Raw genomic sequence first — 72089 nt, 5'->3', positions numbered from 1 at the left:
TCCTAGCACAGCACCAAATAAAAATGAATGTTTAATAAGTGAGTTAATGGGGGCATCTAGGGGCCTCAGTGGTCAGAGAGTCAGGCCTGGATATGGGAGGTCCTGGGTTCAAATGTGACCTCAGACACTTCCTAGCTATATAACCCTATGCAAGCCACCTAACCTTTATCATTCTTCTGCCTTAGAAATATAGATTGGGAAAATAAAGTATCTTTGAATAAAAAATATAGAAATATGTATTACATGATAGTGTATGTATAATCTATATCAAATTGCTTACCATCTCAGGGAGAAGGAGGGGAGGGAGGGAGAGAATTTGGTTTCCAAAATTTTAGAAAATAAATGTTAAAAATTGTTTCTATGGAGAAGCTAGGTGGCTTAGTGAATAGAGGGCCAGGTCTAGAGTTAGGACCTGGATTCAAATCTGACCTAGAATATTTTGTTGTATGACACTAGGCAAGTCACTTAACATCAATTTCCTAGCCCTTATGGCTCTCCTACTTTGGAACTGATATTTGTATCTATTCTAAGAAAGAAGGTAAAGGCTTTTTTTAAATGTTTCTACATGTAATTGGGGAAAAATACAATAAAATATTACTAGAGAAAGAAAAAAAGCTGTTATTCTCAAGGAGCTTATATACTACTTGGGGGAGGTGAATGAGGATGGAGAGGATATAACACACTCATAGATAAGTCAATATGAGCTTAGGAAGATTCTCAGCTTAAGTATCATGAGCATCATTTGATAGCTATAAAGCTATCATTCCATTAACTGCCCATTTGTAGCATTGTTCCTTTAGAAATAACCCAGGCCTAGGCACAGCATATTGCAGTATAGAGAGTGCAAGAAATGAAGTCAGAAAATGGGTACAATCTAGCCATTGTCACTTATTAAGGAATAAAAGAAAGAAAAGAGCATTACTGAATTATCTTAAAAAATAAGGAGAAAAGAGCAGAGAAAAGTTCAACAGGGAGCCAAATAATACTGGAACTACCATGCTGAAATTTATAACAACAGGAACAAGAAGCTTTTTAGTGGGAAAAAAATGTGCATAACTGACTATATGTATATATTATATATACACAAATGCCCACACATGCCAAGTACTACATCATTACACGTGATAACAATTCTGCCTATTGTTCTAGGCTTCCATTTGAAAACAGATGATATTGGTGCAGACATATAAGTAATTACAATAAGACTGTGGCCCTGTGTACAGGGAGAAATAAATCAGAAATTTAGAAGGAATTGTTTTCAAAATACAGAGACTTACTTGTGGTTTTGTCAATTAGCCGGAGCATGTAATATCTATGTATGACTTTTTCTTTGACTAGAGGCTATTGAATATGCTCCTTGTTGGTTCTTTGCCTCTGTTTTCTCACAACTCAGGCCTCTTTTAACATTGCTAGGGAGCCTAAGGGGAATGATTGTGAGGAGTGATAGGAATAAGTTTTAGGGGAGTCAAGATGGCAGCTCAGGAGCAGCAAAAACTAAAACTTCTCTGACTATCCTTCTATACCAATCTTTAAAAAGTGCTTCAAAAAGACAGGACTCCAAACCCAACAACAAGACAGAGTCATGGGGCTCTCCTGCTGAGCACAACTTGAAAGGTAGTCAGAGAGAGTAGATTTCCATGGGATAAGAGGGAGATCAGAAATAAGACTATGCTGGCCAACCCCCCCTCCCCCTCCCACACACACCTACTATGCTGAGATCTGTGATTAGATGTAAAATAACTTTGGGATCCTGGGGCAGGGGCTACAACTGCAAAGGAACACCTCAGATCTACCCCTTGAGGTCCCAGGCTCTGACAACAGCTGGCAGGGACAGCTGGCTATAGTGAAGATTTAGTCCCAGGGCAGATTAGCCTAACTGACCAAATCCAGTATATCATCAGATGGGCTAGTTTATAGTCCACAGGAAAAAAAACACAGAGGAAATGAGTAAACAACAGAAAAAGAAGGTAAGGATTAAAAGCTTCTACAGGGATAAAGAACCAATAGAGGATGGTGGGATCCAAAGAAATTAAAAAAAAAAATAAAAAAAAAAAACAGAATTGGACTCACATTCTGGAAGAGCTCAAAAAGGAATAAAAAAATAAAATAAGAGAGGTTGAAGAAAAATGGGGAAAGAAAAAAACAGCTAAAATAGGTCAATTAGAAAAAGAGGCATATGAATCAAAGAAGAAAAGTGTCTTAAAAGTCAGAATTGACCTACTATAAAAAGAGGCAAAAAGGTCAAATGAAGAAAAGAATGGCTTGAAAAGAAGAATAGACCAAATGGAAAAGGAGGATCAAAAGGTCATGGAAGAAATTTAGTCTTTAAAAATCGGAATTGGGTAAATAGAAGCTAATGACTTCACAAGACATCAAGAAACAATAGAACAAGATCAAAAGAATGAAAAAATAGGAGAAAATATTAAATATCTCATTGAAAAAAATAACTGAACTGGAAAATAGATCCAGGAGAGACAATTTAAGAATTACTGAGCTACCCAAAAGTCACAACCAAAAAAAAAAAGCCTAGACATTATACTACAGGAAATTATCCAAGAAAATTGCCCTGATATTCTTGAACAAGAGGGTAAAATAGAGATTGAAAGAATCCACTGATCATTTCCTGCATTAAATCCCCAAATGACAATTCCCAGGAATGTTATAATCAAGTTCAAGAGCTCCCAGGTCAAGGAGAAAATACTACAAACAGGTGGAAAGAAACAATTCAGATATCATCCCAGTCAGGATTATACAGAATCTGGCAGCTTCTAAAATGAAGGACTGAAAGGTTTAGAATATGATATTCCAGAAAGCAAGGGAACTGGGTTTACAACCAAGAATCACCTACCCAGCAAAACTGACTATATTCTTTCAGGGGAAAGTATGGTCACTTAATAAAATAGAAGATTTCCAAGCATTCCTGAAGAAAAGACCAGACTTAAATAGAAAACTTGTTGCCCAAATACAAAATTTAAGAGATGCATAAAAAGATAAATAAGAGAAAAAAATTAAGGATTTCAATAAGGTTAAATTGTTTATATTCCTATATGGAAAATGATATCTGTAACACTTAAAATTGTTATCATTATCATAGTAGTTAGAAGTATACATAAAAGGTGTGGTAGTAAGCTGTTTAGGATGATATATCAAAAAAATAAAACTGGGGTGAAAAAGAGGATAATACTAAGAGAAATAGGAAAAGAGAAGTAAAATAGGGTAAATTATATAAAGAAGTACAAGTTGAGAGGGCTTGGGGGGGAGACTAATACAATGGAAGGGAGGAAGAGGGCACTGACGGGTAATACTTAAACCTTATTCTCACTGGAATTGGCTCAGATAAGGAAGAATAGCCAGATTCTTTGAGGTATAGAATTGTATCTTACCCTATAAACAAGTAGAAGGAGAATACGAAATGGGGTGGTGGGGAGGGGAGTGATACGAGGAAGGGAGAGGTATGGACGGAGTGATCAAAAGACCCTGTAGTAAGAGGGGAATAAGAAAGGAAGTAATACAAGAAGGGGAAGGGAGGAGACTAAATAAAAGCAAAAAACATTGGATGGGGAGGGGAAAGAGTAAAAGGAGAAAGGTCAGGATTAAAGGAGGAAGTCAAAATGGAGGAGAATACAAAGATGGTAATCATAACTGTGAATATAATTGAATTCCATAAAATGGAAGTGGATAGCAGAAATCCTATCATATGTTGTTTACAAGAAATATATTTGAGGCAAGCAGAAACACACAGGGTAAAGGTAAGAGGCTGGAGCAGAATCTATTGGGTTTCAACTGAGACAAAGAAGGCAGGAGTAGCAATCATGACCTCAGATAAAGCTAAAGTAAAAATAGATTTAATTAAAAGAGATAAGGAAGGTAATTACATCTTGATTAAAGGCAGTATAGTTAATGAAAAAATATTAGTACTCAACATATATGCACCAAATGGTATAACATCCAGACTTTTAAAGGAGAAACTAAAGAAATAATTGTTAGAAAGTCTTTAGAATCTTGATTTTGGAAACAGAGCTGCCTGGCAAAACACAAAGTAGTTTACGCCTCAGGCTCTCTGACTCTGTTAGATGGAGGAATAATAAGAAGAAAGACTGTTTCTATTTCTTAGCATTCCTCACTTCCCCCTCCCCCCCAGTTCCCTATTTTTATCTGCTGCTTCTAGATCAACTGTTGGGGTGGGAGCCAGTGATGTACAGGTAGCTAGAGGAAAGAGATCCTTAAGGCTGTTAATATCTCTCTGAGCGAACATGTAAAATGTCTCACATAGTTTACACCTCTCTTTATACTCTTATAATTTTTGATTTCTTGTACATCTCCACTCAAAAACATTGTTTGGTATTCAAAGCCAAACCCTCTTCTTCTTGCTTTTTGGTTTCCTTGGCTTCCTTTAAGTGCCAGGGAAAATAATCTTCTAAAAGAAGCTTTTTCCAAATTCTCCTTAATTCTAGTTCTTTGCCTCTGTTGAATAATTCCAATTTATTTTGAATATAGCTTGATTGTACATAGTTGTTTGTATGTTGTTTTCTCCATTATACTGTGAGCTTCTTGTAGCAGAGACTGACATTTGTCTTTCTTTGTCTCCCCAGGTCTTAAGCACGGTGCCTGGAACAAGATGCTTAATGTTTATTGACTGACTATCTATGGCCTTGCCTAATTGACTCTTTCACCCCAACTGTTATTAGTAACCCTACCCCCATTATCTATTGTTTATTATGTGGCATCTATATGGTAGGGATGCTTTAAGGCATGTTGGTGTTGTATTAGGATAGAGTTAGGATAGAATTCTTTAGGATAGAGTTTATAGGATGATAGGTTTAGAACTAGAGGCAGCTAGTCCAACTTCCTCAATTTATAGAAAAGAAAACTGAGGCATAGTGTGTCTTAGTAATTTGCACAATATTAGATGGTAAATAAGTGTCTGAGATTGGATTTGAATACTTAATTTCTGAATCTAAGTCCAGTGCCCTACCCACTGCAAGTTGGTGACTTTCAGTTCACTGGATCCAAGCCCTGATCCATGTGGGTGTGTGCCTTCCAGCAATGCAAATTATAATGCATCTATGTCTTCTCATCCAGTAATAGTCTCGGTTTTTTTACCCCCATAGATCTCACTCCAAGGACACTCCACTTAACATGCTGGAGGTCTCTAAGATTTTTCATTGGTGGGTACCAGGGCACCCTCATAACTTATGTTACTTTCTAGTCTGGATCATCCTAACATCATTGAAAATGTGCTGCAGAATTCTCTCTATCTTTATTAATCTTTGGGGCAGCAAAAACTTGGATTTTACCAACCATAAGAAACAACAACAACCAAGGGACACAGAGCCTGTCTGTTGCCATCAAAAACTTCAAGCCCATAGGTGGTACTCAGTGAGATCATATAAGGAAACTTTTAATGAACAGACATTTATTTAGCTTCTACTGGGTACAGGCCATGCCACTGTTCCCTGTGGGGAAATAAAAAGGAAGCATGAGACATTCTTCCCTGGGCAGCTATTCATGGGAATGCTGAAGTTATGTCTTTGGGGATGAAAATTACTCAGACAAAAACTCCCTCTTTTTGGAGTGTCTGTATTCTAACCTGGGAGGTTGGACAAATGGAAAATAATTTAATCAACTTGCAGAAGTGAACAGTGAGATGACTCAGACTGAACCCATCTATGCAGAGAGGATAGCAAAAAATGAATGATCTGTTAGGCAGAATGAATCCAAGAAGATTTAGGCAAAGAAATGAATTCTGAATATTCCAGAGATGAATTGGTGTGGATAGAGTTAAGGGGAAAATTATTGGATGAAAAAATAGTTCTTTGCACACAGTAGACTTTGGGAGACTAAGCAGAAGATAATAGAGGATTGAAAATGGGAAGATCTGTAGAAATCAGACAGTATAACTTTTTATTTTACTGAACTGGAAATTGAGGGTTAGAAGAGGACTAGTGACCTGTCCAAGGTCTCAAAGTAGCAACTGAAATCAGGTTCTCTGTCTTGGACTACAATGCCCTTTCCAGAATACCCCAATTTATAAATGAGGAAACTGAGACATGAGTGTTTAAGTGACTTGCACAGTACCATATAATTAATGTGTCTAAAGCTGAATTTGAACCTATACCTTCCTGAATCTTATCATATAAGACAATCAAAGTAATATAGTAGACTGAAGCCAAGGGAAAAGATTTCCATGAAGGAGGTAGTTGTGTTGCTAGAGGTCTAAGAGAAAATGAAGACTGAGAATAGACCCATTGGGTCTGGAGAGGAAGTTGTTGGTAAGTAAAAAAATTTCAGTAGAAGGATGAGGATACAAACTAGATTGCTGGGGGTTACACAGGAAATGGATAGTGAAGCAATGCTATTAGTGGGTGTCAACCACTTACTTGAAAATTAGTAAATTAATAAACTATAAAATTAGTAGAAAGAGAGCTAGAAATATGACAGAAACTATAGTAATCAAGCAAAATTAGTGTGGATTTTCAATATAGGTAAAAAGGGAATAAATGTTTTCAAGCAGGAGTAGAATCAAAGAGGAAGAAAAGGAAAAAAGAAAATCAAGGCACCTCAAGACCTAGAAAGAGATGAGACTTAAGACATGGGAAAGGAAGATTGCTTTAGAAGAAGGATCTCTTATTTCTCTCAGACTGGAGAGAAGAATTAGAGGAATGGTACAAAGACAGAGATGTATCAAGGATAGAAGAAAGCTCATGACAAGCAACAAGACAAGGGTCAAAACTGGGACTAAAGGAGAGTAATATCCCCTTCTCTCCACTTACACAACTACTACCCTGGTTCAGGTCCTCATCATGACTTTTGCAATTAATCTCATGACTGGCCTCTCTCTCCTCTTCAATCTATCCTCTACATAGTCACAAAGTAATTTTCCTAAAATATGTCTTACTTTATCATGCACACAAACATTCAATGTACTCTAGGGACTCTTATACTTCCTTTGTTTCCAATAAGATCAACAATATCACAGAGTAATGTTGCCTTTCCTGTGAATTGGATTTAAGTGGGAGGCAGAGTTGTACAATGTCATCAGCCTCACTCTCTCTTCAAGAGTCATCAAAGTCTAGCTGCAAGACAAAAGTCAGGACAGCTGGTGCTGTCCTGGGATGCAGTGGATGACCTTGGAATCTTCTTTGTCTGACTGAGCTCTAGGTTTTCCATACTTCCTGCTTCAGCCACCTTCATGGCCATTGGAACAAATTGTTCTCATCTATCCATTCCACCAGAGGAAGTCTTCCATGCTTGGGGTAGTCACCTCCTAACTTGCTGTCAGGCTTGAGGCTTATTCGGTTACCTTCAACCTGGTCTAGCCCATCTGCTGAGAAGATTTTCTGGGGTAAAGATTTACAGAGGAAGTGGTCCTCCCTGAACATCCCATATACCCAGCTCTCTATTCACTCTAGGATTAAATATGAACTCCTCTGCTCTGCTTTTAAGCCCCTTCCTTCCTTTCCTGTTCCCTTATATGGTATTCTTACCCACCCACTACAGATCCAACCATACTCATATACTTTGTATTTCTTATCCCTGACCTTCCATCTAATGTCTTCCATATCTTTTCACTGTCTTCCATATGTCAAATGTTCTCTCTCTTGAGCTTTGCTCTTGGAATCTTGAGTTCCTTTTGAGACTCAGATCATCTGTCAACTACTGTAGGAAACTTTTCTGGATCCTCCTAGCTACTGGTATCTTCTCTTCTGGATTCAACTTAAATCTACTTTATATATCTTTTAATTTATCTATGTATCTGTATGTGATCTCCTCTTCCTTATAATGTAAACTCCCTGAGGTCAAAGGCTGTCTGCTTTTGTGTTCCCACTGTTTAGCCCAGTGCCTGGCATATATTTGGTGCTTAATAAATGCTTATTGTTTGCTTGATTAAAAGTTGGAATTTGTGACTTCATGAAGGGAATGAGGATGTTTATTAGCCTAAAAAGGAAGAAATAGAGGAACAAAATAACTGTCTTCCAGAATCTGAGATGACTATTATAAGGAACATGCCAGGAAATGAACAAAAGAGGAATGAAAAGATTGATGAAATGATGGGGATGGTCAATCTGCCACTAAATGGTATATGAGTTACAAAAGGCTCTATTTCCACCATTCTGCATATTCTTCTGCAATGCTCTCAAATCTATCAACCACTAAGGGGGAAGAGAACCAACCACATTGGTTTTACATAGTCCGGCAGGATATGTGGTGACAGTCATTTACTGAATCTATTTTGACTCATTTGCCTAGCAAGTAACACATAGCTGCTAATTTCTTACTAATGATTCAACTTTTCTTCTTGACTCTATGCCAGAGTGGACAGACTGGGAATTGTTCTAGTGGGCCTTCCTTTCCCAATTAAGCACACTTGTATAGAACATAATTGCCATTTGACTCTTGAAGAATGGGTCTAGAACCTATAGGTATATAGGCAGATCCTCTTGGGGCAATTTCAGATGCTCATGTCTTCATGAATAAAATCAGTTCTTAGAGTCACAAAGTGTCTCAAAAGTTTTAGTGCAATGATATCATGTATATAAGCAGTCAAAAGAGAAAGCCCAAATGTTTACCCTCCATTCTAGGGAGGCTAAATTAACAGGGGAAAGAATGAGTAAGAAGGTGGTTAAAGTTTATTCCTTGCCCACACTTAGAAATGGTGTGCTAATTGGTAAGGAACAAGGGGTGGTTCTGATTAACCAACAACAGTAAGGAAGGGTTGAGGAGAGAAAATAGAAAGGCAATAAGAAATAAATTACCTCACCAATAGGAGGTAGGTGGTATGGTAGAAAGAACCCTGGGCAATTTATGTAAGTTTGGGAGCATCCTTTTTCTGACCCTGGCCTTGGCCTTGATGAGTTGGATTTCTAGAGCTTTGCTAGTACATCTCATAAGGTTTTAGGGTTTTCCCTGAAAGGATGGGAGTCCTTTTTCTAGTGCTATAACTCCTAAGCCCCCATTAGAGGTGCTTTTTCATAATTATGGGTCAATTATCAATTAGTCAACTGGACTCAATTATTGATATAGCAAGAACAATTGGTACAAACATTTCCTCAAAAATCAGACATACTTTCCCACCAATACATATAAAATAGAGCAGAAAATGGGCTCAAACACAGCGGGCCTGTGAGGCAAAAAGGTAACAGAGCTTTTGGAAATCCTTTTGCTAAAATCCTTGAGATATTCTCATGAAGGCAAAATAGGGATGTGCTAGTTTTTAAAAAAATTTTGATCATGGGAGTGACATGGACAGACTAGTTGCTTTAGGAAGATCATTTAGGTAGCTGGGAGATCATAGAGGGATGAGATATAGGCATCACTTCCCTTCATAATCACCCATCAAATCCAAGCCCAAAACATTTATAAAGCACTTGTTATGATTAAGAAAAAATAAAAAATAGTTTTTCCCTAAAAAAATTTACATTGTGCCAGTAACTAAATTGGCTAAATTATATATGTCATATATGTCTAACTCATGACATATGACAATAATCTATTACTGTATACAGACATTTTCACAGAAGTAAGTTAATAAAGGCTTTCTCATTCATTCATTCATTTTAGTATCTGACTATGTTCAGTCCAGCACTTGGCATTATCCTCTCATAATGTTCTTTAATTGTTTCCTCTTTTTAAGTCTCATTTCTCCACCCATAAGCCTCTAAGATCCTTTAGGACATTCACCATGTTCCAGGTTTCTAGAATAACAATACTTGTCCTAGTACAATGCTAAACACACAGAGTAAGTAATTCCTGGGTGCAAGTGGGAAGAACATTACAGAATTGTCCCGAAGAACAAAATGAAATGACCAAGCCTAAAGCTGAGGAAAAGTTTTGAGTTGCTGTTTTTTTTAATCCTTGCCTTCTGTTTGAGATATTTTGATTCCAAGTACCAATTCCAAGACAGCAAGGGCTAGGCAATGGCAATTGAGTGACTTGTCCAGGATCATATAACTAGGAAGTGTCTGAGGTCAGATTTGAACACAGGACAATCCATCTCCAGTCTGGCTCTCTATCCATTGAGCTACTCCCACAGGCCCTGAATTTTGAGTTTTTAGATATTTCTTCTGCCTCTTGGAACTCTTAATTCTCTTCAAGGTTCAGCTCAACTGCTTCTCCCAGTTCTAGACCCACTCTGCACCAGTTTTGTTTCTGTTTGTTTAGTTGTTTTCAGTCATGTCTGACTGTGACCCCATCTGGGTTTTTTTTTTTTTTTTTTTTTTTTTTTTTGGATTTGTTTGCCATCCTTGCCCAGGATTACAGTTAGTAAGTGTTTGAGTCCAGATTTAAACTAATGAAGATGAGTCTTCTTGATTCCAAGTCCAGTACTTTATTTTTACTTATATGCAATATCAACTTCTCTGTGTATATGTTGCATTCCCCAGTAAAATGAAAACTCCCTTTGGGCAGGACTTGTTTCAGTTTGGAGGATTTGTATCTTGAGCACTTAGGCATAGTGTCTGGAAGTTATTAAGGTTAGAGAATAGTTTAATAATAAATAATAAAAGCTTAATAAATGTTTGCCGAATAGAACTGAACTGAGCTGAAATGCAGTGATATAGGTAGATGCTGCCTTCTAGAAATGAAGTTTGCCCATGCCAAGGCAGTCTGTCTTTCTTTTTTAAAAGTTTACATTTTATTTTTAAAATGAATAAGCATTCATTTCCTCTGCTTCCTATCTCTCCTCATAGGTGAGGAAGAATAGAACCCTTGTGACAAAAATGAATAGTAAAACAGATAAAATTCCCCAAGGCATTCTCAATCTATTCAATTGTCATTTCTGCTGGTACCCCATCCCTTTTCCATCCCCCCAGATCTATATAATCTACCCCACTTTTTTGCCTCCACTCTAATCCTTCATCACCTACTGCCTATTGGACATCACAGACATCTCAGACTCAACATGTCTAAAACAGTACCCATCACCTTTTCCCCATAAATCTTCCTCTCTTCTTAGTTTCCCTATTTATGTTGAGGGCCCCATCATAATTTTTCTGAATCACAACCTCTATGTCTCTTTAACATTTACTTCTTTCTCATATTCAATCAATTGCCAAGTCTAGTCAGTTCATCTCCAAAATATCTCTTCCATTTGGCCCCTTCTCTCCACTTACAAGGACAGACTTCTAGGTTGAGTCTATCATCTTTCATTCAGACTATTTCAATAACTTCTAAATTGGTCTCTCTGCCTCATGTCTCTTCTACTCCTACCTTCCTCTGCACGACTATCAAATCAACATTCCTAAAAGCATGAGTCTGATCATGTTACTGTTTGGGTTCAGATGTCTCAAACTCTCTATTTAGGCAGCTAAAAAGAAGCAAAAAACAAAGCAAATGTGTTCACAAGCTCTTTCAGATAATTACTTTGTATTTTCTGTGGATAGATTTCATATCCACTTTTCTCATATATGTTACTTCCTCCACAATAAAGCTTAAGGTCCTTGAGAACAAAGTTTCTCATTTTTGACTTTGTCTAGCACAGTTCTTGGTACATAGTAATTGTTTGTTGAATGAACTAATAGATGAATGAATGAATGTATTCTCTGGGTTTTCCCCTGCCTCTGTGTAAAGAGTTGTATGAGGAAATCCTTCCTTAGGAAGTTATCTGGTGGAAACATTCCATCATTTATCTGAGTCAATTTAAATGCACATACTAAGCATCTTTTTCTCATTCACTCTTCTTGATTTTAACTTCAGGTTCAAACTTTGCTTAGTGTTTTGGCAAAATATCATACCTGAGTTGCCAACCTAGATTGTTATTTCTGCTTCTACTATAGGCCCTGGGTTCACCTTAGGGGTTACAATCTTGAGATTTAATTTTTAATTTTTACTTCCCTTATGCTCCTCCTTGGTATAAAAGCATTTATGAAGAAATGTCCCTGGGAGGATGGAAATAACTTGTGCCAGTGAATGCTTGAAATGCTAATTAATTTATGAAATTGTGCAATGGGTTGGGCACTCCTGATTCTTTGGGTCATAGCCTGGAAAGGTCATGATGGCCCTGGGAAGTGAAGCTGCAATCACACTTTAGTAAGGCAGAGAGAGTGTAGGGGCAAATGGAACAGAAGGCACAGTGAAAAGGGGTATAGAGGCAGGAAGAATGGGGACAGATAGTGTGGGAAGAATATGGAAAGCTGGAGAGGCCCAGAGAATCGCTCCTAGAACTATAAATTAGAATTGGGAGCTCTCAGCAGTGCAGACCCAGATAGAGATGGAAGAGTCCTAGGAGGTACAAGTTTGGACTCTCACTTTTAGAGTTTGTTTGTTTTTTTAGGTGGGGGGCAATAGACTAACTCTTATCTGTGCTATCTTGAAGTTAGTTCATTAATATATTGAAATCATTGCAAAGTTGTCAGTAAACTTTAAAGTTAACTTATCCACATCATTTCAAAATTGTCAGCACCAATTAGTGACCTGCTGCTCATACTGGGGAGATCTGGACCTCATCTGAGATTTACAGATCATAGGTCCAAAAGGCCCTGACAGTAAAGTCTAGCTTGCTTCCCCTGATTCAGCACATATTACCAGGATGTGATTTGGGGTTAATATATGAGTTTGCGAGTCATGCTTCTTTGATCTTTGGGGCTGTCTGTACCTGACTTTTAAGTTCCCCTTAGCAGTCTTACTGCCCTATATTGATACCCCAAAATGGAGGTAATGGTGGTAGTGTTGGTCAGGGGAATCTAGCACGAGAGACAATTTTAATACAATCCCAAAGCTCCTGGTACCTAGAACATTTTTTTCCTCTTACTTGATACTACCACCCTTACCCTCCACCCTGAGGATTGCTTGATTTGTTTCATTGACCTATGGTTTCTTTGGTGTAGGAGCTCCCAGCATGGAAATTCCTTCCACTACTGTAGATCAGCAACTCCTCTGCAAATAAACATCTTAAAAAATCATCTGGGGTAAAGTTATCAAAAGGTTAAATGACTTGCCTTGGTCAGATAGCCAATATGTTACATAGGTAGGATTTTAAGCTGGGTTTTCTGATTCCAAGGATGACTAAACCTCTCATTTAAAAAAGAAAATTACTCATGATTGTATTGAGGAATAGATTTAGTTTAAACACATACACATGAATATATGTACATATATAATATATACATAATAATATACATATGTATGTAGATAGGTAGACATTTCTCCCCTCCCATTCTTTGCTAAGGATTTAAAGCAAAAATGTCAGGAATAGGAAGCAAGAGGAGCTTTCTAGGAGGGATTTTAGTTTACTTTTCCGGGCTGACTTTTTGGTCTAGGAGTCAGTGAGACCTATTTCTAATTAAACCAAAAGTGAGAAGTTGGGAGAAGGTCAGGACTAAATCACTCAGTGGAATAATAGATGGTTTGGCAATGCTTCTTGTCTAGAGAATAAAACAAACATTTAGATTTGTAAAACTGAAAATTGATTTTAATTCCCTTTTTTTAAGACAATCAAGTTAGCATGGATTTAATACTATCTCATATCTTATCCCCAAATCCTTATCATTGTACTTCCATTCTTTATCTACATTTCAGAGGAGCTTGCCTGAAGGTCAAGCTTTTGTCCTATAATTGATATAGGGGATACAGGCTTCCCCTAGATATCCCCAAACCCAAGATTCCATCCCAGTCAGAGAATACATGAAAAACTCATTTTTCTTTGTACTTCTGCAGTGCTAAGGGAAGGTGACTTTGATTAAGAGGAAGATCTCCTCTGTTCTCTCCCCTCATTCTTGATGAACACCTCCCAGCTTACTCCTGATAAACATCTATTTTATATCCCAGATATCTGATTATCCTCTAAACCAGGGGTCGGCAACCTTTTTGGCTGTGAGAGCCATAAACGTCACATTTTTTAAAATGTAATTTCCTGAGAGCCGTACAGTGCTCACAGTGCAGCTCCTGTAACAGCGCCTGAAAAAAAAAAATTTACTTTATGGCTCCTGCAGAAAGAGCCATATCTGGCCCTTGTTTTGTAGGTAATTTGAGGAAAGGTGGGGTATAAGGGAGTTTGAAAGGAGGATGTTTGAGACTTGCTAAGTGGGTAATCTCGGTTACAGATAGGCTGGGATTAAAGGAGATTCAGGGTATAATAGGACTGAAGTCAGGAGCATAACACAGAAGGAAAACAGATCTTCAGGGAGAAGAGAAATTAAACTAAACAGACAGACACAGCAGGCTTACAGACTGGGACTTAGACTCAAACACAAGCTGAGGGAAATAAACTAGACTGAAATTAACAAACAGGCTTTAGTTAATTTCACAGGAAGGGACCTGTTTTGAAGTAACACCTTCCTTCAAGATGGATGCCCCAGCTTCCCTGTAAGCCCAGAGTATGTTGTCTCTTTCCCTCTTCTTCCCTCTTGATAACTAACAGACAAATTACACTAATAGGGCTATTGAAACACAAAAGGGTTTATTTTGTTTGAAGGATGTTTGTTAGGAAGGTGGATCAAAGGAAAGCTCTATCAGTTGTCTCAGGAACCTCAGGTGGGGGAAGGGAAGTAAAGATGGAGTCTGAGTAAGGACCTGCCTTTAAACTCATCTTTACTAAGTGCTATTGCTATCTAAAGGGAATAAATGATGACTGACTAACTATAACTAATGCTGTCAATTAGGTAACTCTTCACAGATTTAACTCCTCTATAATTACTCTCCTTATTAACTCCACAGACATATAAGGTAAGGGAGGGAAGGCAGGGATGGTATTAGGAAAGGAAGATATAAAGGGTTTATCTAAAATAATAATTTCTTAAGTAAATATATCAAAGCTAGGCTAAATTTCAATATTAAAGCTAGGTAATCAAAGCAGCTCGGCTCATTGACAACCTCCCTCCACGGAAGATCCAGCCAACTGTCCTTTTCTCAAGATTCCAAACCCCTAACAACTTTTGGAACTCAGCCAAAGCTAGAAGAAACTATATCACCCCAATTCTGTATACTACAAATGCCCCTTTTCTTTTCAAAATGTGCAACTAGCACCATTTTAATAGTTACTAAAGTCTAAGGGATTACTACTCTTATACTAAGCTAAATTCTTACTAAGCTCTTATCCCTAACTAAGTTTGCCAAATAATAAAAGGTTGCTATCTCCTAAACTATGCTACAACTAAATAAGCTAAAACTAAGACGGGATAAGGTAAAAGTATAGGAGAGGAATGGGGATTTCATTTTTTCAAAAAAAATTTTGAACAGAAAGGAAAACAAATTACATTTGAAACATTCACACATTTTTAAGGCTAATTTTTGCTAACTAGAACAAAGTAATGAATTCTATCTATGCATTACCTAATTTTATGAACTACTCAGATAATATTAACTAAGAAAAGTTTTGCAAGTTTTTTCCAAATATGCTTCTAAATTGTAGTTCTCTTGCTAAAGTTAGTGTATGAATAGGTTAGTACACTTATGCCTATGTTAGAAATGTTAGTAATAATAAGTAAGCCTATATCTTTTGTAAGTCTATTGGTTAAACCATAGACCTTTGTTATGTACAATATTTACGAAGAAAATTTTAGAAAAATCTGTCCCTGTACTAACTTACTAAACTAACTAAACTGTCCCTGTGTGTTAGTAAAACTTATTGCTAATGGTTAGTAATCAAAATTACATATGTACATGACATGTCAGGTGATTTGAGTAGAACGGTGTCTGTACCATAGTAAGAGACTTTCTTTTACTAAGGCAGATATACCCTTCTCTCTTAAGTGAAAGTTTATGTTTCACATGTAAATGTGAAGTCAGGAAAATGTTTTATGTGTTGTCTATTGACTTATCCGTGTAATGACGTGTTATATACTTACTCCACCGGAATTCTTTTGCAATTAGCATGTACTGCTTGGATGGAATCTAGTGTTGTGTGCAGTGAGAATTCTGTTGGGTGTAAGTTATCTTTTTTCCAAATACATGTGTCCCACGCTGATTCGATGTTCCTCTTCACAGTGTGAATGTCCTCTTTACGATAGATGTATTTAGTCACGGATGTCTTTGTAGTTCTCAGGTTTGCTGTCCTTGTGACGATCTGCATAGTCAGCAACAAGTGAGATGTTCGATGTACCCGCACTTGTCAACTTCTGATTTGTGTTGCTTTGATGCACCAGCGCTTGTCACCTTCTGACTTGTGTCAGGAACAAATTTTTAAATGTCTATCATATATGATTATTTTCTCTTCTTCTTTTCTTTTATGATTTTAATAAAGATGATTATTATAGGTAACCAAAAAATAAAAGTTCGTGATTAAGTCTTTGTGCTTTCATTCATTCGTCATCATCAGTTTCTAGATCTGGTATTGATTGCAAATCAAATGTTGTGTCTTCTTCCTTCATTGATTCTCTTCCATTGTCATAATTATCTACAGATGATTCTTCTAAGTGATTGAGATTGGGATAATCATTTGGGTGTAAAATCTGATTGTTTACTGGTTCTTGGTCTACTTCTGCTTCTGATTCATGCTCTGATTGTTGTTCTCTTTGTTGCTCTGTTTCTATGGTCTTATGAATAGATTTTGGATTTACTGAGGACTTGCTTGATTGTTCAGTTGGTGCTAATTGATCTTTGTTTTGCATAGTTTCTGGGTCTTGTGGTCGTTGTTGTAGGGACATGTCTTTAGCTGGCTTGACATGGGTGACATGGAACCACGGATCTTTCCCTTCAATTTTGATTGCACTTGGAGTTGTTAATATTATTTGGAAAGGTCCAAGCCATTTGGGTTCTAACACAGTCTTCCTAGCGAAGTTTCTGGTGTAAATATAATCTCCGGGTTGGAAGTTGTGTAGATCAAAATCAAAAGGTACTCTTTGATGTATCAAGCCTAATTTGTGAAGTTGATTTAATCGTTGCTTGAGCAATTTGATATATTCATATAGCTTGCATTCCATACCTAGGTGTGATAATTTGTGAATGCTTTGAGGTGCTTTGCCATGGAATGGTGGATGTCCATACAGCATTTCAAATGGTGAAATATGTGTGATGCTGTTGGGTTGGCTTCTTAGGTGGAATAGTGCTAATGGCAATGCATCAGGCCATTTCATATGAGATTCTGCACATAATTTTGCTATAAGATTTTTTAGACTTTTATTCACTCGTTCAATCTGCCCACTAGATTGCGGCCTAAATATTGAGTGTCGATGTCTCTTAATTCCTAATGTTTCATAAACTGTAGCTAGAATCTTATTTGTGAAATGGGACCCAGAATCTGATGCAATATGTAATGGTATAGAGAATCTAGGTATTAATTCTCTTATTAAGATTTTCACAACAAAAGCTGAGGTGTTACGCTTTGTTGGAAAAGCTTCTGGCCATTTAGTTAATCTATCCACTATTACTAAAGCATATCTATAACCATTACTCCTTGGCATTGTGATGTAATCAATTTGTAAGCATTCAAATGGTGTGTAAGCTAAAGGTTTTCCTCCCAGACTATGAACTTTTGTGATTGTCTGGTTGTAATGCATACAAATTTTGCACCTTTGTGAAATTCTCAGTCTCATAGCAATTTCATATATGCCCCTTGCATTCCAATACTTATTTATAGAATCTGTCATGCCCAGAGTTCCATAATGCCCTTTCTGGTGTAGTGCATTGCAAAATGTGTAATATAAGGATTTAGGTAACATCGGTTTTCCATTTGCTCCTAACCAAACTCGGTTAACAAGATATGCACCGTGATGTTTCTTCCAATCCTTCACTTCCTTTGGTGAGTATGCATTTTTTAGATCTTCTTCCTCCACCAAAGATAAGTTCAGAATTGTCAGAGGTCCATATCTTGCTGCATATCTGGCAGTCACGTCAGCTCGTTTGTTCCCTAATTCGATTGGTCCTTGGGTTTTTGTATGAGCTTTGCAATGGATTACTGACACTTGGGCTGGTAATTGGATTGCATCCAACAACTGATTAATTAAGTTGCCATATGCTATTTGTTTGCCATTTGATGTAATGAAACCTCGATTTTTCCAAATTATGGCAGAATGATGGACGCTCGAAAAAGCATAACGAGAATCGGTAAAAATGTTAGCTTTTAGATTTTCTGCAATTTTTAGAGCGTAGATTAGGCCCATTAATTCTGCTCCTTGAGCACTCATGGTAGATGGTAATGATGAGTACCAAAGGGTTTCAGAGGCTGTCACTACGGCTGCTCCGGTATATCTCTGATTGCATACTACATATGATGATCCATCTGTGAATAAGGTAATATCAGGGTCTTTCATTGGCTTATCATCTAAATCAGGTCTTGTTTTATGCATGATGTTAAGTGCATCTTCACAGATGTGTAGACTTTCTCCTTCCAGAGGTAAATCTGGAATCAGAGTAGCAGGATTTATGTTTCTGCACCGGTGAAAAGTTATATTTTCACTAGCCAACAGAATCGCTTGGTATCTTGATAATCTCTGAGAAGTGAATGCCTGTAAGTTGGTGTTTCTTAAAGTAGATTCCACTTGGTGTTGGGAAAATACTTTCAGTTCACTCCCTAATACCAAGGTTGAAGATTTTCTAATCATGATGGCTACAGCAGCTATGGCTTTTAAACAACTAGGCATACCACAAATCACTGAATCTAACTTAGAGCTGCAGTAAGCAACTGGTCTAAGTCTATTTCCAAATGTTTGTGTGAGAACACTGGAGGCTATCCCTTTGTCTTCATGCACGTATAGTAGGAATGGTTTGTCATGATCAGGGATACCTAGGGCTGGAGCTGATAGAGTAAGTGATTTCAATTTCTCTAATGCATGGATATGTTCTTTATTCAGCTTTAAGGGTTCTGGAACTTCCTTCTTGGTTAGCTCTATCAGAGGTCTTGCGATGTAAGCATAACCTGGAATCCAGTTTCTACAGAAGCTCGTTATTCCTATGATTGCCCTGAGTTGCTTTTTGGTCTTAGGCAAACTCAAATTTTGTATATCTTGTGCTCTCTTTTTGGAAATTCTTCTGGAACCTTTCTCTAGGATGAATCCTAAATAATTTACTTTTTCCTTCACAAATTGAAGTTTCGATTTGGAAATTTTATGGCCCCTTTTGCCTAGCTCTTTGATCAAGTGTACGCTATCAGTGTAACAGACTTCAGCAGATGGTGACATTAGCAGGATGTCATCAACATAATGTACCATTTTGCTGTCAAGGAATGTTATCGACTCAAGGTCTCTCTGCAGAATTTGGCAAAAGAGTGAAGCTGAATCTGCAAATCCCTGGGGCAAATGCGTCCAGAAGACAGATTTACCCTCCCAGGAGAAAGCGAACAGCTTCTGGCTGTCTCTGTGCAGGGGAACAGAGAAGTACGCAGAGCTCAAGTCCAGAATAGTAAACCAGGCAGCTTCAGGTGGAATTGCTGCAATGATTTGCGATGGACTTGGTACCACGGCATAGGTCTTTTGCACATGGTCATTTATTGCTCTTAGATCTTGAACTAAACGCCATTGAGTCTTTCCATCAGGAGATAATTTTGCTTTCTTTATTGGCATGATTGGTGTATTGTATTGTGAAAATCCATATTTTAATATGCCCTGCTCCAATAAACTCTCTATGATGGTTTTCACTCCTTCTATCGCTTCTTGACTAAGTCTGAACTGAGGAATTCTTGGAGGTATGCCTTCTTTCACCTCTATATTTACTGGTTCCGCTGACAATATCCTGCCCACCTCATTTGAATTTTTAGCCCACACATAATCTGGAATATCATCTGGAACCTCATAGATGTTATCAGTTGATTGGTATGATGGTTCCTCACTACATGTGTCTAAAAATAAAATGGGATGGTGTTTCAGAGATCTCTTAGGTATGTGTAAATAAATTTGTCCATCTGGTTGACATTGGATGGTTGTAGCCAATTTGCATAGAAGATCTCTTCCCACGAGGTTTGAAGGACATGATGGCATCAATAGGAAGTTGTGTTCAAGAGTCAGAGGTCCAAATTTTAACATTTTAACTTTTAGCTTTGGAACTTGTTGTGCTACCCCAGAAGCTCCTCTTACTCTTAAGCTGCCTTGAAATTGACATCCTTCAGGTGGTTCTCGTAGTACGGAACAAGTTGCCCCCGTGTCCAGTAATCCCTCATAGTGTACTCCCCTGATTTCTAAAGTAACTAAGGGTTCTCCACTGTCATTGGACTTCACTGGCACTAAGGGTAATAAAGAATCCTCAGTATTTTGTGTACACTTGTCATTGATTCTTTGTTGTGTATGGTCTTTTGTCTCTAAACCCAAACTTCCTATAGCACCATTAGGCAAGTTCAATTTAGAATCAGGATTACAGAAAGCAGGCTTAAAGAGCATACTCTCATTGAGAGCTTGTAAGTCATTGTCACTATTGCAAATTCCATGTTGGCTTTCATTAAGGGCTTCAGAAATGGAAGTTTGATTTGTTCTATCTTCCCCTCTGCTCTTTAAAGAATTGTCAAGCCTCAAATCAGCAATCTCTCCTTCAGTAGTCTCCGGGATTGTATGATAGTTAGATTGTGTTCCCTTCAACACTTCAGGTTCAATTACTGATTCAAAAGCTGACTGTTGTTCCCTATTTTGCCCTACTGTTTTTGTGACTGACATTAGATGATTTTTATTTTTATCAATCACAGTAACAGTCTCGATGTTATGTTCAGCCACACTGATTGTAGAAGAAGGCAACTGTTTCCTATCTCTTCCCCAAAGTTTAGGATGAAATTCTGTAGCTAAGGGGTTGAGAAAGGTGGATTTTGACTTTCCTACATGGCTGCTATCATCTTTTAAATCAGTGGGTCGTTTCTTTAAAATCAAGTTCTTGCCAACCTCTAGACTTTTTTGCTCTTTAACCTCTAACTGTGACCTTATGTCTAAAGCAATTGCATGGGAAAGAACTGTTGCATCTAATTCTAAACCCGTTTGCAAATTTTCTTGATGTGATTCTTTGCAATGGTTTGATTCATGCTTCCCACCCAATGTGTGTGATATGGAATGAGAAGGCTGATCCCTTATATAATCATCCTCCTTAATGCCAAAGATTTCTTTGCGCATTTGCATTATGTCTTCCCATTGCTCATTATCTACCACAGACCTATGTGTATCCTCTGTGTAGATTACTTTAGACACTTTCTATTTTGCCTCGATTTCTCATTTTGCTTCCCTCAATTCTCTTAGATTCTGCCACACCCAAATTACACTGATTGATAGGTTTTAAATTAGAAATCTTGATTCATAATGATTTTTTCGGTTTCATGCCCATTTGTATATATCTCCCCATATCATCTAACGAAGGTGTTTGACTGTACTTTTTGCATGTGTGATTGCAGCAAGTATCCATATGTTTTTCTTGATTATATGTATTTGATTCATTATTTCTAGCCCATTTTGAATTATAAAATGTTTTTCTATTATCTCTTTGATTATTGGGTTTTGAAAAATCAATTTTTTGCTTATATCTACAAAAACGAATCACGTGCCTGATCTTCCCACACAAGTAGCATCGGGGTGCTGATTTTGATTTTGGGGTGCTGTTGGCAGGTTGTCTAAACTGGTTTCTACTCGTTTGAAGAGCAAAATTCTTCACCTCTTCGATTTCTTTCTCCCGTCTCGACTGTTCCAATTGCCTCTTCAAGTCTGCTATGATCTCATCTTTCTCATTGTCAGATTGCCTAGCCATTCTCACTTCTTTCTGTTTGGAATCATGTATATATGCTGCATGATTCCTAATATCCTCCAGTGGTAATGATTCCCACTGTGGACAACTTTGCCTGAAGTAATTTTGTATCGGGATTGAAGTTCTCTTTACAAATTGTCTCCTTATATGATCAATCGTATCCTGGGAATGAGTATCTCTAAGTCCTAATATCGTTTCAGCAGCTTCAATAACTCTGTCTAGAAAACTGCTCGGGTGCTCTTCTTCCCCTTGCCTCAGTTTCTCAAATTTTTGCCATGCATTTGGCCTTTTTGCAAAATTTCTCATTGCTTTGATAAGATCAGCCCTGCATCTTAACGAGTATCTCATGTTAGCGTGTTGAGTGAAATCTAGATCTTGATGTACTAACGGCCATGATTCTAAATTTGGGTTCATCCTAGTTTCGGTCAGGAATTTTTCCTATTCCGAGGGAGTGTAAAATTCCCCCAAAAGAAATTCGACATCGTCGAAACTAGGGTTAAAAAATGTGAACACCCGCTTTAATTCTTTTAGACTTTTGTAAGGTTTTTCGTAGAATCTGGGAAAATGGTGTTTTAAAACCTCCATATCACTAGGAGTGAATGCCTTGTATGTTTTGACATGCACCACCCCCTCTCCAGGTTGCACAATAGTCCTGTCTACTATTGGTAGGACAGAGACCACTGCATTCTGTATTGGTTGGTCTTTCTCTGTTTCTTTTTTCCCAAAAAATTTTGATTCTGCGATTTCAAGTTGTAAGATGGTATGCTTATCGAGTTCATTCCCTTCACGTAATTGCCTCAACACTTGGAACAGTAGTTTTATGTTCTCAAAAGAGCCAGATATGGCTCGAGAGCCATACGTTGCCGACCCCTGCTCTAAACCGAACAGTTCACTCCCTTTTGACTTTGAGGCATAGACCATAACCACATGACCCAGCTTGGGTTCCAGAGACCCAATAACAATTATCTTTACCCAGGAGGGGCATATGGGATGTGAAGGGAGAACTAGTACCTCTGGTGGGAAGGCTGTCTGTCAAGCTTTTCTCAGGACTTCTCATCCACCTTTGTTGTTCCCCTTTCACCTAATTCTCTGCTGTGGCTTCAAGAAGCTGAATGTAGCCACAGTGCAGTAAAACTGTCTCCCATGGACAAGCTACACCAAGTTGGGGTAATTGTCAGGCCCTGAGTTAGTGAATTAGGAGATGTCTACAATTTGTTCCAATGGCCAAGAAGTCAGTAGAAGTGGGCACTATGGAGTAGTTGGAGCTTGAGCAGACACCCAGAATATCTAAGTCATTCATTGCATCATTGCTAATTTTTTGTCTTTTGTCTGGTCAAAGTTTTGCTGACTTTGATGACTGGAAGAGAAAGTGAGGCTGAGGCTTTGTAAACTTCTGCCTCACTTAAATCCAATTCATGGGCAAGGCAAGACATCACTGTGATGTCACTGGTCCTCTCCATAAAAAAGAATTAACAATAAAAACAATTTCCACCCAGAACTCAATTCTCTACCCTTAATTGTATACCTTTCTAAGCTCATCCACTACCCACTTAACTCAAATTCAAATTGATTTACTCAAAGTCCAAGTCTACAGATCAATCCTATCACCTGAGGATTATCTTCTTCTCCTAAGGAAGAAGTAATGGAAAAGAGCTGAGATGACTTAACTCATCTTCTCATTAAAATATCTGCCAGGGGGCAGCTGGGTAGCTCAGTGGATTGAGAGCCAGGCCTAGAGATAGGAGGTCCTAGGTTCAAATCTGACCTCAGGCACTTCCCAGCTGTGTGACCCTAGGCAAGTCACTTGAGCCCCATTGCCTACCCTTACCACTCTTCTGCCTTGGAGCCAATACACAGTATTGACTCCAAGACTGAAGGTAAGGGTTTAAAAAAAAAATATCTGCCAATCAGGATTATCAGGATGTATTTTCAGGCCAATCACAAAAAGCTACAAGAGCTTGAAATTTTGCCCTATCATCTTACTAATTGTTAGAAAAGACCTTGCCAGCCCTCATTCAAGGTTTTTGGTCATTGAGAGAAGTCATTGAACAAGTGTATTGGTTATTGTTAGCCTAACATCTTGGCAGCACAGTAGACAGTACTGGGACTGATGTCAGGAACAATCATGCTCCAGAGCTCAAACTGGCCTCAGACATTTACTAGCTGTGTGATCCTGGGCAAGCCATTTAACTTGTTTGCCTCAGATCCTCATTTGTAAAATGAGCTAGAGAAGGAAATGGTAAATCATTCTGGGGTCTTTTCTAGGAAACCCCAAAAGGGATCACAAACAGTCAGATACTACTGAACAAGGACAACAACTTGTGTATATATATATATATATATACATATATACATATATATGTATATATATATATATAAAATTTGAAAATCTTTAATTAATTTAGAATACTTTTCTATGGTTACATGATTCATGTTCTTTCCCTCCCCTCCTCCCACCCCCCTCTCACAGCCAATAAGCAATTCCACTGGGTTTTACATGTGTCACTGATCAAGATCTATTTCCGTATTATTGCTATTTGCACTAGGGTGATCATTTAGTCTACATCCCTAATCATATCCCCACTGACCTGTGTGATCAAACAGTTGTTTTTCTTCTGGGTTTCTATTCTCACAGTTCTTTCTCTGGATGTGGATAGCATTCTTTCTCATAGGTCCCTTGGAATTGTCCTGGATTATTGCATTGCTGCTAGTACATAAGTCCATTACATTCGATTGTGCCCAGTGTATCCATCTCTGTGTATAAGGTTCTCCTGGTTCTGCTCCTTTCACTCTGCATCAGTTCCTGGAGATCATTCCAGTTCACACAACTAATATATTGATCATGCTCAGACCTTGTCTCACAATTTACCATAATTTCTACCATAATAGATTTGAAATAAGAGCTGAATCTCATTCACAAAGGCAGTGTCATAGAAAGTCAAGTATCAGCTAGTGATCGATCACTAAACTAAGTTATACCAGTGAGCTGAAGTATGGCTAGGAAAGGGGAATAGTGGGAAAATTTAGATTGTGAGCTCAGAACACTGACCAAGGAATAAACTAGGAAAGTAGATGGTGGCCTATTATCTTTGCAACAAGCTTGAATCTTCAGTCCAACTAATCACTTTTGCCCACCTCTTCCTCTCTCCAGACAGATACATTTTCTCCTGGCCATCACCCCATCTATTTCCAACTTCTTTTTCCTTGTCTTCTTTAGCAGTCTCATGAGATGTAAACAAAGAGTAAGGTGTAGTTTTTGTTTCTCTATTTTATTTTAGTTCCAATATTATCCATATATAGTATCCCACCCACCACCCCCACTTACTATTTTTAGTTCTGGGGATAGTCACAATTCCTATAGCTCATGAACCCCCAGGAATGTCCTTCCCATTAACAATCAACCAGGAGATTCAATTTAGCTCTTAGAAAAGGTCTTTATTATGGTCCAATAATAACAGTAATTAAGGAATGTTTCCTGTCAAAACCTGGAGTGCACAGTCCCACAAATATTCACAGAGTATAGAGAGGGGCATATAATTATCAGGGTTTGGAGTTGCCCTTAGGACTGCCCTTGCTCATGAGCACCTCCTGGTGGTATGATATCTAAGAGCATACTAACAAATGAGACCTTTTAAATACTAATGGTTATTAAAGGTAACTAGGTTTACCTTTGGTGTGAAAATGGAAAGAGAAAAGAATAAAACACCGGGGAGATCACTTTCTCATAAGTACATAAGGCTTCTTGTTGAAGATGGGATTTTATTTATTTATTTTTAGTATTTTATCTTTTTTTGTTAAGAAATTTTTTCCATGGTTCCATGATTCATGTTCTTTTCCTCCCCTCCACCTACCCCCCTCCCATAGCCAATGTGCAATTCCCCTGGGTTTTACATGTGTCACTGATCAAGATCTATTTCCGTATTATTGATATTTGCACTAGGGTGATCATTTAGTCTACATCCCTAATCATATCCCCACTGACCTGTGTGATCAAACAGTTGTTTTTCTTCTATATTTCTGATCCCACAGTTCTTTCTTTGGATGTGGATAGCATTCTTTCTCAGAGGTCCCTCAGAAATGTCTTGGATCATTGCTGCTAGTAGAGAAGTCCATTACATTTGATTGTGCCCCAGTGTATCCATCTCTGTGTATAAGGTTTTCCTGGTTCTGCTTCTTTCTCTCTGCATCAATTCTTGGAGGTCTTTCCAGTTCACATGGAATTCCTCCAGTTCATTATTCCTTTGAGCACAGTAGTATTCCATCACCAGCAGATACCACAATTTGTTTAGCCATTCCCCATTCAAGGGGCATTCTCTCATTTTCCAATTTTTTGTCAACACAAAGAGCATGGCTATAACTATTTTTGTATGTCTTTTTCCTTCTTAACTCTTTGGGTTATAAACCCAGTAGTGGTATGGCTGGATCAAAGGGCATAGTTCCAAATTGCCATCTAGAATGGTTGGATCAATTCACAACTCTACCAGCAATGCATTAATGTCCCTATTTTGCCACATCCCCTCCAAAGTTTATTACTTTGCTGTCATGTTAGCCAATCTGCTAGGTGGGAAGTGTTTTGAGTTTTGGTTTTGAAGGTGGGATTTTAGATGCGACTTGAAGCCAAAGAAGCTCCTTTGATGATGAGGAAGGAGATAATTTCAAACAAAAGCATGAAGAAAAGCCAGTGAAAATTCCCAGAATTGAGAGATGGAGTAGCTTGTGTGACAAACTAGGAAGTCTTTGAATATAAGCTCTTCCTGATCCCCTTTGTTTTGAATGCCTTCACTCTTTTTTTTTTTTACTTTTATTTTTTTTATTGAAAAAGTTTTTAATTTTTAAAATATTTTTCCATGTTTACATGGCATCTTCTCTCCCCTCTTCCCTCCCCATTCCTAGAGCCAACAAGCAATTCCACTGGGTTATACAAATGTTATAACTTGATACCTATTTCCATATTATTCATCTTTGCAATAGAGCAATCTTTTGAAACCAAAACCCCAAATCACGTACCATATAAACACATAAGTCATATGTTTTTCCTCTGTGTTTCTACTCCCACAGACCCCTGTCTCAATGTGGACAGCAGTCTCTCTCAGTCCCTCTGGATTGTCCTGGACCACTGCACTGCTAGTAGTAGCAAAGTCCATTATATTCAATTGTTCCACAATGTTTTACTTTCTGTGTATGATGTTCTTCTGGTTCTGCTCATTTCACTCCGGAATACCTTCACTCTTAATTATCTCTAAGTTATATAGTGTCTAGCTTTGTACACAGTTTTCTGCATGCTGTGTTCCCCACTAAACCATGAGTTTCTTGAAAACAGACTGCTTTGTCCTTCTTTGTTCCTCTAGCTCTTAGCACAGTGACTGACACATGGTAGTAGGTCTTTAATAAATGTTTATTTACTGAGCATAGATTTAGAGAACTCAGCATCAGTTCTAAATCACAATGGTGCCTTAGGGTTGAACTTTTGTGAAGCCACTTTAAATAACAGTGTGAAATGTTTCAGAATGTCAAGATCAAGAAAAAGCCATTAGATTCGACAATTAGGTTATAGATGCGAAGTACTCATTACATTCTTACTATGTGCCAGGCACTATACTAAATGCTAATGGCCTTGGAAAAGGAAGTTTTAGTAAAGTGATGTAGTTAATAGTTATAGCTAACTAGTTAATAGCAGATATAGACTATTCCTTTAGAATTTTAGCAGAGGAGAGGATAGATTTAGGATAATAGCTTTAGGGAACAGCAGAGATGAAGTAAGCTTTAAAAAGAATTTTTTTTTTTAAGATAGGCCAGATATTGTTATTATGGATGGGTTGGATTTTCTTAGCAATTTAGGAGATGAGATCTGGAAGACAAAGAGGAAAGGAACAGAGAAGAGAGGTGTACCTTCTGGCACACAGTAGGAGTTTAATAAATGTTTACTGATGATGACTGCAGATGGGCTCAGTTTTAGAGATGGGGGCAGGGTAAGAAGGTACAAAAGAGATTTCTAATAGTCACGGCGAGGAAGCGTAATCATTAATGATTAAAGGGGTGGGGGCGCTGCTAGGTGGTCTAGTGGTTAGAGAGCCAGGCCTGGAGACGGGAGATCGTTTTAAATCTGGCCTCAGAAGCTTCCTAGTCCTGTGACTCTGGACAAGCCACTCATCCCCCATTGTCCAGCCCTTTTCGCTCTTTTACCTTGGAACCAATACACAGTATTGATTCCAGTACAGAAGGTAAGGCTTTAAAAAGAAAGGGGTGGGGGTGGGGCTGCTGTACAGGATAGTGAGCTAGAAGTACAAAGACCACCCCACCCTTGTACGTGGTAAGCGTTTAATAAATGTTTGTGGACTGACGGGCAATCCACGTGACTGCTCAAACTCACGGAGAGGCGGAGGGAAGAATAGCCGGTTTCTCTACCGTTCCTTTAGTCTCTGAGAGAGCTAGGCGTCCTATAGGGCACTTCCGGGTCGCTGTCTGGCGGCGTCCCGTCGTCATGGAAACAACGTGTTCTCCGGCGGCGCCGGGGACGCGTGCCCCCGGAAGTGCTCTTCCGTTGCCATAGGGAGGGCCGGAGGGCGGGGGGGAGGGAAGATGGCGGCGGTGCAGGTGGCCGGGGCGCCGGTGTGTGGGGCCCGGGACCCGCCGCCGGGCCCCGGGAGCGGATTCCGCCGCCTGTCGGCCCGCCTGGGCTCTCTTCGCCCCGCGGACAGCAGCTCTGCCCGCACCGAGATTCATCTGCTGTTCGACCAGCTCATCTCCGAGAACTACAGCGAGGGCGGCGGGGGTGTCACAGCCGAGGTAGAGGCTGGGCGGCTGGAGATGAGGGGGGCGACCGGGGAAGCGGGGCCCGATCCCCCATTCCACTCCCTCACCTTCTCTGGGGCCCTGGACTCTGCTTCCGTTGCGACGGTTTCCTGCCGTAGCTTACCAGAAACCGCTCCGACGTCGATCCCAACGGTCTTGCTGCTCCTGGGTAGCTAGTGCCCAGCCCACCAAAGCGCCCCCTGACACGTCGACCGAGTCTCCCATCCCTGTGGAATCAGCACAGCCCGGGCCATGACCCATCATTTACAGATGGGGAAACAAAGGACCAGGGACGAGGAGTCATTTTATTTCATTTTGTTCCACGGTCACCGACCTGGTTTAGGATTCGAACCCGCGTCTCAACTGACTTCTAAGCCTCGCACTGAAATTCTCCATTAGTCAGAGATTGCTGACATGCTTATAAAGAGCCTAGCCAGAAAAGACCTCAAGGGCCACCTCTCTCAATTTACAAATGAGTAATCTGATGCTCCGTGGCTTCCTTCAAGTCCCAACTGAAATCCCCAACGCCCTTTCTGTCATCTAGTGCCTTCCCTGCTGTTCATTATTTCCCTTTTATCGCGATTGGAGCTTATGTAGAGTTGTTTTCTTGTCATCTCTCCCACTAGCTGGCAGAGCCTTGGAAAGGGACCAGCTTCTTCCTTTCTTGTCCTTACGCAGAGCCTGGCCCCTACTAGATCCCTAATAGATTTTTATTCACCCCACTGTTGGAGACCCAGGGAGGTGAAGCCCAAGAAGCCACCTTCTAATCCAGAGCCAGTATTCTCTTCTCATTATGAGGCTGTTTCCATTTCAGACCTTCCACTAAATCGGAGTTTTACTTATTTCTTTGGTTATTTTAGTCAAAGGGAAAGCTTTTTTGGTATATCAATTTGCTTTTTCAAAATACTTTGATCACTAGGTCTAGTCAGAGTCTGTACAAAGCACTGGAGTCTGAAATCAGAAATAAAGCTGGAGAATCATAGACTATTAGCTCTGGAATGGTTTTAGTAATCTCCAGACCAGGGTGGTCCATAGATTCTCAAGAGATCTGTGCGCAGATTTCAGGGAGTCTTTGAACTTGAAGGAGGGGGGAAATTATATCCTTATTCGGAAATGATTGATTTCCTTTGCATCCTGTGGATGTTATTTTGTGCACTTAAAAACATTATTCACCAAACTGCCCAAGGGGGCCTATGTCACAAAGAAAGTTAAAGTCTAGGTTGAGATCCAGAGGAACCCATAGTTTGTGTGTGTATGTAGATGTATATGTCACATGTGTATACACACATGTATATGTATAGACATGAGGGAAACCATGTATGTGTGCACCAAATACACATGTATACATCTTGTGCACATGACCATGTGTCCATGTCTATGGTATATAACATACGTGAATACATGTACACAAACATGCATAATAACTAGCAGGAGCTCCAACCTGCCCTGCTTTTCCCCAGCCTTGGCCTCATGTTCATTCTGCCATGTTGTGTTTCATGCTATTAGATTTTCCTTTTCAGTATCAATGTCATTGTTCCTCCACTGCCCTTTCTTCCTCCTAGGTCTCTTTTCACCATTTTAGAATGCTAGTTTTGGCTCTGATTTGCCATATATTCTGAGGGTTTGAATTGGACCAAACATATTGCTTGCTCAGTGATGCATTTCATATGATTTTCATTCTTTTTGTAGGATGTTAGTGCTTTACTGGTCCAGGCCTGTCGACTGGTCCATCTCAATCAGGAACATCTAGTCAGCAAAGTTTCTCAACTTATTCACCATCTCCTTAACAGATTGCAGGTAAGAGTACCTCCTAGGCTTGGCTTTGGGGAAGAAAAAATGCTGACCAAGAAAAGCAAAGGATCTCTCTGAGATTTCATGAGCATGGTGACTCTTCTCATCCCAGCCACGCCTGTAACTTAGTAGGGAGATCTTAGAGAATTGGTGAAGCTCAGAGCTAATAAGTGACTTGTCCATAGACATGTGGCAAGGATGCATCAGAGACAGGATTCAAACCCTAATTCTCTCTCATTGCAACCTTTGCATATGAGCCACTGTGTCTGATTTCTTCTCTACATCTTGTCATTGTTTAGTTTTGTTGAGGTTGGTTTCTGTTGGGTTGTTTCTTTTGGGGGAAGGAGTGTGGCTAATTTTGATCTAGAAGTCAGTGTGGAATAAGAGATAGAGAACCTGGCTCAGAGTCAGGAGATCTGGGTTCAAATCCCATCTCAAACAATAGGTAACTGGGGGAGCTTATTCAAGCTACTTTACCCTCTGTTCCTCAGTTTTATCAACCAGAAAATGAGGTTAGACTTGATTTCTAAGGTCCCTTCTACCTTTAAAATCACGATTTACATAAAATATATGACTACTTTGAAAATTATTTTTTCTACTGGGTCAAAAGTATTTATTTTATACCATCTTATTTTTTCCCAACCCATGTTATATCATGGCTTTCTTTTTTTCTCCAGCATCTTTCACACATTGTTAAATATGTTTAATATATTTTAATGCAGAGTAAAATACCAGTAAGGCTATCATCAAATGAGGTGATTTTGAAAGGTCTTCATAAAATTAATTGTGTTAGACAGATATACAGGATTTATTAATTTTTTCAACCTTTACTTCCTGCCTTAGTAACAACTCTTAAGACAAATGGGCAGGGGCTAGGGCAAATGGAGATAAGTAACTTGCCCATGGTCACATAGCTAGGAAGAAGGTCCTCATGACTCTAGGCCTGGTGCTCTACTGTGCCACCCAGCTGCTCCGGGATTGCTTTTTTTGTGTATGTGAGCCTAGATAGCTGTGAATGTGAAATCTCCTACCCCCCTGAAAGGAATTAGATTGTGATCAAAATTAAGATTTTTACAGGCATGGAGTCTAGATCTGGAATTTGATTGGTAGAAGGAGCTTCTTGGTATGGAAGCTCCCTCTTTTGATGCAGTTGGCACCTTCTTGTCCTGAGGTCTGAGAGTCATCCCTCTCTCTGTGTCAGTTTCCTCATGAGTAAAATGGGGATGAGAAGAGGACCTACCTTACAGGGCAGTTATGATGGTCAAAAGAGTTAACAAGAGGCTTTGCCAAACTTAAATGACATTATAAAAGCCAGCTGCTTATTTTTGTAGAGTTACTTTAGAGCAGTGAAGTTTATGTGAATGTCCAGTGTCATAGAGCCAAGTGTGTGTCAAACCTCCGTTTTGTCCACTCCAAGGTTGGCTCTCTCTCCTCACTATACTCACCTCTGATTTTAATACAGATGGAAAATTGGAAGGGGCAGTGTCTATAGATGTCACAAAAGTCTTATTCTTTGGGGACATCTTGTGTTATTGGTTTGAATATTCACTATTGTCAGGTATATATAATTTCTGTAGCCCTGGTTAATTGAGAAAGATTCCTAATGCACCTCAGCACTTAGCATCTAACCCAAGCATTTGGCACTAGCTTATATTTTTGCTCATTCAGTTAAAATCATTTCAGTGAAATCACAGATTTGGTCCAAAAAGATTTTTGATAAAACACATGTGTATTGAGCAGCTACTGTGTACAAGGCACTATGCCAGCTGCTAGGAATGCAAAGATGAAAAAGTCTTTGCTTTCAAGGAATCCTGTCAGTGCATCACTAACTTATACTATGCAATATTAAATGATTAAATAAATCAGAAAAATCAGAGTGACCCAAGAGATTTAGGGAGCGAGGGAGCATGTCCAGCAGGGGTTAGGGAAGAGAGGCAGCATGACAAAACAAAAGCAGAAATTCTAGGTGTCTAGTTTAGCTGGAGTGCCCACTGGGCCTCCCCCAGGGGAGTACTGTGATACGTATACATATTTACACACTCATGCATACATATAACACAACACACAGACACAAAGATGAAAAGTCAGAACCAGCTGATGGACGCCTCTGAGAGCCAGGCCACAGTGGGAGACACCAGAAGGGAGATGTTCAAACCTGGGCACCATTAGGAAGGATGGATTGGAAAGAGGAGACAGATCAGAAGGCTCTTCGGTATCCAGTGTGGGGTGGTGGCAGTAGAAAGGAGGAGACGGGTACAAGGATACTTTTGGATTTAGTTACTTCAAATGTGTGGAAGCCTTATTTCTGTAGGGACTTCATCTTCTGTTTCTGTGGTGTCCCGTTCCTCCCCTCCCTCAGGCCTGGTAAGATGCTGATCTCACGGCTTGTTTGCCACCGTTTGAGCTTTTGCTATGTACTAGGCGGTTGAACCTGGGATGTGTTTATATGATGTAAAAATTAGGTATGCACATGGATATATGTGGGTGAATGTATTAGCATTATGATAGAATGGATTTTTTTTTCTCTTTTGATAGGTGATCGTTGATGAACAGAATCTGGATTTCCTTTTGGCATACACAATCTCTGCTTTTCAACAATGTAGTTCCTGGACACACATGGAAATTCTTCAGGCCTTGTCTGCTCTGGTTTACTACAATGGTCCCAAATGTCAGAAGGTAGTTTGTATTTCCTTTCTTCTTTACAGTAACAGGCGGGAAGGAGGAAATTCTCCCCTTGGATATTCCTTGCCTCTCTATGGTTCTTGGCCATTCTGTAGAAATCATGGAGAGAAAATGATTCTTAGCTGTTTGTAGCCTTTCTGCCTAAGGTCTATCATTCTTCTCCTAAGCCCCTTGTAGTTTTAATGAGTTAAGAGTTGTGGACATTAGTAAAATATCTTTGAAAATTGAAAATATTTTGAAAATTGTTTCAGAACAAGGTAGCAACAGTTTAGAAACCACATAAGGCCTTTTTGGCCTTGTGAGGTTGCCCAGGATTGTAAGAATCTCAGTCAATCTGTGTGACCCTGGGCAAGTCACTTAGCCTCCACTATCTAGCTCTTACTGCTCTTTTATCTTGGAATCAATACACAATATTGGTTCCGAGATAGAAGATAAAGATTTAAAAAAAAGAAGAATTTTGCTCAGTGAGTAAGCACCTCTCCCTTGCCTGTGCTGGTCCTAGACTGGTCCACAGCCGGGTAGGTAGAACATGGAGCTTCCTGCAGATACAGATGTGGCTGTAGAATTTGTGCTCAAACCTCCATTGGGATCATTTGGGTACTTTGTATCTCCAGGGGGCCTGAATGCTACATTTAGCATTTCTCGGCTTGTTCATCTATAAGTTGCATAGAGCAGGGGCTCTCTGGGGCTTAATTGCCTTTTTATTCATCCCACTCACACTCACCTCTCATCCAAGGGGAAAAAAGAAAGAAGGAGAACTTTTGTCTAAAGCAAAGCAAAGCAAAGCATTCCCTGATATATTCTCTCACATGACCCCTGACTGTTGTATTTGTTCTAGTACCTTCCAGACTTGCTTGGGGAGAATGGAATCTTGATGAAATTGAGTGATTCCAGCCAGTCGGACCCTGACCTCAGAAGAGCTGCAGTCCATTGTATGGCAAACATATGTCTCAGGTACGAGGGCCAAATACAGCCTTGAGGTTGGGGCCATGGGTGGGAGCAGAGCCTGTTGGAAGTTAGGGGTAACTTGGGAAATTCACCTACGCTTAGATTTTGTTGCATAGTTAATGGAATCTGTGAAATGCCCCGATAATGTATCATGTTTGACTACCAGAAAGCTGGTCACAGGAGACTGTGGTTTTTACATTTTTCTTGTAAAACTACCTCATAAGGAAATATTCTTTACAATTACTATACCACAGAAAATTAGTCACCGGTCTACCTTCCCCCTAGGAAGTACCCAGTTATTAAAGAAATAATCAAAAACCACAACTTTTTCCATTTGACTGGGGTAAAACTAAACTATTTTTTAAGTCTGGAAAAAATGTGTTGTGAGGGATTTGGGATTCCTTTGTCGATCTTCAGCATCTATTTTAGCTACTTTTCTCCCTTTTTAAAAATATACTTGGGACATCCCAAGTGCTCAATGACTTGATCCAGTTCATTCTGTGAGCACCCAAACCAAAGGAAATACTAGTCAAATGCAGTGACTTGGGTTGTTTTGTTCATGTAGAGCACAGTGCCATCCACTTGTTTATAGATTATATGTCTGCTATGGGCAGGGTCTTGTGCTTGTGACTGTAGGCTGGTATGGCAGGAGCACTGGACCCCGGAGGCCTGGGTTCTTATCCTGATTAGCCATGAGATCATGACCCCTACTTGGCTTCTCTGCTCTTTGGTTTCTTCATATCCAAATTGAGGGCATTGGATACATCAGAGTTCTTAGCCTTTTGGAGGTCATGGCCTCCTTTGGTAGTCTGGGAGAACTTGTAATCCCATTTGCCCTTTGCTGAAGAATGCTTTTTTTTTTTTTTTTTTTTTTAATGGAAGGAAATGCTAAATTTTAGTGAGTGGTTAGTAAAAATAATGAGGAATTTTTTTTTCCTACCCAGTTCCTAGGCCCCGTAAAAATCTCTTCATGGATCTCTCCATTAAGAATCTCTAGACTACATGATCTTTAGTTTCCTTTAATATAAAAATTCTCTATGCTTCTGTAATACAGATAAGAATACAACATAGGCTTTGCCTTTTCTAGACCATGGAGCTTATGGTCTGGATGAAGACATTGAAGCCTAAACAAGAAAAGTGAAATAAAATGAGAATATTGATTAGTAGTCCAAATCAACAGCCAAATCAGTATCCAGGATAGTCCATCTGATGAATTGCATAGGCGCTTTTCAAGTTCAAGAATTCAGAGCTGCTCTAACTGTAGATTATTCCTTGAAGTTGGGAAGGGAGTACAGGATGTGAAAGGAGATGTCATTCCGAGATCTCTCAACCTTGGCAAGAGAGGCTCCTGAGGAGAACTGAGGTCAGGGTTTGACCCTGGGCTTCCCATAAATGAGGAGTAGGAAAATGATCACCATGAACTATGGCAGTAGCAGTTCACCTATTGAGACATGGACCTTTCCTCTCTCCCTCAGATTCTCTAATCTCTCCCTCTTGAGACCTCGTTGTTTGCCGTACATCCCTCCTGCAGTGGGCATGCTCCCCCTTCCCCAGCTGCCCAGAAGAGGGAGGCATGACTTTAATCAGTGGGCATCTGCCCCTCGTAGATCGGAGATGGGTCATTCATAGCGTTTTCTAAGCTCTCAGCTAAGAGTCTGGACTTTGAATCACCTCTTTTGCTTGTGTTTTAGTGTCCCAGGACAGCCATACTTGGACGAGCCTTACCGAAATGTCTGCTTTCAAACTTTCTTAACTATTTTACAGTCTTCCAAAGTTTCTGGTATGGACGATATCACATTTTGCATGGTAGGTAGGAACCTAGTGTTCTCCAATACCTCACTAATAGACTGTAAGTTACTGCCGTATAGGATGCCCGGAGGGGCCAAATACAAGAAATAGCCAGCTGGCTTCTTTAAAGTGCTGCTCGAAAGGAGCTCAGTTTTTGCCATCAAAAAGTTTAAACGTAGCTTTAAAATGTATGGTAGAACTTGGGCTACTGAGCGTCACCTGGGAGTGTTCTTCTGGCTGAACATTTCCCAAATAATAGAAGTTAATGGTGAAGAATTATGCCATTGTCTACCAAGGTGTTGGGCTTTGCTCTCTCTATGCACACAGATACACACACACACACACACACATTCTCATACACACTCTTAAAAACATATACACACACATAAAAATACACACACACACACTCTTAAGAACATATACATATACATATACACTTATCCATATCCACAATATATACTCATAATACACACATTTACACCATACAGTCACTTAAAAACATACCCACTCATACACATGACACATCCACAGAGTATCTCATGCTGTGCCTTTGAGGGCCCCTGGGATAAGCAGCATTCCAGGCTCTTCCGCTTGGCTCTCTGGGAGAGGATCTGCTGCTTTTCACCTCTGTTACCACCATGTCAGAGCTGCTGCTGCAGCAAACATACCCTCTTTTCCAGTTCACTCAGCAGTCAGCCGTCTGGACTCCCCTTTCTTCTCAACTTTTACAGAGAAGGTTGGCCATTAGTAGCTAGCAGCAGCTAAAATCCAAGGGTTCCTTTCCTTCCAGCTAAAGAATCCAATTCAGCAAGCATTACTAAATGCTTGTCTGCCTGTGATGTGATCAGTCACAATCCATTGCTTCCATTGGAATGATACTTTATATTCATTTGACACTTTCAAGTTCACAAAGTGTTATCATGTACAGAGTCACTTTTGATCTAACCCTTGTAGGTAAGAAGAACAGGTGATATTCCCATTATAGGGAAAAGGAGACTGAGGGTCAGAGGAATTTGGTTGCCTTCCCAAGAACATATAGGTAGTAAGTGGTACATTCAGTACTAGAACCCAGACCTCTGGATTCTTAGTGGAGGGCTCCTTGGACTCTACATATTTCTCATCATTTTTTACCATTTCCAAGTCTGTGGTTGTCCTTGGCTGCTTTGGCATTGCTTGCTGCCCTTGCATTATTGGCAGAGACGTTTTTTTTTAACAAAATCTCTACTTTGGGGTTTGGAGCAGTTGTGAATGCTGGAAGGGTTCTGGAGGCCTGCTGTCTAGATGACTTAAATTGAACCTGAACTTAGTCTCCTTTTCCCCCAGTTGTTACAAAATGCACTGAAAGGTCTCCAGTCACTTCTGAATGGGGGTAAGATGAAGCTTACACAGACTGAGCAGCTTGGATCTCTTCTAGCTGTATTAAAGGTAAGCATGTGTTATTTCCTTTTTCTTATTTCCCCTTTTAAGTTTAAGTGATATTAGGAACCTTTTTTTCCCATTGATGATCAATTCAACCCATTCAGAACAATGAACCATATGTCAAAAGAAATTATAGCTAAAAGGATCTTTTGAAAGCCATTGGAAACATTCAACTGAAGCATTTTAAAATTAAAAAACTAGGAGTGCCAAACTTGATTAGATGTAACATCTTTAAAAGAAAATATCTTTCAGATATGTATTTAGTGAACTTAACATTTTGGGGCTAGGGAGAGGAGAAAGTAGCAATGACTTAATTTTAGAAAATTTGCTGAAGGTTAGATGATGTTAAACTGAAGGCTAGAGCTTTCACAGCCTTAACCTTTTCCATCTTTATTAACAACAATAATAAAAGTTATCTCATTCATATATTTAGATTTGAATTTTGATTTTTTTTCTTTTTATGTTTAGAAATACATGTTTCATGGACTTCCTGGATTGAACATAGAGATGCCTGCAGTTTTATACCCAGCTCCTCTTCCTCAGTATGATGGACGATCACCTATTAGACAGGAGCCAATGGAAATAAACCCCTCTAAACCAATAGCGGTATAATTACAGTTTATTGGATTAGAACTTAACATTTATTTTGTAAAACATATTCTTATGTAAACATCTATTGTTTTATTCATTTTTGCCTGAGAAGATCTATTCTGAATAAGCAGATTTTACTCAGGGTTGATTTTTTAGTACAATCAGTTTAAAAAGAAGAGCTTAAGTGGCTCACTTAGGATGCGCATCTAGCATATACTAAGGCTTTGCAGCATCAACATGCCTTTCTTCCTCAGCTGGGCATTGTGACCCTGAGTATTTCTTTGAGAATGTCATCAAGGTTGCATCTCCCTGGTTGTGGACTTCTTGTCTCTTGTCTCCATAGAACTGTCATACTCCCCCTTGCTTTCTCATCATAGCCCCCTAGAACTTCTCCTTTGCTGCACAACTCTTTCATTGACTTCTGTCAAAACCAGAGCATGAGCAGATGGCCCAGGCTGTGATTATCAACTGTTTAAAAAGCAATCCTTCCAATGGAGCCCTTAAACTTTGTACCTTGTGTAGGGAGTTATTATGCCTCAGTAGGACAGTCAGGAACATGGGGTTCATTTTTGGGGGAGAGGATTGCATAGAAGCTGGTTTTTGAGTCAAAAAAGGAGGTTCTGGAAAAAGGAAACTTAGAATCTAGAAGATAGGTTGGCAGAAGAGTGGGGTGCATAGGAGTGTCAGAATACCGGGAATATTTTGGTCAAGATTAGAAAGGATGCCATCATGCTTGCCAGTCATTCAGTGCAGAGGAAGAGAAGGTGCATTCAGGAAGATGGTATTAATAGATGTTTTTATTTGTTCTTTATCATCAGAGTAAAAGGAAGAAGGCAAAGGCCAAACAAAAGAAGGGCCAACAGGGAGAGGAGCCAAAAGAACCAAATGGAGAGATAGGAGCAGGCACCGCCAACAGCCTAGGCAAGTTGACCCTCCATGAAGGCAGTGCCGTGAGCCCTGGCTACCTGAGTGCCCAGAGTGGGGCCTCTGAGGGAAGTGGCCCTGCAGCCCGAGATCGAGCAGCTTCTTATCTCAGCAATGCCACGTGGAAAAGGATCAGCAGCAGTGAATCGGACTATTCAGATGCTGAAGGGGGCCTGCAGAGCAAGATGAGGTGGGCACCTGGGAATAGGACACTCCCACCTTGGCTTTGAAAGTTTTTTTGGTTGCATCCCCTTCTAAAATGGCTGGTCTCCCATTAGCTATTGATTGGGTTTCTTTGTATAGTGGAGATAAAAATCACTGTGTGATTTTTGGGGTTTATTTAAAAAGTTGAGTTTCTGAGCATATCTCAAAAGAAAGAGTCCAGTTGGGGTTGAGCAAGGGTCGGCAACTTTTTTGGCCGTGAGAGCCATAAATGCCACATTTTTTAAAATGTAATTTCGTGAGAGCCGTGCAGTGCTCACAGTGCACCCTCCTGTAACAGCGCCTGGAAAAAAAATGGACTTTATGGCTCCTGCAGAAAGAGCCATATCTGGCCCTCAAAAGAGCCAGATATGGCTCGAGACCCATATGTTGCCGACCCCTGGGGTTGAGGGATCTTCTTGAGCTATTTCATTAAAGCCTTTCATTTGTTTTTCTTTAAGATCTTACCAGGCCAAGGTCCGCCAGGGAGCTTTAGCTTGCTTCCTTTCCACGATTAAATCAATAGAGAAGAAAGTTCTCTATGGCTACTGGTCTGCTTTTGTTCCTGATACCCCTGGTATAGGAAGCCCACAGTCTGTGTCCTTAATGACAATTTCATTAAAAGATCCCTCTCCAAAGGTAAGAGAATTTCATCAGGAACCTTTTAAAAAGAGACAGTTGTTAATTTAAATACAGAACTCTCATTAATTTTTATGAGAGTGCTGACCTGAGAATCATTCTTCTGGCTTTGCATGGATGGCCAGTAGTGCAAGGACTTGGTTGATGGGAATTCAAAACCTCCCCTTTTCCCCAAAGGAGGGGCATTAATAGACCAAACCTCTAGACTTGGAATCATGTATCTTTTTCAAGTAAGGCTAAATACTAGTTGACATTTAGAGTCCTTTAAGATCTTCAGAGTACTTGGCAAACATAACCTCCTTTGATCTTCATCACAGGCCTGTAAGATTAGTTCTGTTTTTAATCTTTCATTTTAGAGGTGAGAAAAATGGTGGCAGAGAGAGGTTAAGCAACTTGCCCAGGATCCCACAGCTTGGAAGTGTCTAAGGTGGGATCTGAACTGAGGTGTTTATGACTCATTATACCACCCAGCTGTTCTAAAAGTAGCACAGTGTTCCTCTTCCTTCCCCTGACTGGTTTTGTAGGCCAACATAGCTGTTAGAAAAGAAAGACATTGACTACCATTCCTGCTGACTTCTGTTTGGCTTTGCTCACCACTTTCTGGGAAGAAGCTATATGACCTTAGGAAGTGAATGTCCTATTTGACAGTAGGGAAGTTTGCTAAATGGCAAATAAGCCTTATTGTGGGCAAGACTTTGGATAGATATAGACAAAAATGAAATAGCTTTGCCCCTGAGAAACTTAGATTTTGATCTTTACCTTATGAGCAATTTACATTCCCATTAATTGGGTGCATCTGAGTTATGATTTTTCTTTGAAGATTTACTCTTTTAATATGATGATAAATCAACTGAAAAGTTGGCTACTCAGCAATGCATTGATCTGGGACTTAGGATGGGGAATACTATCCACTTCCAGAGAAAGGATGCAGATCAAAGCATACTGTATTTCACATCAGTTTATTTACAGTTTTATTTTTGGAGTTTTGGTTTTGTATGAATGTGCTTTTACAACAGTGACCAATATGAATGTGTATTTTGCATGATAATACATATATTGTCCAGATTAAATTGCTTACTATCTCCAAGCTAGCGGGGGGAAGAGAGGGAGATGGTTTGGATCTTATAATTTTGGAAAATGTATGTTGGAAATTTTTATTACATGTAATTGGGAAAATAAGATATATTTGAATTAGAAAAAACATGATGAGATATATTCAGGAATAGAGAAAATGTGGTGTAGTAGATTAGGGTGCTGGGCTGAGCATCCTAAAGACCTAGGTTCAAATCCTTCTGACATTTAATAGCTAGTTGACTTCAGGTTAGACATCTAGCCAGATTTTATGACAATTCCTTAGGATTTACTTGCTAAGACATAGAGGGGGTTGCAGCTTTGAGATTACCATGCTAACAAAATCATGACTACCTCATATATTCACATACACCATTAGCATGATAGAGGAGCCTCCTTGGAAAACCTCCTTCCTGAATGTCCATTGTTTCTAAAAGGAAATCTTGAGATAATTCATTAAAAGTCCTTCCAGTATTTGAAATAGGAAATAGACTGGAGAGCAAAGAATCATTTTAAGTCATATGTGACAATACCTCTAAGTAGTTTCAAATTTTGAAGTGAAGTATAAAAGTCATATCTGTTACAAAGTAAAGTAACAAGAAATACTTGAGTTGTGAAACATCTCTTTGTTTGGATCATGTAACCTGAGTGGAAGATAAAAAAATGAAAATAGAAATAAATCTTAAGTAGAAGCCTCTCTATTAATAATAGAAAAGATGCCCATATCTAGACAGAGTCTAGAAGTTTGAAAACTAGATGTGACTTGCTTTCTTTGTTAACAAATGTGAATTAACTTGAAATTTCAGACTCGTGCCTGTGCTCTGCAAGTGCTATCAGCCATCTTAGATGGCTCAAAGCAGTTTCTTTCTGTTGCTGAAGACACAAGTGACCACAAAAGGGCTTTCACTCCCTTCTCAGTGACCATTGCTTCCAGCATTCGTGAGTTACATCGATGTCTTTTGTTAGCTTTGGTGGCTGAATCATCTTCTCAAACCCTTACTCAGATAATTAAGGTAAATGGAACTATAGACCTTTCAAAATGTTGCCATATCAATGTAATTTGACTTAGGAGTATTTTTATATTATACAAGGGAACTTCAGAACCTAAAAATGTAACTTAGTGGTGATTTTTACTAAGGCAGTAGTTATAAATTTTTTTAATTAATTGATTAATATTTTCCCATGGTTACATAATTCATGTTCTTTCCCTCCCTTTCCCCCTCCCTCCTCCCTGAGCTGATGAGCAATTCCACTGGGTGTTATACATGTATCATTGTTCAAAACCTAACATATTCTGTTAATTCCACATTCCATTAATACTTGCAATAGAGTGATCATTTAAAGTCAAAATCCCCAATCATATACTCATCAAACCACGTGATCAATCATATGCTTTTCTTCTGCGTTTTTAACTCCCACAGTATTTCTCTGGATGTGGGTAGCATTCTTTCTCATAAGTCCCTTGGTATTGTCCTGGATCTTTGCATTGCTATTAGTAGAGAAGTCCATTATATTTGATTCATACCACAGCAGCCTCTGTGTATAATGTTTTCCTGGTTCTGCTCCTTTCGCTTTGCATCAGTTCCTGGAGGTCTTTCCAGTTCACATGGAATTCCTCCAGTTCATCATTCCTTTCAGCATAATAGTATTCCATAATCATCAGATACCACAATTTGTTCAGCCATGCCCCAATCGAGGAACACCCTCTAATTTTTTTCAATTTTTTTGCCACTACAAAGAGGACAGCTACAAATATTTTTGTACAAGTTTTTTTCCTTATCTCTTTGGGGTACAAACCCAGCAGAGGTATGGTTGGATCAAAGGGCAGGCAGTCTTTTAAAGCTCTTTGGGCATAGTTCCAAATTGTCCTCCAATATTTATAAATGTGAACACATCTTCTTACCATTTCATTTCCGAGTAATTTCAGAAAATTTTCTGTCCTTCAAGGGATTTAAATTATCAAGCAGATCTAAATATTGTCCAGATGAAGGACTGATTTAAAATACATAATTCTTCTAAGGGTAAAGGGTTTGAGTCCTTTTAGCTTTTTTTTTTTCTTTTGGCATAATTTTTGTGTAAACAAATCTTCAAACGTGTTTCTTAAATGTTTTCTTGCCAGTTTATGATGCCTTACTTAAAGCCATTGGCTTGTGTGTAAGATGCTATTTTTTCATGTTTCTGCTTTGCAGTGCCTTGCAAACTTAGTATCAAATGCACCTTACAACCGTCTGAAACCTAACCTGCTAACCAAGGTCTGGAACCAGATAAAACCCTATATCCGCCATAAAGGTTGGTGATGTGTTCAGCACAATCATGATTTTATAAGCAATATGATTAAGTAACAGGTTATTAAGAACATATGCTCGAAGCCTTTTCCCATCTGTTGGCTCATCCCAGTGAGTTATGAGCTAAGAACAACAACAAAAAAGTGACCACTTGTTCAGAGAGTGTCCCCTAAGGTACCATGGGATTATGGAGTTTATTATTCCCCACCTTCAGTCCACGTTGGGGATCTCTTCCAGGCTTTGGGGAGAAGTAATGCCACTTTGGAACCCGGCTTTCCCCCTTGTGGTGTCATAGAGCTACACTGGAAGGAAATGGGATAGGGAACTGTAGATTCCCCAGTCAATTCAAGGCACTCCGTGTATCCCAAAACCACTCCAAATTATTAATGGGAAGAGACATGGGATTATGATCCAGTTGCCACATGTACCTGCCTCATATTTATTATTATTATAGTTATTTGCATCAATTGGATACCAACCTAGGGGAGGTGGAAGGAAATGAGAGTCTCATTTTAGACATAGACTAAGAGATGAAGAATAATTTGCTGAGGGTCATAATAAAACCTGGTTCTTCTGATTTCCAATTTCATACTTTAACAAAATTATAACATTTGAATCTTTGACAATCTCCTACATAGTCTGTACATAAGCCATAAATATTCTCTGGAAGTGAAACCTTAATATCAAGATAAGTTTGAATAAATTAAGTTTTGCACTTATCTGTAAACAGAGAACAGAAAGGGTTAGCTAGGAAGGTCCTTTTGAGCTATAAATTTTTGTTTTCCTCATGTGCTTCCTCTGCCTCAGTTTTTCTAATGATTGTTTTGCATGGTGCTCACCTCTCACTGTCTTCTTTGCAGATGTCAACGTCCGGGTCTCTAGTCTGACCCTCTTAGGGGCTATAGTATCAGCTCAGGCTCCTTTGCCTGAAGTACAAGTGCTTTTACAGCAGCCTTGTTCTTCTGGGTTAACTAGTAGTGGTTCCACCACATCGTGGCTCGGCTCTTCTGACTGGCGCAGAGATGCTTCCTATACAGAGCCTTCAGAGGAATCCACAGATAACCCAGCAAGTTCCAGTGGTGAGCCCTGCTGGCTCATCCGTCTCTGCATCTCCATTGTTGTACTGCCCCGAGAAGATCCCTGTTCTGATAGTGATACTAGCTGTACTATTGGAAACATATATGAACCATCTCCGGTTCGATTGGAATCTTTGCAGGTGAGAGAATCTAAATACCTATATTTACCCAGAGAACTAGTCATTTAAGGGTGTCAAAGTCATTCCTTGCTTTTGGAATTCACAGAAACCCAGAGCTTCAAAATTGGGAGGCTTCTCCCACTTGAACCTTCTAGTACAGCCTGTACCCTCAGGGAATCCTCACTGTGTGATACCTGACAAGGAATTGTCCAGACTTTACTTGAAGACTTCCAGGGAGGGAGAGCCTATCTTCCTCAAGGCAGACTACCTCTCTTTTGTTAGAAAGTTTTTCTTGATACCAAACCTAATTTGCCTCTTTGGGACTTCCAGCCATTTGTTTTCTGATTCTTCCCTCTGGGGCCCAAACAGTATAAGACTAATCCCTGCTTTACATGATAGTCCTTCAAATACTTGTAGTTATTGTGTTCTACTTGGGTCTTCTCTTCTCTAGGCTGAACATGCTCAGGGTCCATCAACTTCCTTCTTGCCTTCCTCCAAACACTCTTTAATTTAGTAATGGTCTTCATAAACCATAGGCCCAGAACTGAAAAATCACACTTCAGGGGAGGGATGATAAGTTGAGAATACAGTGGGCCTCTCATCTCTCTATTCTCATTATTTTAATTTAGTTCAGGATCTCATTTTTTTTTGAAACTATATCCTATTGCTGACTAGTAAGCAGGCCACTAAAGTTCCCACTTATTTTTTCAGAATAACTGTTCTCTCTCCATGCTTCTACCATTTTTGTACTTAACTAAGATTTTACATTTATTCCATGGAATTTCATCTTATTAAATTCAGCCTCAGTGTTCTAGCTTGCCAAGATCTTTTTATATCTTGACTTTGCTATCCTGGGTCTCAAGGATCTCTCTTAGCTTGGTGTCATCTGTAAATTTGATGAGTTTTCCATCTCTATCTTTATCCAAGTCATTGATGCACCTGTTAAAGCAGCCTCCAGGCCATGCACAGATTTCAGGGGTGCTGCTCTGAAAAGACTTCCTACCACCATGACATAATACCATTAATCACCATGCTTAAGAGTCTGGCCATCCAACCAATCCTGAATCCATCTGATTAAGTTATCACCTGATCCATACTTCTCCCATTTTCTCCACAAGAATAGGATGAAATGTTATTCAAGTGCCAAAATTAAGTAAGGTCTTATTTGCTGCATTCCCCTCATCTGCTAGTTTAGTTGTCCAATTAGAAAAGGAAATGGGAGGATCAAGTGAGGTGATGTTTGTAAATCAGCACAATGCCTGGCACATAGTAGATGCTTAATGAATATTCCCTTCCCTTTCCCTAGTCTGGCATGGCCTGTGCTTCATGAAACCATACTGGGTCTTGGTAATCATCACTTCCCTCTGTAGATGTTCATCATCCATTTCTTTGATGATCAAAGATGAGTTCTAAAATTTAAAAAAAAAAAAAAAGTCGAGCTTACTGTCCCAGTTTGCAGATTCTGCTCTCTTCTTTTTGTTGAAAATCAGGATATTTGCCTTTCTCCAGACTTATAGCACTTCTTCTATTGTCCAAGGTTTTTCCATCACATCAGGCCCCAGGATGTGGTTCATCCGAGGTGGGCAGCTTGGGTTCACCAGGACTGCTCAGTGCTCTCTTCCTATCTCCTTATTTATTGGGGGTAGAGGAAATCCATTTTCTGATAGTCCTTTTTGTTCAGTCATTTCCAGTGTCAAGGTCATAGAGATCATAGAGCCACTGAAGTATTTAAGGATCAGTAAATAAAAATAACTTGGTGTTGGTATGAAGTAGGGTTGTAGGAGAAAGGGATACTTTGATTTCTGTATTGCTTTGGCAATATTAATTGGTGCAGTGTTTCTATAGAGCAATCTGGCAGGACTCAGATATCAGTTATAAAACTGATCCTGTCTTTCAATTCAGTAGTCCCATCTGGGAGAATATGCTCCAGAGAAATAATTTTTTAAAAAAGGCCTGTTTATAACAACATAGTTTTAACTGTATAACAGTGATTCCCAAAGTGGATGCTACTGCCTCCTGGTGGGTGCTGCAGCGATCCAGGGGAGCGGTGATGGCCACAGGTGCATTTATCTTTCCTATTAATTGTTATTAAAATAAAAATTAATTTCCAGGGTGCTAAGTAATATTTTTTCTGGAAAGGGGGCGGTAGGCCAAAAAAGTTTGGAAACCACTGCTATATAATATCACATTGTGAGATTTCTAACTGAAAGGGATCTTAGAGATAGTCCAGTCCAAGCCTCTATAGATAATAGAAATTGAGGCTCATAACTTCCTTTGTTGGATGCTCAAGATCACAAGGGTGGTAGTGGATAGTAAGCAGCAAAGCTGGGTCTTAACCTTGGTCCATTGACTCCAAATCCAGGGTTCTTTGTAAGGGGATAGTCAGGTCATCATTTATCAAGTACCTACTATGTGTCAGACAATAAGTACTGGGAATACAAAGAAAGGTAAAACAATGGTTCTTGCCCTTAAAGGAACTGACAGTCTAGTGGAGGAGATGTAAGAAGCAAACAACTGTACAAATGAGTGATAGGATAAATTTGGGATAATTGAGAGGAAAAGCATTAATGGCTATCTGATTATGGTATATCAATGTAGTGAAGTATATAAAATAGTTACTTGAAATTTGTAAAGTTTTATAGTTCTGTCGTACCATAGATAGAATGCTGGGCCTGGAGTCAGGAAGATTCATCTTCCCAAGTTCAAATCTGACTTTAGACACTTATTAGCTGGACAGGTCACTTCACCTTATTTGCCTCAGTTTCCTCCTCCATAAAATGTACTAGAGAAGGAAATGGCAAACTAGGAAAACCCTAATGAGGTCATGAAGAATCAGACATGACTAAAACAACTAAACAACATGAAATAATTCTAAAGTGAAAAAACAAAAACATGTTTGGACAGACATTTCATAGAGTTGATGAACTAGACTCAGGATTTAATAGATAGAAAAGGGACTAGATTCTTCTTGAGAAAGTGCTCAGTGCTGTCACTAACCCCCAAATCTCTCCATGAAACAAAACTCAAATCTTTTATAACAGTATTCGTTTAGTGACACAATATAGCTGTGAATCATTTAACAGCACAGTCTCTGAAGAGTCATCCAAAAGTCAATGGAGAGGCATAGGGTGAGTGAAACTAGGCAGCAACCCAGCCAGCAGTGATTCATAGAAAATTATCCAAAAATGTATGGCTGGCCATTTGCCAAAAGTGAAAGATAACATGTGGTCAGCCTGCCCAGGGGAAGGCCCCACCACTGTGGATAGACACACTGTGGAGATACAAGAGTCAAGAGTTCCACCAGAGGGAAAGGGAAGGATGGGCTGCCATCTACTCCAGTGAAGGGAGTTGCCCCACATTTGGTGAAGGCACAGCTCCATTCACATTTTGTGGAGTGTTTTTTCTTTGGGCTTTCAAACATTATTGTAGAGAGCTAGTCTAAAATGTTCTTTTTTGAAGGGAGTTCAAATTATGATGATTGTTTAGCCTGTCCCTGTGTTTTTTTCTTCCCTGTAGGTGCTGGCCCTTTTGGTGAAAGGCTATTTTGTAATGGCCCAGGGCTACTTGATGGAGCTTGGTGAGGTGGCCTGCAGATGCATGGAGGAAACGGACCCGTCCATTCAGCTTCATGGTGCAAAAGTAATGTTTTATCATCAGCCTCTACTTTTTGTTCCTTCTGTTCATTCCATATCCTACATATCCATCAGTTCTATAGTTTTCTTAAGGCACTTGTGACTTGTTTGAAGTAGGGAAGTTAATAAATGCTTGTAGTCTGCAGCAGGGAGGTTAAATTCAAATGGAAATAGAGGCCATTATACCCTGAGGCCTGCGTATTGACTTAGAAAATCATAAATTAATATTATCTTAGTTTTATGATATTTTTCTTTATTTCATTAAATTCTTGCCAATTTTCTTTTAATCTGGCTTGGGATGCACTTGGATTGTTGCCAGCAGGTCATTTATTTGATGCTTCTGGTTTATAGTTCTACATGTCTACTCTGAGAGCACTGATATCATTGATGTAGGCTGACTGTGTGCAGGGCTGATGGTTAGATTTTTTTTTGATTATTTGAGTCCTCTGTGTTGAAACTTGAATTCTTTACAAAAGAATGGAAACCAGTAAAGAATTAATTTTGTTGGGAGATTTCGTGACTTAAGCTTGAAGATAATCAACTGTGGGTGACCATCATTTTGACAGCCTCCTTTGCTAATCCAGTTCTCTTTTTTTTGGGTCAGCTCCTAGAAGAGCTGGGGACAGGTTTAATCCAGCAATATAAAGCAGAATCAACTGTTCCCCCCAGTCAGAGAGTCCCAGTCAGTTTGGTAAGTGAACGACTGTTCATCTGGGCATTGCCATTTCTTTGTATATAGGTCAGGGTCTTGACTGTAGTTATGAGTGCCTGCTCCAGAAAAAGCCCTTCATAAATGCTTGTGGGTTGATTGGTTAGAGTTAATCACATCACATTGTACCTACAAATGCTGTGAAGTGTGACTGATTGCCAGATATGTTGTGAAGCAGCCACAAGGGGTTTATGTGTGCTCTCTGCTGTTTGTTGTTCCCCACTACATGCCAGAATGTGCCAGGGCCTATGGCTCAGGATTTTTGAAAATAAGTCTTTTAGTCAGTATTTATGAAGCCCCTACTGCTCCATGTCGGTACTATGTTTGGTACTGGGGATACAAAGACAAAATTGAAACAATTCCTACCCTCAGGAAGCTTCCATTTGACTTAGAAGATAAGGACAAAAATTGTATTGTTCACTAGGAATTAGAAGGTCTGTTAAGGTAGTGCTCTCCAAAGAGAGACTTGGACCCCCTCAGGTGGGGGATGTGGCCTGACCTCCAAGAGTGTTTGGTCAGTGAATTGTAGGAAAGGTGGGGAGAGGGGAAGATTGATTGCATCCCTCTCATGGAGACAATCATGGTCTTACCACCAGTGTAGTCATAGCTGTCCTTAGTCCTCCAACCCTCACTCTGTCCCCTTCCTCTGCTATGCATATTGCCAGCTTTCTCTCTCTGAGCCAGGCATTGGCCCATCAGGGCAGTCATACCCTAGAATCTAAACCACTGCCTGTTTACCTGGACAGCCACAGAAGCAACTATATCATCGGGAGCATTTTGTCTCCATTCCTTCTTGCCTGCATCAGGTGCCTTTTGGGACAGACTTTATACTCATAGGGAGTGACTGGAAAATAGAGCTCCCCTTTCCATTTTGGATGGGACAGGACAAAGAATCCCACATTGGATGAATTGTGCATCGCAGATCCCTGCCCCTGAACCCACGTGTCTTCCAAACTTCCCTAGTACAATTAGGGTGCTGACATACTTCCAGGTCATGTTATCTAGCACATTCATTCAGGTCTAACTCCGCTCTCTGGGTTTTGTCCTCTTCTCTCCACTCCCATAGTCACCCTCCTAGTCGTCATCACACCTTGATATAACTATCACCAGAGTCTCTGAATTGGGCTCCTTGCCTCCAGTCTCTCCTGATACAAATCCATTCACTCAAGTGTCAAGCCCGGGGCTGACCATGTCACCTCTCAAATCAGTTGCTCTTTATTATCTCTTGAGTCCAAAATGATAAGTTGCTATTGTTTGTTCAAAAGTAAATGCATATGTTGATAAATTAGTTAAAGCAAACACATTTGGCCAGGTTTGGGGAGCACATAAAGGTTATATAATCTAAAATGTCTGGAGGCCAAAAGTACAAAAGACTGAAGAGTCCTCGGCTTTTTATTTGTAGAAGTCACTTTTGTTTTTTTCTTTGAGAAGGAGTGTTTTAATTTAATGATGCACCACATAAAAATGTCAAACTGTAATGCTTATCAGGTATACAGTGGGGGCATAAAGGCAGAATTCTGGGCCCAAAAGTAAAGAGGCCTTGGGAAAGGATCTAAGGGACCTTAGAAGCCAAGACTTCCTCCAGCTCCATTCTAGAGTGGAAGGTCCATGAGTGTAGGCATTGCATCTTATCTGAATCTTATACCTCTGCTGCCCCTCACACAGTGCTCCGTGCACCAGATGGACTGAATACATGATTGTTGAATCAGTCTCAGATATATCAATGCTATGACACTGGTCATTGTAGGCAGGACAGATGAAAGTGAGTGGATATACTAACCGTTATGAGGTTATCTATATAACTCACTTACTTTGAGAGAGGAAGAGTTGCCCCTATGTTAGCTCTTCCAAGAACTAAATGGACTGGGGTCCTCTTCCCCAGACTGCATATTGATCAGTCTTTCTCTTGTAGGTGGTGATGTTTTGGGCTATGATGCTGAATGGCCCTTTGCCCAGAGCGCTTCAAAACTCCCAGCACCCGACTCTTCAGGCTAGTTCCTGCGATGCCCTCTCTTCTATCTTACCAGAGGCTTTCAGTAGTTTGCCGGTAAATGGCTCTTTTTCCACACTGTTAATGAGGCTGTTATGTTAAGTATCAAATATTGCCATCTGTAATTAGATCACGAATACCTTTTACAAGCCACTGTTTGATACCATCTCTGGGGAAAAAGAACAGAAAAATGTAGAGGTCCAGCTTTTCATGATGGTCTCCTGGGGCACTTGTGTCTATTTCTCATGCTCTTTAAGTTAGCCATTAGAAGGTGACCAGAAATGAGGTAGAAGGAAAGTGAACAGGAGCATCATTCTTCATCAGGGCCCTTCTTGGTACCAAAGAAGGTCATTTTGAAGAGCTTCAGGATGTGGAGTTTAGTTTTTAACTTGAGTATTTGAGGGCAGGACCATACGTTAAGTCTCTGGAGCCATCGGGGCCTGTTTCCCCTCTAAACATGAAGTTTGGGTTTAGATGTCCCTTTCCCGCTGTAGGTCCTTTGGCACAGTGACATATTTGCCCCCTGCCTCCCCACGGCATAGCACAAGGTAAAGTGTGTATAGAAGCTCGTAAATAGGTGTTTGGGGGCCCTGAATGGGGCTTTGCTGCAAACTTGTACCTTTCTGTATCGTTGTTAATGACAGAATGACAGACAGATCTTGTGCATCACTCTGCTGCTGGGGCTGAATCACAGCAAGAATCCTCTAGTAAAAGCGGCTGCAGCCCGAGCCCTGGGTGTTTACGTGCTCTTTTCCTGTCTCAGGCAGGTAAGTGTGTGCCGGCTACCTCCTGCCTCTGCTTTGTGGAGACCTGCAAAGAGAGGCCAGGATGGGGATGCCCCATCCCCTCAGCTCCTTGAGGATGACCCCCTGCCTACTGATGTGGAAGGTGCATGTGAGTGGAAGGCCACATTCTGTGCTGTGGAGGAATGCTGAATGCTCTTAGCTATGACATTGTCAAAGTCAAATGTGGCTTTTGCCTTTTTAATATATGTGTGCATTTTTGGAGATAGAGAAGTCCCACTGAGAAATGCCTTCTGTACCACTGCAGACTGGCACCGTGTCTGCAGCTTAGAGTCTTGGAGTTGCCTGGAGCACTGAGTGCTTGGATGATTTGTCAAGGGTCATGGATAGATTTTTAAAAAATTTCCCAAATATATTGATATAAATGTAGATATATACTTTATATAGTGATTTGTCTCTATTAATATAGATGTATAGTTAACTTCATTCGTACTTTTCTGTTACCATTAATAATTATAGTAACAGATCTATATATTGCTTGCTGCTTGGATTGAATTTTTTTTTAAACCTTTACATTCTGTCTTAAAATTGATAACTAAGTATTGGTTCCAAGGCTAGACAACCTAGGAGGGAATTGGGGTTAAGTGACTTGCACAGGGTCTCATAGCTAGGAAATATTTTGAGGTCTGATTTGAACCCAGGATCTCTCCATCTCTGTACTTAAGACTACCTAAGAAGAAAGTTATTGAAATGAAGTTGTCACAGTATTAAGAAAAATGAATTAAGAACTTGTGGCCTTAAAAAAAACCAACCTGTAATCAATCTAGCCTGTCATTTTAAAGTAATTTTAAAATGTCATTATTATGACTAAATATGTCACAGAAAGACCACAGAGGAAAAAGGGACCCTTTTCATCAGAAGGAAAGCATTCTAGAAACCCTCAAAATAAACTGAACTGCATGTTATATACTATACTTGTAGAAAAATAAAGCCATCAGTCTGGAGTCTACAGGATGTTTTTAAGAGATGACTGGGATAACTAGACCAGTGACAGGACGTCCTGGGTTCAAATTTTGCCTCAGACACTTCCTATAATTTCTGCCTTGGAACAAATACACAGTATTGATTCTAAGATAAAGGGTAAGGATTTAAGACAAACACAGTTTTAAAGAGATGGCCAGGGCCTTGGGAACCTGCAAGAGAGCATGCAGTGAATAATAGGAACACCAAGGGAGAGCTTCCTCTGAATTGGACTGTGGAATTTTTTTTTTGAGTGACTAGTGTTTGCATTAATGTTTGTGATTTGGGACCAAAAGTAAAATACTTTGAAAACTTAAGAGATGTTCCCTGGCACTCCCCAAGTAACTTCATTGTTCTTCTTTTGCAGGATGTCATGTTTGTTGCAGATACAGCAAATGCAATCTTGATGTCTCTGCATGACAAGTCTCCCAATGTCCGTGCCAAAGCAGCCTGGTCTTTGGGCAACCTGACAGACACTTTGATTGTTAACATGTAAGTAGCTCCTTTTGCCAGACTGTGAGGTCTAAGACTGAACTCTGGTGAGGGATGAGGAACCATAATCTCAAAGGTTGGATACAAATCTTTTCACTTGGCTCCGTGTAGTTTGCGTTATTAAAAGAACAACCCATGGAGTGTCTCCCTGGGATTTTTATAGCTATATTAAGTGAAGGAGAGTGTAACATTAGAGGTGTCTGCTAAAATGGATTTCACCTTTTGGACGTTTTATCTGCTTTGGTTTGAACAGGGAAATGTTGGGCCAGAGTTTCCAGGAAGAATTTTCTGGTCTGTTGCTATTGAAAATGCTACGATCGGCAACCGAAGCTTCCAGGGATAAAGACAAGGTAGTAGAATCTTTCCTTAGAATGCTGCTGTTTGACATTAGCTGATTTTGATTAGAGGCTTGAGCACTTTTAAATGCCACTGGGAGGAAAAAGTCACGGCTCTTATCATGCCTTAGCTCATTTTTCCCTTTTCTGTTTTTGAAAAACTTGCCTTCCATCTTAGAATCAATACTGAGTATTGGTTCCAAAGCAGAAGAGTGTTATGGACTAGGCAATGGGGGTTAAATCACTTGTTCAGGATCACACAACTAGGAAGTGTCTGAGGCTAGATTTAAACCCAGGATCTTCTGTTTTAGGCCTAGCTCTCAACCCACTGAGCCACATAGCTGCCCTACTCATTTTTTTTCTTTGAACCAAGAGTTGGTGTCATGGAGAGAGCTCAGAATAGACAGGGTCCAGGAGACCTGGGGCAGTTAGCTACCTTCAAGCAAAGAATCCTACATTGCTCATTAGGTCCAAGCCCAGGTGCCTCACCAGATTGCTAGATAACCTGGGGCAGACCATTCTCTTCTGTGCTCCAATTTTCTTAGGACTCTAAGATCCTTTTTGGCTCTTAACAATTCATGGGTCCTTGAAATGGCACAGGTGAACTTTTTAGTAATGTTCAAGCAACACCTTTTTATGGGGTAGTACAATGATTGAGACCTTAAGAAATTCCAGACCCTTGCAATGCTTAAATTCCCCTCACTAGCATTCTTGTCCTGTTCCATTAGATCTCAGAACTTGGGAAGTTCTTTAAAATAAAAAACATTCAAGGTTGCCTGTCAGACACAATTCTTTCTAATCTTTTTTTTTTTTCAATCCAGGTAAAAAGTAATGCTGTTCGGGCCCTTGGAAATTTGCTCCATTTCCTGCAGCCATATCATATAGTAAAACCCCGATTTACAGAAACCATTGAGGAAGCCATTCAGGCCCTTATCTCTACTGTTCTGAGTGAGGCCACCATGAAAGTCCGATGGAATGCATGCTATGCTCTAGGAAATGTATTTAAAAATTCTGCTCTGCCCCTGGGTGAGTCAAAACTTTTTTGTTTTCACCTTCTCTTTTATCTCTGATGAAAGGCACATATAACTGAACTCCAAATAAAGTATTGCTACTAGCCTTTTTGGTACAAAAGGGGTAAAGGAGATTCTTTGTGGAAAGAAGAAATACACTGGATGGCATCTCTCCCTATCATTGTTTGTAATAATACCAGTGCCAGCCTGTAGCTCATAGCAATTTCCAAAATCAATTTCCCCTTGTTAGTTTATTTGCCCCCCATTTGACTTCAAGGGCCAGATTGTAAGAGAGACCAGTGTTCCAGTTGATGCCATTCTTTGATTTACCAACATTTTCCCTATTTCTTGCTCTGTTGCAGACTCTTGCCTGTAGGCTTCTGGTTAGCAGAGAGCCAGGCAGGTCAGGTCAAAGGAAAGTGGTCATCAGGTGACTTATGTAAAGCCAGATTTGGTTGTGCAGCTATTTAGAGTTGAAAGAGGTCTCTAAGAGATCATGGACTCCATCCCCATGTTTTACAGAGGAGAAAACATCCTTCAGTGTCTCACAGAGTCGATGACAGAGCTGGGGGCCTAAAATCTGAGCTTCTGGATTCCAAGTCCAGTGCTTTTTACACTCGGAAGTCTATCTGTAGAAAGTGGTATTGTTTACCTGCTGAAGATCCAAAAAGCACACTTGGGTTTCCCTTCATTGAGAAACTGATTCTTCCTGTTTACTCTGTAATAGGAAACCTCTCAGTGCTTCTCCTTCTTTTCCCAAACTACCTATTTGTTTTCTTGACTATTTCTAGGAACGGCCCCTTGGACGGCGCAAGCCTACAGTGCTCTCACGTCGGTTGTGAAATCCTGCAAGAATTTCAAAGTGCGAATCAAATCTGCAACTGCTCTTTCCATTCCAGACAAGAGGGAGCAGTATGGGTCCGTGGAACAGTATGCTCAGATCTGGAATGCACTGGTCACCGCCCTGCAGAAGAGCGAGGACACTACGGACTTTCTGGAATTCAAATATTGTGCCAGCCTAAGAACACAAATCTGCCAGGCCTTGATTCACTTGTTAAGTGTAGCCAGCAGTTCAGATCTAATGTGTATTCAAGAAACCGTGGAGCATAGTGGTGATATGGTCAGGCTCTACATCTTACAGTATTTAAAGTCGGGAGTGGAGGGAGATGACACAGGCTCAGCCCCCAACCCCCAGGAACGAGACAAAATGCTCCTAGAGGCCCTAGAGCATATCCGAGGGATTCAGGAATCCTCGGGTGATACTGCTAAGAAGGCCATAATTGTTTATTTGGAAGGCATCCTGACCATATATACTAATGCATCTGAATCATGTGTCCCTTTGCTATAAGGCAGACCAAATACTGATAGATCAATGAAGAGACGGGAAACATGCCAAGAGGGAATTTAGAAGCACAGAAAGCTGTCTTAGAGATAGGGGCCTTCTTTGGCAGTGTGCTTAATGTGACCTTGGGAGCAGAAGCAAAAAAGAATTTAAAACCCTGGCCTCCTTGGGGAATATGATAGTAACTTTTCAGTAGTCCTCCTATCGCAAAGTGCTCTGGCTATCAATGTATGCAGCTGCCATCATTTGATCCATGCATCTGCATTGTAGGGAACCTTTAACAGGAGCCATCTGGAGGGAAAGGCCTAGAGTGGGAGGTGCAAAAGGTGGAGTGGGCCCAGAGCAGGACCAGCCCTGGGAGCTGGGCTGGGAGAGCCACCAAGGGCCCCAGTGGGCAGTGCCCTGCCCCTCCCTGGGGGCCCCCTTCTGGCCCAGTGGGGTTTTAACCTTGCCTGGGACTTTTAGGTCTTTGCTATGACTCCTGGCTAAACTAACTGGTTACTTTATGACTATTTAAGTGAAGCTCCTTTTATCTACAGCCCACTGCCCCACCCCGCCCCCTTTAATAAGCCCCTTTTCAAGCCAGAAATTGCACAAGCTCAAAATAGTTTCTTCTTGATTGTCATTATAAGATATGTAAAAAATTTCCTCTGCCAGCAGCACTGTGCCCACTAATGTTTTTCCTAGAGTTTGATTATATCTTTGCTTTGGTAACATGTATAATATAGTACTTTGCACTTTTGAAAGAAACCCAAGTAGAAAGCTAAATAAAGGTATTCTTTTAAATTACGTTCCAAACATAGTTTATCCTCTGTTAGACCGAGTCAAGGACCTTGTACCTAAACATGGCATTATACAATTTGCACTTAATAACTCAGTTGTCACGATGGCCCTGCTTTCTTTGTGTGCCTTACATGCATCAATCAGGGCTTTAAAGTAAAGTCTCACTGGACCTTTGAGCTCTGAAAAGAACAGGGATTGCTGAGGTGCTTCCTCAGAACTACTACTAGAGAGGAGGAGCTCACATGCCTGGATCCCTGGCTTTTTGTCTGTTTATTGGTTTATTTATGATAATTGTGGGCTTATAGGCTCCTACCACCATCCAGGCCTCTGACTGCCAATTCCGGCAACCTCTTCCCCCTTCAGAAGGGAAACTAGCCAGTCCCTTGGCCGTCAGTTGTTGGCTTCAGGCAGTGATTGGCTTTCTTGTCTGGCACAAACGTGTTAGGAGTGGGGCAGGGAAGGTTTCGTGCTACATTTGTCCAGTTGGCTTTATCAGATGATTTCACTGCACACTCAGATTCAAGATTGGGGTTTGGCTTGTCAACTTCTTGAATTTGGCCCCACTTGTCTGACAGCATTAATTTGAGATGATCCACAATTTGTATAGCAAACAATAACCTCCCCCTACTTTTTGTTTGGTGTGTAACATAAAGAGTAAGGTGGATAGGAGAGCCCTTCAGGTTTTGTAAGGACAACAATAACATACACTCATTGAAAGCTTAAAACACTGGACCGGAAATAGTCTCTGAACCTTCTTTCATTCTCTTGTTAATCCTTTGTCTATCTGAGTGATGCTAAATGGGGGTTTTAGTGAGAATTGTATGGCTATATTTGTTTCAATTATTTTTACATCAATATTAAAACATTTCTCTAAAGGCATTTGGATTTGGATTTATTTTATAAAATTTTCTCTTAAATTGTTCTTGAGTTTTGTAGCTCCTTGTTTTTCCAAAATGCTGTTGGGTATGAATACAGAAAGACTGTCTAACTTTGTACAATTACTAAGCATGCTTAGGGAAGATGAATTAAACTGAACTCTTTATTACAACAGGTAGAAGCTTCATCCCTTTCTCAAAGTCTGTGATTCCATACTGTGTGTGACTATATTTGCTACTGATTTACTTTGTTATTGTTTTTCAGATTAGTTTAAAAAAATGTTGAATTCCAAATTCCATCTTCTCCCCATTGAGAAGGCAAACTCATTATGCATGTGAAGTCAGGCAAAGCATATTTCTATAGGAACCATTTTGGCAAAAAAAGCAAGAAAAATGAGAAACTATCCTTCAATCTGTACTAAGAGTTCATGAGTTCCCTCTGGAGGCAGAGAGCATTTTTCATCATGCGTCCTTTGGAATTGTCTTAGGGCTTAGATCTCTGATTTGGTCAGTTTACCTGTCTTTCACAATTGATCATCATTAGGTTATTGCTATTAGAGGGTACAATGGTCTCTTGGTTCTCATTTTGTATGAGTTCATACAAGCCTTTTCCAGAGAGAGACTGTAGATTGGTATAGAGAGAATTCTTTGCCACCAAAAAAAGAACTGCTATAAATATGTTTGATCCTCTTTCCTTTTTCTTTGGATTCAGACCTAGTAGTGGTATTGCTAGGTCAAAGGATGTGCAGAGTTTTATAGCCCTTTGGGAATAGTTCCAAATTCTTAAGAATGGTCAGGCCAGTTCGCAACTCGAACAATATTACATTAATGTCCTGATTTTTTTACATTCTCTCCAACATTTGTCCTTTTCATTTTCTGTCATGTTAGCCAGTCTGATAGATATGCCTTAGAGTTGTTTTAATTTGCTCATCTCTAATCAGTGGTGATTCAGAGTATTTTTTATGTCGCTTCTGATAGCTTTGATTCTTTTGGAAACTACCCATTCATATCCTTTGACTATGGGGAATGGCTTATTTTTTATAACTTTGGCTCAGTTTCCTATATATTTGAGAAATAAGGCCTTTATCAGAAAGATTTGCTGTAAATTTTTTTCCGAGTTTTATGTTTTCCTTCTAACTTTAGTTGAATTGTTGTTTTTTGAAACCCTTGCCTTCCATCTTAGAATCAATATGGTTCCAAGGCAGAAGAGCTGTAAGGGCTAGGCAATGGGAGTTAAGTGACTTGCCCAGGGTCAAACAGGAAGTGTCTGAGGTCAGCTTTGAACCCAGGACCTCTTGCTCTTAGCCTGGCTCTCAATGCACTGAGCTACTCAGTTGCCCCCTGCATTGGTTTTATTTGTTCAGAAATTTTAATTTCATGTAATCAACTTTCTATTTTTTCTTTAATAATCTGCTCTGTCTCTTGTTTGGTCATAAATTCTTCCTTTATCCATAGATCTGACAGGTAAATTTTTCTATGCTCTTCTAATTAGCTTATGGTATCACCCTTTTAATTAATTTTAATAAATTATACTTGCATTTTTGCTCAACTGGGGAAAGTAATACAGTGTCTCATGCATTTTGCTAAAGGATTATTCTTTCTCATTTCCTAAGATAAGATTGTTTGTCAAAGGATATGCCAAAGTGACTTTAAAATGGCTATCCATCTTATTTTAGGAAATGAGAAAGAATAGTTCTGAATTAGGTCTAGTTACTCAGAAGTGGGGGAATTTTTAGTGAGTTCTGTGTTAACCAAAATGGCAGGACTCTAGTTCATTTCCCCCTTGATCCAGCTCTATATGGTCCTCTCTTCCTTTCCCCCAAAACAAACCAGGAAAGGAAGCATGATTTGGACTACATGAGTCTCAGCCAGCAAGATAAACTAGTGTGACTAGCTAAATGAAAATCCAAAATCCAGAATAAATGTGTTCAACACCCTTTAGTTCAGTTCATTCTAGATCGCTTGATTCAGCATGTGGTTTCCACAGGCATCTCCATGGCACCTTCTTCAAAAAAAATTCGCCTTCCTGATTTGAAGCATGGGTGAGTCTGTTCTAAAATTCCTCCAAAAGATTTTCAAACTCTGGATTTTAGGACAACCATACAATCCTCGCCCCCTCCCCCCCCCAAGGAGAGTGCCAACCACCAGGATTACCCCATAATAATAATAAAATTATAAGCAAAAAAGAATAAACTTGCTATAAGTCCTTGGATCATTAACAAGATCCAATTAAAATTGATTTATGTCCGGAAACTTACAGGCCAAATATAGCAACATTGCATTTACCCAATGGCAGCCAGGACAGAAAACTGCCATATTATAAAAGAGAAAAAGGACTAGATTCTGATGTAAAAGGGAATTATGATTCCCTGGTCTGATTTTACCTTCGATCTCAGGAATAGGGGAGCCAAAACGGCATTTTGTCAGAATGTAGCACAGGGGAGTCCAGAGTCCAATGTCAAACAGCTGCTTCCTCGAACCCAAAACAAGTCCTTTGTCCTGGCGCAGATTCTCATCAAACTAATTTTTGAAAACAAAGATTTCAGCAGTTTAAGAATGAAAATCAAAATAGATAAGAAGGAAGAAAATGTAACCTCCTATGGGAGCATCCTTGCTAGTGCTTTTTATTTCTAGGGAGTGAGTTAGGGCATATTTCTTGGCGAAAAGCCTTGGCTTTTAATTTATTGAGGTATGGCTTCCCTTTGGAATTCCTGCTAGGTGAATGATAGCCAGATTCCAGAAGGGAAAAGTTAGGGAGAAGGGGCCTCAATTTATCATTAATATGGTATGTGGAAATGCATTCCCCATCAAGCAAAATCAATTCCTTTAAATCAACGGGGAAAATGGCTCTGGAAGTTCATTGTACTAGTCCTAAATAGCAAGAATATCCTTATATACATTATGAAATAGGGTAGAGCAATTATAGACCCAACAGGAAATGAATTTCTTCAGTCACAGATTAGCTGGGACTTCCATAGGCAAATAACAGTCAATTTCAGAACTTTAAGACATGTCTAAAAAGGACCTTCCGATAGCTCTGTAATAATCTTTATTTTGAAAATATATAGTTATCTTTCGCTTAATATTTCCATTTCTGAATATATGCTTCCCCATTCCTAAGGAACCATCAATAGTAGCGAAGAAAAAATCAGTTTCAGCAAAACCAATCAGTGGGAATTCTTCATATTCCTTCAGCACAGGATTATTTCATTATATTCATGTACCACAGTTTGTTTAGTTGTTCCTCAGATGAAGTGCTTTGAAATTCTTCACTGCCACAAAAAATACTGGAAAGACTATTTTGGTGTTTTTCATTGTTGACTTTGAGTATGTTCCTAGCAATCGTATGTCTAAATGGAAAGGACATTTAAACTCTGTTTTAACATAATTCTGAATTGTTTTAGAAAATGGGACAAATTCACAGTTCTGTCAACAATGCAATAATAGTCTGTCTTAACTCTTGTCCTGTGCCTGGACTTTGATGATTCAGGGACTTTATGCAATTCTGCCTTACTTAAATCCAACTCAATGTAAGACATCATCCTTTTGATGTCATTGGCTCTCTTTGAAAATGAAGGACAAACAGCAGTAGTTCTTGTAATAGTCTCCAAGAGTCTTCCATAATGAAAACGTTCTAAATTTTAAAAAAATTTAGTAAATAGCTTCACTCCAACTTATAATATTTCCCACATTCTAGAATCTAGATAGCTTTTTAAAAAATGAGTATATTATATATATTTTATAAAAAGAACTTTGGGTTTGTTAAATAGGTAGAAGCTATACTAAGGGAACAATCTTTTCACTTTGGAAATACACTGAATGACTTTGCCGTCTCCTGAAATTTAATATATGTCACTGTTTTTGATATTTGTTTACATGGTGCCTCCTATGGCCCACTATTTCAGACAGGCCCCAGCTATGCTTTACTTTGTTCCTTCCCCTTTGGCCACCATTCCTAGGAGATTTTCACTGGAATAACTCGAGCCTCTCTCCCTTAGTTGGTGAGTGCCCCACAATTTCAGGCAGATCCCAACCATGCTATACTTTACTCCATACTATCTAGTGCAAGAAAAACACATCCACCCCCACCCACCATCTCCCTTAGCACTCTAACCATCATCAAACCGACTGCCACTGACCTGGGAAGAAGCATGTCAACCTATTCTCCTGTGGTTCCTTTCACCCTAAGGGCCACCAGACCAACTGGCCATCACTCCCCATGTGCGTTGTTTATTCCCATTAGAATGGAAGCTCTTTGAGGGTGAACATTGCCTTCGATTTCATGTTTCCCCATCCCCATCCCCACCTCCAACTTGGTACAATGATTGACTAAATAAATGCTTTTTCATTCATTCCACCACCTTTTGGGTTTTCCTATCTCACCAGGCTAGTAGAATTAAAATATTTATGTTCTGTCTTTTGAGCTTTCTCCCCAGATGTTGATTATTTTCATAGTAGAATCACAAAGTATGATTTAATAAACACACATGTCAGGGACAGCTGGGTGACTCAGTGGATGGAGAGCCAGGCCCAGAGACGGGAGGTCCCGGGTTCAAATATGGCTTCAGACACTTCCTAGCTATGTGACCCTGGGCAAGTCACTTGATCCTCATTGTCTAGCTCTTACTGCTCTTCTGCCTTGGAACCAATAGATAGTATTGGTTCCAAGACGTTAAGTAAGGGTTTAAAAAAAATACACACACACACAAGTTCTAGCATTCTCTGGCTAAAGATTTGGTCTTGACAATTTACTATTTTTCAACCTTTGAGCTCATAGACTATAAAGCTCATTTACAATTCTTGGTCCTTCCTTGGTTTTTCACAAGAAGCGATATGGCTCCCACGTTTTATTACTTGGATGCTGCTGAAAAGTTGCTGAGACATTTTGGGCTCTGTTGCAAAACAGGACAGGTCCAAGTTTTCTGAAGGTAAAACAGAATAAACTCTATTCTGATGCTTGCTTTTTGGGGAGACCTTGGGGACTTAGCCATCTGCAAAAGAAGGAAACAAAAAGTATGCAAGGTTGCTGTCTGACCCTCTGCAGGTCACTTAACCCCAATTGCCTAACCCTTACCGCTATTCTACCTTGGAACTGATAGTATTGATTCTAAGAAGGTAAAAGAGTTTAAGGGGAAAAAAAATGCCAAATTTAGCTAGCTCTCTAGCAAGAGTTTTTGGCCAAAGGATCTCCTTTGGAGAGATTTAAACCTCTAAAAACAAGACAGAAATAGAAAGGAATTCTAGAAGGGTTTGTCTAAGCTCACCAGAGTTAGATAAAGAAATCAGGATTGTAATAGGAAAGTTTTGGAGGTTCAGAGTATGTTATCAGTTCTCAAGCAATGCTAATGTTGGGAAACCATCATGCTTTCCCCTCAGTTGTTTTAGTATCTGAAGCAATTGGTCTGCATAGATCGTTTGTCCTTTTTCTCTTCCTCTTCTGGCATATTGGATTTCTTTTTTCATGATTAAAAGAAATGCTAAATTAAATTTAGAGACAAGTAAAAATTAAGATTTAATTTTCTCCTCCAAGATTACAGATTCCTTGAAATTTAGCCACAGGCCTTTAAGGGGTTAAGACCTAGACTTTAGGGTATGAGGAAGTCAGCTCTAATCTGAAAGTAAATTATGACATTTTCAAATTGAGCATTACAGCTCTGAAATCAAGTGCTACAAATCGGGGCTTGTTTTTTTTTTTTGCATATTGTTAAGAAATTTATAGAGAAAATATTGATTCAGATCAAAATGAAAATTGTATACTTTTTTTACCCTTACCTTTCATCTTAGACACCAAGACAGAAGAACGGTAAGGTCTAGGCAATGGGGATTAAGTGACTTGCCCAGGGTCACACAGTTAGACATGTCTGAGGTCAGATTTGAACCCAGGACATCCCATCTCTAGGCCTGGCTCTCAATCTACTGAGCCACTAAAATCTAGCTGTTAAGCATTTAACAGCACACCACTGACTACAATCCATTCTTATTCCTTGTCTTCAATGTTTATTCATGTTTTCCCACTGGAGAAGCACTTTTGCTGTTCATAAAATGCAGGAATCATTTTGTTGCTCTGAAAACTCTTAATTTCTCCTATCTAGGCAGAAGTAGCTTCCAGGAGTCAGTGAAAGATGTGCTGGGTTTGGAACTGGAAGATCTGGGTTGGAAATCTGCCCCTGCTCTTTCTTGTAGATCTACGTGACCTTGGAGCGGTGCCTGGTGTATTGGCGGTTGGGGGGACTAACCACTCTGGTGTGGGAGCTTACTAAGCCTTCTTCATGGCTGCTCATACACCTTTGGCGTCCACCTCTCACCCACCTCTCGCCTGGGGCTCCAAGAAGCTGTAGCATGGGCAGCAGCCGCACCCCCAGGAAATCATCCCAGCAGAAGGATGGGTCAAGCCAGGTCGAGGATAACCAAAGGGCCTCAGACCCATCAGTGAGTTAGTGGCCTCTCAGTTTCCCAGCTGCTACAAGAAAACAACAAGAAATAATAATCTGCCCTTAATGAAGAGATGAATTAAAAAAAGCAGAGAAGTGAGTTCCTTGAGGGCAGGCATTATTTCACTTTTGTCTTTGTGTCCCCAGCACCCAGCACTGTTCCCTTCCTCCTCTCCCACTGGTACATAGGAAGTGATTAAGAAATGTTTATTGATTGACTCATTGATACACAGGCACTCAAAAAGCCTAGTAATTTGGCACTTCTTTTCCTAGGGAGAGAGTCACCATGAAATAGTGGCTCACGAACTACCCTAGAGCCAAGGATACCCAGGTTAGTAGCAAGACTAAGACCAGAGCCCAGGTCTTCTGATTCTCAGCCCAAGACTCCTTCTATCCATCACCCTCCCTTTCCTCATCTCCCCTTCTTGACCCATCATTATCTTATCAAGCATATTAATTCAAATAACCTTATTTAGAAAGATGCCATTATGTAATGCTATGATCCAAAAAAGCTTCCCATGGAGTCTGTGGGCCAGGGGTGCTCAAATTTAGGGAGCAACTGACTCCTTCTAGAATTTAGAATGAATGGAAGTTTATGATGCACTTGCTATGTCCCAAAGAGTGTTTTGTGTCAAGAATATAAATAGAAAAGTTGAGATTTGTAAGAGGGGAAACTAGATATTTAAGGTATGGTCACCAGAAATTGGATTAACTCGATTTCAAATTAAAATAGACCCAAGTCAGGATGACTTTTATGGAAGTTTATTTACAATTAGGAAGGCTAAAGGTAGGGAAATAAAGGGAGAGAAACTCTGGCCTGGACCAGAGGTCTGGACCAGATAAGAATTTAGAGGCCCCAGCAAAGGAGCACAGAGGTTAATTAAACAAGGCTTCTGGCCACAAGGCCTTTTACAAATAGAGAGGCAAGAGAGGCCTCCTTGAGGGTAGAGCCTCCAGAAATGCCAAGGGAGGAAAAAGGAAGTCAGCCTAACTTACCCACATGACAATTCAGAGGGAAGCCATCTGAGGTCTCACCAGAGATCCTTCTACACCAAGTTCAAAGCTCCAACTCCCTCCATAGGAAGTTATCATATTTAAAAGATAGCATTTTTCGTCACTTCCTGCATCCACCTTCAATTTCAAGTGGATAAATGGCAGCCTCAACATTGTTTTGGACTGCCCAAAGGTCAGTCCCTTGTTTTTATTGATTTGTTACTTATTGTCATGTGTGGGTAACTGATCTTCCCCTTCCCACTTAATTCTAAGTTGGGTGGGGTGACATTATTTCTGATGGCTAGAGTCTAACAATGAATGAGGATTAGCTAATTCCATTTACACCATTCCCTCTGATGATTCTTGGGTCCCTAGTCACCCCAAGTGATCATTTTACATAATCATCTTATACCCACAAAGGTCTTCTAACTATAATAGTTAGAGATAAGAGGAGAATGGAAGAGAGAGAAAGCAAAACCAATGTTTTGCTAGGTGCATTGACAAGAAACCATTTTGAGGCAGTCCCCTATTGGCATAAAATGTACATTCAAAGTAACTGTTCAAACCCCATCAGTTCAATCAATTGTACCCCAAAGTTCATTCTAGATCTCTTGACGCAATGTAGATTCTTCAGGCATCTTTCTGCAAACAGTTCATTCTCAATCCAGAGTCAGCAAGCTTCTTTCTCTGAGAATTTTTCTCAAACAAAAAATTAATCTTGGGTTTTATAAAAATACAATCCCCCCTGAAGAGGGTATTTAAAAAAAGAAATACCCAGATCAGCTCAGGATACATGGTTGAGTTGTGGGGTTGTATGAGTAAATTCAAAAGAAAAAACAAAAACATAATAAGAAAAGCAAATAGAAGAAAAATGAAACTTTGGGAGAAAGAAAACATTTAAAATCAGAATCAAAATATCAAAATCTATGTATATAAATTTTCTGAATAAACAAAAATAAATTCATAACAGGCCCTTGTATTAGGGTCCAATTAATATAATTTCCATCCTACCAGTCTGTAGAACAAAATGCAGTAATACTGCACTTACCCATTTGCAGCCAAGACTACAGGAAGTTGCCATTCTATAAGAGAGAAAAAGGACCAGATTTATGTGCAAGGGAAGTTTCTGTCATTCCCTGGTCTTCATTCTCAGGAATATATGGGTGAGCCAGGATGATGGCCAACCTTCAGTACCTGACTGGCAATGTAGTTTGAAGAGTCCTAGGTCTTAACATATGTTAAGCGTCGCAACTTCGAGTCTTACACTGAGTTCAAGTCCTTAGTATTGGCATGGGAGTTCCTCAATCCCACATGTATTTGTATGGTCTTTTTGACCTTGTGCTCCTTGGCACTGTGCAGATTTTCTTATCAATCCCATTGGGATTGGTAGGTTGGTCTCCATGACCTTGTGCCTTCTTAGCACTTTTTAACGGCTCTTGTGTTCCTTCTTCCTGGAATCAGAAAGAAGCATTAATCACAGTCCCATAACATTTAACAATACGTGGCAGGTTCCCAAAGACTAAAGCCTTGTGAGTAAGCAGTAATATTACAGCAAATATATATATTAAAATTTTATATCACTGCAAAAAATAAAAAAGATTAATGGTCATTATATGTACTTTAAATACAAGAAATGAGAAAAAGGGAAAAATCAATTATTCTATTAAAAGATAATAGGAAAAGCAATAAGAAAATTAAAAATAAATTCAGGGAGAGAAAAAGAAGAAAAAAATACAATGTAATTCCAAAAATAGCATCCATTTGTCTATGAACTGTTATCTCCAATGCATGTAGCAGGAAACAGTCAATCAGTTTCAACAGAAGATGCTCTTTTTACATGTGAGCAATAAATCCAAGAGTCTTTTTCTCCAATTTTTATAGCTGTTGGAGTGGTTAATATTTGGAATGGCCCTTCCCATGAAGGTTGAGTTGCTCCAGTGCACTGGAAATTCTTTATATACACCTTGTCTTCTGGGTTCAGGTCATGAAGTGAAAAGTCTATTGGTCCTGCTTGTACTGTAGTTCCAGACTCATGGAGTTCACGCAGTTTGTGTTGCAATTCCTGTATGTAGGAAGCAATAGAAGTATCTCCTCCTAAAGTGATGTATGTGCAGGAGAAAAGGTTTAGCCTGTATAGGGGGATGTCCAAAAAGCATCTCATATGGTGAGATATGTAGATCTCCCCTGGACCTGCTTCTAAGATAAAATAGAGCTAGAGGGAGAATTTCAGGCCATTTCAGATGTGTCTCAGTGCATAATTTGCCAATCATAGATTTAAGTTCTCTGTTCATCCGTTCAACTTGGCCTGAGCTCTGGGGGTGATATGGTACATGGAGTTTGGGAGTTATCCCCAAACAGGAATATATTTCAGATAAAACTGAATCAGTAAAGTGACTTTCCCTGTCCCAAGCAATATGTACAGGCAGGCCAAAATGAGGAATGATTTCTTTTAAAAGCACCTTGGCGACAAAAGCTTCTGTGGCTTGGGCAGTAGGAAATGCTTCTGGCCACCTGGTCAGTTAATCCACTATGACTAGACAGAATTTATATTGTCCAGCCTTTTGCATTGTTATGAAATCAATTTGCAGGTGCTCAAAATGTGTGTAAGCCAGAGGATGCCCACCAAAAACCTTGTCATGAAAGGCATATTGGTCATATGCTTGGCAGGTAGGGCAAGCTGCACACACTTTAGAGGCTATAGTGATTATGCCAGGAGCTATCCATACCCTTTTAACAGAGTCCATGATGCCCTGGGTACCAAAATGACCATTTTTATGAATGGATTGGCAAATTTGGTGATAAAAGTTTCTAGGGAGCAGGGGTATTCATTCAGAGGACACCCATACTCCATTCATCTGTTTAGCTTTAAATTTTTGCTTCCATTTTTCTACTTCCTTCTCATTATAGGAAAGTGGTAAATTTAAGTCATCAGTGGTTGTTAATGTTAAAATTAATTCAGGCCCTTCTATAGCTGCTAGCTTTGCAGCAGTATCTGCCTAGTTATTTCCCCTAGAGACAGGGCTACCTGTATGGGCAGAGCAATGAACTATAGCTAGGGCTTCTGGTAATTGGAGAGCAGAAAGAACTTCATTAATAATTTTTGCATTAGCTATAGATTTTCCAGCTGAGGTTAAAAATCCTCTCTGAAGCCATAACATACCCACTGAATGACAAATTCCAAATGCATATCTAGAATCTATATAAATTGTTGCCTTTTTATCTTTGACAATTATACATGCATGTTTTAGGGCTATGAGTTCTGCGCCTTGAGTACTTAGATTTGAGGGCAGTGAAGCTGACCAAAGTCAAATTCTGTGACTACAGCAGCTCCAGTGTAGCGTATGCCATCCCTCATAAAAGAAGAACCTTCAGTAAATAAGACTAGATCTGAATTGTCTAAAGGAATGTCCAGGAGATTGTCTTGAGACTTTTCAGCCATGGACACTAGTGTTTCACAATTATGTAATGGTTCTTTTGAGTCTGGTAAATCAGGAAGCAAGGTGGCAGGATTAAGAGTTGTACAATGTTTTAAAGTAATATTTTCATTATTTAGTAAGGTTATTTCATATCTTTTAATTCTCTGATCAGAAAATGCCTGTGTTCTATGTCTTAGCAGTAATGCTTCTATTTCATGTGGGCACATAATTGTTAATGGGCATCCCAATACTAGATCAACAGTTTTTGTTACTAACAAAGCTGTGGCAGTTATGCCTCTAAGACATGATGGTGCTCCTGCAGCTACTGGGTCCAGCTGGGCCGAATAATAAGCAATTGGATGCAGATAACTTCCCAAAGTTTGAGTTAAAACGCCTGAAGCTACTCCTCTACGCTCATGTACATATAAAGTAAATGGTTTGTTATAATCTGGGAAGCCTAGAGCAGGGGCAGACAGGATAGCTTGTTTTAGATTCGACAGAGCTAACCAGTGTTTTGGCTCTAATTTAAGTGGTTCAGGGACAGAATCTTTTGTTAGTGCTATAAGGGGTTTAGTAATTTCCCCATAGCAAGGGATCCATTGTCTACAAAAACCTGTTGCTCCTAAGATTGCTCTTAAGTGTTTTTTAGTAGAAGGATGTCTCAATTTTTGAATATTTTCAATGTGCTTAGGAGAAATATAATGGGCACCAGCAGTTAAAATGAACCCTAAATATTCCACTTTGGAGAGATGCCACTGAACCTTTCCTTTTGAGATCTTATGGCCTCTTTTATGTAATTCTAAAAGAAAATGTTTACTATCTTCTTGACATGTTTTGGCATCTGGTGAAGCCAAGAGCAAATCATTTATATATTTAATTAACTTACTGTTTTAAAATGTTATATTATCTGTGTCTTGGCTCAAAATCTGTGCAAAAGGGTGGGGCTTTCCGCATACCCTTGTGGTCGAGACTGTGTCTACTGAGAATTTTTCCAGGTAAAGGCAAATATATGTCTGGAATCCTCATGAATAGGAATTGAGAAAAAGGCTGAACACAGGTCCAGTACTGTAAAGTAAGTGGCTGTACTGGGAATAGAGGAAATAATTGTGTTTAGGTTTGAAACCACAGGATGTCTCTTTATGACATGATTGTTTATAGCCCTTAAATCTTGAACAAATCTATATTGGGCTTTTCCATCTGGGCCTATTTTTGGTTTCTTAACAGGTAAAATAGGCGTATTATATTCTGATTTGCATTGGATTATTATTCCTTGCTCAGTTAATGAATTTATTAATGGGGTGATTCCCTCAATAGCTTTTTTTGATAAGGGGTACTGAGGAATGGAGGGAGCTGGCCCTCCTCTTGTTCTAATCTGAACAGGAACAGCTGATTTAAATAGGCCTACATCAGAATATGTGGCCCAGAGAGACTTTGGGATATCATCTGGGATTTCAAAGGTGGTAGGCTCTTTTACTTCCTGACTCTCTGAGAGATGTACAGGGAGCAAGTTTAAAGAGTCTTCCGGCAATTCTAATGACATAGAGCCATCTGGATTGCAAATTATTGTGGCTTTAAGTTTACATAGTAGATCCCTTCCCAGCAAATTTTTGGGGATCTAGGCATTAAAAGAAAGGAATGTTCCACAATTAGGGGTCCTACACTTACCATGCGAGAAGAAAGTGTTGGGACCTTTGGAGGTGTTCCTGATACCCCTACTACATTTAGAGAGCCAATAGAGTTACAATTTTCATCTGGTTTACTCACCAGTACTGATCCTGAAGCCCCAGTGTCCAGCAAACGATTGTAATATGAATTTCCCACTTTTAGGGTTACATGAGGTTCCTTACTATGTGGGGAGGGGAATGTATGGGGATGATTAGCATCAAAACATCAGGGTCTGGAAAATCAAAGGTTCCCTTTTTGATTCCAAGGCCCTTGCCCCCCCCCCATTGCACCTTCATAAAGATGCTTGGGCTCCTTGGGGCCCCCCAGGGGCATTAGCACCCTGGGTAGTTTGGGGGCGAGCTCCACTTAAGATATAGTGTTGTGGGATTATTTGGTATGAGTTATCATCTTCCCGAGTTTTATTCCTAGCATTTTTATCACTCCTAAAGTGGTAATTCCTGGAATCATCATCATTATTATTGTTCCTGTTGTTATTTCTATAGTTATCTTTCAACTGGGTATTATTTCTGATTACTCTTAACAAATTCCTACAGTTCATCATTGTGTGGCCCTTCTTCTCACTTATTGTCACGTGTGGGTAACTGATCTTCCCCTTCCCACTTAATTCTAAGTTGGGTGGGGTGACATTGTTTCTGATGGCTAGAGTCTAACAATGAATGAGGATGAGCTAACTCCATTTACACAGTTTGGAGCTCATACTCTAATAGGGGACACGATCATTTAAGAGAGTTCAGCTACAGGTCCTCAGTGTGCTATGACAGGGGATAGCAGTGCCCTGGAGTGTGGAGAAGCAGAGAAAATGGGAAGCTTTTGTGGTCCTCCATCTCCATCTTATGGAATTATATAAGCCTTATATAAATGATAATTCTGCTTCTCCTTCTCTCTTCTCCTTCTTCCTTCCTTCCTTCCTCCTCCTCCTCCTCCTTCCTCCTCCTTCTCCTCCTTCTTTCTTCTTCTTCTTCTTCTTCTTCTTCTTCTTCTTCTTCTTCTTCTTCTTCTTCTTCTTCTTCTTCTTCTTCTTCTTCTTCTTCTTCTTCTTCTTCTTCTTCTTCTTCTTCTTCTTCTTCTTCTTCTTCTTCTTCTTCTTCTTCTTCTTCTTCTTCTTCTTCTTCTTCTTCTTCTTCTTCTTCTTCTTCTTCTTCTTCTTCTTCTTCTTCTTCTTCTTCTTCTTCTTCTTCTTCTTCTTCTTCTTCTTCTTCTTCTTCTTCTTCTTCTTCTTCTTCTTCTTCTTCTTCTTCTTCTTCTTCTTCTTCTTCTTCTTCTTCTTCTTCTTCTTCTTCTTCTTCTTCTTCTTCTTCTTCTTCTTCTTCTTCTTCTTCTTCTTCTTCTTCTTCTTCTTCTTCTTCTTCTTCTTCTTCTTCTTCTTCTTCTTCTTCTTCTTCTTCTTCTTCTTCTTCTTCTTCTTCTTCTTCTTCTTCTTCTTCTTCTTCTTCTTCTTCTTCTTCTTCTTCTTCTTCTTCTTCTTCTTCTCCTCCTCCTCCCCTCCTCCTCCTCCTCCTCCCCTCCTCCTCCTCCTCCTCCTCCTCCTCCCTTCTTCTCCTCCTCCTCCTTCCAAGCTCATCCAATCAGAGTGAATGATCATGCCACCCATCTGGCCTGATCATTACTAGATGGAGTCTGGGAGGTCCCAGGATTGGGGAGGAAAAGACAGAAAAGAGGAAGGTTGCTCCACTGCCCTGCCACCAACCATGGCATCTCTTCTCACTCCCCACTAGATGAGATCTGGACAATTTGGGGTAAGGTTGAAGGGAGAAAAGAGAAGAATTTCTTCCTGGGCAGATACATTTGAGCTTACCACTTAGCTAGCATAACTAAAATAAGAAGCCACCAGTCAATGGATAATGCATACCAGATGCCAGTGAGCTCTTCCCTAGTCTGTCTCCAACCTAGGGGATGGATTTACAGCATGCTGTGATTCAGGACCCCCCCTCATGAGGCCCTGTTGGTCACATTGTCTTTTCTCCATCCTCCTCCTCCCTCAACCCCTGAATTTGTCTTCAGATATCCACACGTGTCCCTTTCCTACAGTTTACATCATGAAAACCTGGCCCAAGGTGTCAAAATTGCTAATTACTGCTCTACCATGATGTGAGTCAAGTGAGTGAGAAGGAAGAAAGTCTGTCAGGCAGAAAAGCCAGGCAGTAAATGGCTTATGATCCCCAAATGTGCCACTCACACACAGCCACAGAGCTAGGCAGGCTCTGGAAGCTTCCACCAGGTGTGTGAGGTGGAGAGAAAGTTCAATGGGCAGAAGAAATGTTGGCTTTGCCCCACCCAGAGGGAAGTTATATTGTTCAGACTCTTTTACTGTTTTATTTGCAGACTGGGCTTTGGATTGCCTTTTCTATAGATTGTTTGGGTAGAGGACAATTACCATAGCCTGCAGCAGAATTGATTTACAGCCAAAGAAGTGAGGAGGGGCATCCCAGTTCTAACTTGGCTCTTTGAAAGTTTATTTATGTATTGAGGCTCTGGGCTTCATTTCTAACAGATGGATGAGGTGTTTACCTCAAACTGAGTACAGACTGCCTACATCTTTGACTTAGAATGGGGGAGAAAGACAGTTGAGATTCCAGACTTCTATACCTGCAGTTGTGCCCCTGAACTGTCAGAGGGTCCATTGTGATGTAGATACTCTAGTTATTAATGGCCTCATTTTCTAGATGAGGAAGGAAAGTGACTTATTAGGGTTGCAAAAGTGAGACATATTAGAGATTGGTTTCAATC

General features: G+C 39.7%; 1 protein-coding gene across 1 annotated transcript; it reads left to right on the top strand.

Annotated features, from left to right (window-relative positions):
- Positions 1-28158: 28158 nt before the first annotated feature.
- Positions 28159-56840, top strand: HEATR6 (HEAT repeat containing 6). The gene is made up of 20 exons (XM_044675558.1): positions 28159-28365; positions 30061-30168; positions 32698-32838; positions 33683-33798; positions 35484-35598; positions 36904-37005; positions 37468-37605; positions 38409-38704; positions 39177-39354; positions 41232-41438; positions 42615-42714; positions 43571-43926; positions 47422-47544; positions 48142-48228; positions 50159-50293; positions 50881-51003; positions 52367-52491; positions 52745-52841; positions 53648-53852; positions 54628-56840. Exons 1-20 carry the CDS (start codon positions 28159-28161, stop codon positions 55182-55184), a joined length of 3516 nt encoding a protein of 1171 aa, XP_044531493.1. The 3' UTR covers positions 55185-56840.
- Positions 56841-72089: the final 15249 nt, after the last annotated feature.

This window comes from Gracilinanus agilis, chromosome 4 (assembly GCF_016433145.1).
Source record: "Gracilinanus agilis isolate LMUSP501 chromosome 4, AgileGrace, whole genome shotgun sequence".
Lineage (NCBI taxonomy): Eukaryota > Metazoa > Chordata > Mammalia > Didelphimorphia > Didelphidae > Gracilinanus > Gracilinanus agilis.
Note: the sequence above shows the minus strand (reverse complement) of the source record. Positions and strands in the feature narration are given on the sequence as shown.

Excerpts from the sequence above, each read along its gene's own strand:
- HEATR6 (XM_044675558.1), top strand. The coding sequence starts at position 28,159 with ATGGCGGCGGTGCAGGTGGCCGGGGCGCCGGTGTGTGGGGCCCGGGAC. Across the intron at positions 37,006-37,467 it reads CTCTTCTAGCTGTATTAAAG|AAATACATGTTTCATGGACT; the intron begins GTAAGCATGTGT and ends TTTTATGTTTAG. Across the intron at positions 51,004-52,366 it reads TCTTTTCCTGTCTCAGGCAG|GATGTCATGTTTGTTGCAGA; the intron begins GTAAGTGTGTGC and ends CTTCTTTTGCAG.